The sequence below is a fragment of the Genypterus blacodes genome, unplaced genomic scaffold (genome assembly GCF_046128005.1).
Source record: "Genypterus blacodes isolate CSIRO-AG114 ecotype Tasmania unplaced genomic scaffold, CSIRO-AGI_Gbla_v1 ptg000067l_1, whole genome shotgun sequence".
Taxonomy (NCBI): Eukaryota; Metazoa; Chordata; class Actinopteri; order Ophidiiformes; family Ophidiidae; genus Genypterus; species Genypterus blacodes.
In genome coordinates this window covers 1,229,995-1,282,485 of record NW_027466879.1, presented here as the reverse complement: position 1 = coordinate 1,282,485, position 52,491 = coordinate 1,229,995, and the positions used below count along the sequence as shown (strand labels likewise).

General features: G+C 45.2%; 3 protein-coding genes across 9 annotated transcripts; 1 reads left to right on the top strand and 2 right to left on the bottom strand.

Annotated features, from left to right (window-relative positions):
- Positions 1–969: 969 nt before the first annotated feature.
- mical2a (microtubule associated monooxygenase, calponin and LIM domain containing 2a) lies at positions 970–33,650 on the bottom strand. Of its 4 annotated transcripts, XM_076155589.1 has the most exons (22): positions 33,551–33,648; positions 22,953–23,323; positions 19,223–19,430; positions 18,501–18,617; positions 16,931–17,032; positions 15,091–15,246; positions 14,789–14,889; positions 14,100–14,357; positions 13,671–13,786; positions 13,441–13,567; positions 13,158–13,248; positions 11,955–12,102; positions 9,220–9,410; positions 8,769–8,872; positions 8,603–8,671; positions 8,356–8,505; positions 7,880–7,978; positions 6,831–7,085; positions 5,545–5,652; positions 3,406–3,586; positions 3,244–3,320; positions 970–3,088 (listed from the first exon to the last, which is right to left on the bottom strand). In XM_076155589.1, the coding sequence occupies exons 2-22, from the start codon at positions 23,211–23,213 to the stop codon at positions 2,687–2,689; spliced, it is 3,321 nt and encodes a 1,106-aa protein (XP_076011704.1). In that variant the 5' UTR covers positions 23,214–23,323; positions 33,551–33,648; the 3' UTR covers positions 970–2,686. The 4 variants fall into 4 exon arrangements, with proteins under 4 accessions (XP_076011704.1, XP_076011702.1, XP_076011701.1 ...); XM_076155587.1 differs by lacking the exons at positions 5,545–5,652; positions 6,831–7,085; positions 7,880–7,978 and having other exon boundaries at positions 8,374–8,505; positions 33,547–33,650; XM_076155586.1 differs by lacking the exons at positions 5,545–5,652; positions 6,831–7,085; positions 7,880–7,978 and having other exon boundaries at positions 8,374–8,505; positions 33,551–33,646.
- A 937-nt stretch (positions 33,651–34,587) lies between these two features.
- On the top strand, positions 34,588–38,459 carry dkk3a (dickkopf WNT signaling pathway inhibitor 3a). Its single transcript, XM_076156048.1, has 7 exons — positions 34,588–34,853; positions 35,035–35,160; positions 35,279–35,332; positions 36,069–36,149; positions 36,726–36,870; positions 36,980–37,136; positions 37,405–38,459. Exons 1-7 carry the CDS (start codon positions 34,590–34,592, stop codon positions 37,490–37,492), a joined length of 915 nt encoding a protein of 304 aa, XP_076012163.1. The 5' UTR covers positions 34,588–34,589; the 3' UTR covers positions 37,493–38,459.
- An 88-nt stretch (positions 38,460–38,547) lies between these two features.
- Positions 38,548–51,907, bottom strand: usp47 (ubiquitin specific peptidase 47). Of its 4 annotated transcripts, none has more exons than XM_076155441.1 (28): positions 51,588–51,907; positions 48,126–48,329; positions 47,313–47,429; positions 47,035–47,188; positions 46,849–46,945; positions 46,614–46,759; positions 46,447–46,526; positions 45,793–45,942; positions 45,583–45,678; positions 45,326–45,487; positions 45,077–45,235; positions 44,824–44,955; positions 44,648–44,724; positions 44,498–44,553; positions 44,186–44,298; positions 44,002–44,103; positions 43,678–43,885; positions 43,461–43,576; positions 43,176–43,295; positions 42,224–43,037; positions 41,901–42,076; positions 41,733–41,813; positions 41,465–41,580; positions 41,244–41,362; positions 40,620–40,750; positions 40,346–40,393; positions 40,120–40,250; positions 38,548–39,926 (listed from the first exon to the last, which is right to left on the bottom strand). In XM_076155441.1, exons 1-28 carry the CDS (start codon positions 51,630–51,632, stop codon positions 39,752–39,754), a joined length of 4,125 nt encoding a protein of 1,374 aa, XP_076011556.1. In that variant the 5' UTR covers positions 51,633–51,907; the 3' UTR covers positions 38,548–39,751. The 4 variants fall into 4 exon arrangements, with proteins under 4 accessions (XP_076011556.1, XP_076011558.1, XP_076011557.1 ...); XM_076155443.1 differs by having other exon boundaries at positions 45,335–45,487; XM_076155442.1 differs by having other exon boundaries at positions 48,135–48,329.
- Between the last annotated feature and the right edge of the window lie 584 nt (positions 51,908–52,491).

Sequence of the window (52,491 nt, the reverse complement as noted above, 5' to 3'; positions counted from 1 at the left end):
CATGTTTGTGTACATCTGTAATCCTGTCAACGCTCCCACATCATCATGTGGTCAGAGGTGTGAGGTTGACTGAAGAGTTTAAAATGATGATGATGATTCCTTTTGGTACCTGATAACAAGCAAAGTGAGCAGACAATAACAATTAAAGATCCTGAAAAAACCTAATAAAAAGTCACCATTGATAATGAATGTTTCAATAGAGCAAATTGTTAAATGAGCGTAAATGTGATCATAATAATATGAATGTTTGCTACATATCTGCTTCATTCTTTGTGTTTTTCCCTTATTTGTACTTATTTAATTATGTCTTACATAAGGACATGAAGGTATGTTTACGGCAGTGTGTGTGAGTGTGTGTGTGTGTGTGTGTGTGTGTGTGTGTGTGTGCGTTAGGGGTTCAAGGGCTGAGACTGAGAGGTTAGAAGGGTTCATTATATTTTGAAATCAGTTTGATTTTGTTTTTTGTTTGTTCGTTTGTAATAACTTGCACATGGACAGATTATTCACCGTTACACAACACAACACATAGTTACTGAGGTCAGAGTTCACTAGAACTGCAGGCTGTTGAAGCTGTTAGTTTCTTTTATATTGGAATATGAAATACTTTACTTTATTTGCCTTCAGTATATTCCCCATCCATTGACCTTGACCTTGAGCTTTGACCTTGCCATTTCAGCAATATGAAAACAAATTCATACTGAAGGCCCCGACTCCAGCCCCAACCAAGCTGCCAAGTCCAACAGCAGCGATTTCAATATTAATACATTTTGATCCTGATACCTGCCCACTAGTGGACAGTGTGAGTATTACATTAAAACCAGGTCACAAAAAACGTTTTGTCAATAACTCTGTGTTGCAGGCTTAGATTTTGAATTTTAGAAGATTTTGAAGTTTAAATCCCCAATCTTCCTCAGAGGAGGTTGAATGTCGTGCAATGAAGCAGTTAATGAATCATGCAAACACACAGCGTCACCAAAAACAACCGCCTTTAATCATTGCAGCATTATAAACCTATTAAGACACTCTGGGTTAGTTACTGTCTGCAGCCACACGGCATGTGACCATGCAGGCCGATCACCTGTCAGAATGACATTTCTCCAAAACATCCATCTGGATCAGATACACACACTTCATAAAAGGCTTCAGCTGAGTGAGGAAGAGAGAGAGAACAGTCTGAGCAGAGGGAACATACAGGGCAGGGAAAGGCAAAACAAATACTGACATCCAAAATATAATAGATATTTTGAAAATGGCTCCTCTGTAGAGATTGTGATGTTACACAGCTTCAGTCACTTCAGTATGAAAACAGTGAGATCTGTGCTGCAGTGTAATCCAAATATGATCTATCAGGGAAATGTGTTTCCCAGGGTGTAATTCAACGTGGAACATTAGGCAGCTGATGGAAAAACACAAACATCCTCTTTCATATCCAGCATCACCTGCTGTAAACACTTTAACAACTATCATTCTCCAATCTTGTTAGGAGAAAGCAGGAATAGTTCACAACTCTAAAGTGCTGCATGAGCAATAACAGAATCTCTGAGCAGGAAGTCATTTCAAGGCCATCAGTCGACAACACGTTTCAAAATAATGGCAAAAGCACAAATACATCACAGCAGCTCACCGGCTTCTGTTTACAGTAAATCTGATCAGACCGTTCTAAAGCAAAGCACTTTGTAATGTTAAACAAGGAGAGAAGGCAGGTTTGTTGTTGTTCTAACAGATAGCAGTAGATGGCAGCACTGTAACACAAACATCAGACCGACCCAGAGCCCACAGTCTCCACTCTGACACACACACACTGAGAGATCTGAGTGATCCATACAAAGTCAGTCATAAAAACTGTACACACGTAAACATTGATAAAGGTCAGAGTGTTATAACGACAATGGTTGACTTGTTAAAGTGTGTGTAGAAACACACTTGGCAGGAACACACATCCACGCTGGAATGCAAACCTGGTGACTGGATTCTGCCTCAGCGTGGGACCGGGCTCACATCCAATGAGACACTTTGATCCCAGACATAAAGTGCATCAAGTTATTCAGTCATAACCTGAGTGACAGACGTTAAACTGCACGGCCCAAAGTCTACAGCAATGATGATCCAATAGTTCAGCAGTGATCAATATTCTAAATGACTGTGGCCTGTTTCACCACACAAAGCCCTTAAACTGCATTTCTTTTTTGTGTAGATTGAATAGAATCCCTGTTCCACTCACATCAGCACTGCACAGCTTCTTCAGCTGCACAGTTCTTTGGTGCAGCTTTGATATCTGACACATTTTCCCCACACACACACACACACACACACACACACACACACACACACACACGCAACCTACAATTACTCATCTTTGGCCAAGGCAAACCGGTATTGTATAATAGGAGGAAGGATGAGCTTTAACAGCCTCACAACCGGCCTGTAGAGAGAGTTATAATGCAGCAGGAAGGCATATTGATGGAAGGTGTTGACTTCCTGTCATCAGATGTTATTGTTATCTGGATGACATTTTAATGTGAGGTGTGAAAGGAGTCAAACACGCTGAGAGCTAAACACATCTCGTCCCTGTAAGACCCAAGTAAACATCAACAAGGTGCTTGTGCAAAGTCACAATTGATAAATGGACAAAAGCACATCAACGTTCAGGGTTAAACACAAGGAGCATATGGCAGCTGCTGAAGGTCTAGATGAGATTCTCCTGCAGCCACGTGAGCAGAGGCTGTAACGAGTTTGAGTGTGCAGGAATCTCTGTGTACATCTGCAGCAGCACCTCCTGGTGCAGCAGCAGCAGGGGCAAGCTCATGCTCAGCAGCTCGTACAGGAACATGTAGTCCTGGGCGTTGTCCCTCACGTGGACAGACACGGCCTGTGCAGTGCTACGCACGCAGCCAGACAGCCACCAGGGGGCGTTACATACAGTGCGGGACACACTCAGAGGCCAGCTCAGGTGTTTCCTCAGGAAGGAGCTGAAGGTACCTGCTGAGGGAGGGCTGGGCTGCTCTGCCGTGCCGCTGAGAGGAGACGCTGCTCCGTTAGCCGCACGTTTGTCCTGCGGTCCACGTCCAGAGAAGTCCTGAGAGGGAAGCTGGGACAGACAGAGGGACGTTACAGAGTGAACACAGCTAGAAGAGCAACATGAGTGACTGATATGTAATATTACATCTCAGATATTATTTAACCACATCTACAGGCCTTCAAGGTGGGACTTTCAAATACAGAATAAAGAAAAAAGATGCTTACAGAGGATGCAGAGAAATTCCTTCGCAGATTTCTTGCATTGTTTCGTTGAGTAAAATGAAGCTTGCAGTAGAGTTTACCTGTAAGATAACATCAATTACCATGAAGAAATACATCAACAATGTACTCTGATTGATCCTAACCGCTGTTTCATAAGACACACACCTTGTTCAGAGTCAAAGGCGTGTGCTCCCTGACGCAGGGCTGAACCGCAGGTGTAGCAGCGGAAACACTCCCTGTGGAAGTAGAGCCCCTCAGCACAGAGCCGCTCCACCATGTAAACACGCTTCTCACACGAGTGACACTTGTCGCTGGACTGTGGGAAAGTCCTTTTTACAGATCCGGCCTGGAGAAAATGAGACGCGCAGTGAAATAGTGGCAGATTTGAACACATGTCAGAAATCTAAACTATCTCTGAAGCTAAATGAAGCCTGAGTGATGAAACACTAATGGTACAGGATGCAATCAGTGCATTGTAGTAAAAGAAAAGGAGTCAGACAACAAATTGTTATCATCCCATCATGCTATATCTGCCCTTGAGCAAGGCATTAGGCTATGGACAAAATAGACAAGAACCCCATGAAGCGAAGTGATAACAATGTCAGCTATGAAAGGGCCGAAAACAATGAGAAAGTCAAATGTAATGACTATGATAAGACACCAGGGGGAGACAAAGCTGCATGGAGACTGGAGTGCAGATTCCTCATTTTTGGGAGCATAAATACTCCAAAAAAATTGTGTGTGAAAACGACCTCATAATGTAAAAATTGTATTTCAACCTGATTGATGACTTTTGAATCATATAATACATATTTAAGATTTTAGCAGTTTTTTTGTAGACATTAAAGAAGTTTCTGCTGAACACAAAATCTGGATTTACACACGAGTTGATAACAATCCATAACAAATGAAGGACTTGTGAAATACTTACCAAAACACAGAAAGGAAGAAGTACGAGTACGGGTTAGTCACATGCACATGCAGTAAAAGAGAAATAACACATCCAGGTAGAGGAAGGAGAAGTGGAACAACAACACAGGATGAGGAAACTGGACCCACGAGAACATTTGGTGCTTTAACTTCATGTCACTAATATCTGAGCTTTATAGAGTTGAAAGGTGACATGTTGGTGATGGGAGTGAGGTATGAAAGGACGTGTGGGTGTGTGTGTGTGATTGTTTTTTAGAGAAAGTGAGTCCAAATCCTTGTGATCCCAACATAAGGTTCTGGGGAAAAACATGTGGAAAGGCCCGGAAGGAAGTGTGAGAGTCCAAACTGCTTTTCAGGAGTTCCATTTGATCCAGAAATAAAAAGGGAGGCGTTCCTTCCAGTTGGATCTGTGTAGCTCCTGCTGTGCCATGAGCAGCAGCATGTTTGGGATGGGTGGAGCAGGGGAACCCACAAAGCACCGCCACAAAAACACAACACACTTCTGGCCTCAGAGGGCGGCTGCTAATTAAAAGCACAAGGGGCAGAAACTGACGCTAGAAGCACAAAGCTGCATGCAGAGGAAGATCACTGCACACATCGTCACTGTCCTGGTCAAACCACGTATCTCCACGTTTGTTGATGTTTAATTAAACAGATAAAGCTGAAGTGTTACGGCTCCTTTATGGCTGGGAACAAGTCCTTCCTTCTGCCTCTTTAGCTCAAATACACTTTAAAAATCGATGTTATTGTTTCAAAAGCGCATTCTTAGCATGATTAATGTTCCTCAAAAATTTACCTTTAGGTGATACATGATACTCTGAGGACAGTGAGGGACTATGAGAGGCTACATAGGGAAAAGGGAAAGCTCCAGCTAATATCACATTTGATGATATTATGACATTAGAGGGTTAAATAAACTCTTTATCGTGTTTCTCCCTCTTGTCTCTCCTTGTCACTGCCTTGCTCCCACTCTCTGCCGTGGGTGTAGACAGGAGATCTGGAGTCGGGCCTGAAGTTTTGAGCCTTTAACCCAAGAAAGTCAGAGTAGGATTCAACCTGACAAACACCGTCATGTTTGGAATCTGAACACGATTGCCGTCCAAAGAATTTGTGTCCAAGTCTGACACAACCGCAGACATTTCTGCATCCCAATTCGTTCCAAAGTTCTGTCAGACCGACCCGATACCAAGGAGCGAACCGGGCGGTGCTAAGGTGTTTTATCTTTAATACATCAAATACACAGAATAAAATAAATCTATCAGGGACAAACTACATGCAAACTCAACTAACTACTAACTAAATGACACACACACACACACAAACACACTGTTGGGGGGGGGGGGGGGGGTCAGAGGTCATGCTTGAAGTGGTCACCTTAGCTAGGGCATCGTTTTCCACTGAGAACATCTCTCTAAGGTGCACAGCTTTATCCTTTATGCTCTTTGAGTGAAACTCTCTAGCATGTTGTGTCTGAGCTCTTTTCTGCAGGATGACAAAAGAACAACCATCAGTCTCACCTGCCAACATGGCGCGGCGGCGACAACAAACGAGGATCTGTGGGCGCAGACATAATTAGGCCCACTAATAACGGCTAAAGAGGCTGGGCCCTGTAAAACAATGAAAGGCCTCTGTGTTCTGTTTGCCTCATAAAAAGCAGCTTTGACAGCTGAGCAGGCAGAACAATAACACTGCTGTGCACGATGAAAGCAGCAATATCACATTAATTTCACACCCTGGTTGATCTGATTACTTCTACAGTGATCTGGGAGCAGGAACCTGAGACACACACACACACACACACACAGAGACAGACAGTGGAGGGATGGACTCATTCAGTACGTTTCCATTACAGAACATTGACTCCTGCTTACATTCAGGCGTGTAAACATTAGAACAGCAGCGGTGAGACTCGTCCACATGCAGGCTCTCCTCACACTCTGTTTACTGTATATTCTATTAATTCCCTTAATGTAAACGTCTTACTCCCATTATAGCCTTTAAGCACTGACCAGAGATATTTGTGTATGTAAACTTAGATGACATGCAAGTCACAAGCCACAGCTGAAGAGTCCTAAACAAGTCATCCTCAGCTCTGCACCCAGTTTGATGGCAGAATAATAAATATTATAGTCAATATACACAAATATGGATGTTTTATGACGATGATGAGCAAAGGTGTGACTCGAGTCCAAGTTATGCAACTCGAATATAAACAAGTGGCTGAAGAGTGCAGAATGGAGTAGAAGTCGACTCTGATTCAAGAATCAAGCTTTGAAAAGTCTCTCAACCAAGTGACTCTCTGAGATGAACTCTTTGCGGTGCTGCGCTGAGGCCAGTCAGGCTTTTGGCAAATCTGAATAATCAAAACAGCTTATTTGCTGATGTAAGCCTCTGTGTGCAGCTTTGACGGGGGGAAACTTTAACCCGGCCGAGCCGTTCCACACCGACTCACCCCGGCCAGTAACGTGCCTGTCTGTCTCTGCTCACGCCAGGTCTGAAGGCCTGCTCATGCCAGACTTCACCATCTGACTGCACATTACACAAGCCTGAATGTACAACCGCCATAATATATGTCACTCAACAGTCACTCCAGGACCTTTTAGGAGCTCTGAACATGCAACAAACACAGGGGGTCACAGGGTAAAAGAGGAGACGTTCACCTCGCTGATCTGCTCATCCACCTCCCTGAGGCGCTGCAGAATCCTTGACATGACTTGGACCGCCGAGCGGCAGGAAGGAGAAGCAGCAGGGCAGTCTGCACTCTCCGGCTCGGGCTTAGCGTGCGTTTGATCGTGTCTGACTTTCCTAAGCGAGTGCGGCTGCTGGGGCTGAGGCTGGGCTGGAGGCTGCAGTTGGGGTTTGGGCACTTTCTTAAGTGGCAGCTGGAATATGTGTTCTGCTGCATTTCTGACAGACTAGGAGTGAAAATATGACATATGTGAGCTGTGGTAGAGCTCAGCCAGGCTGCATTGCTGCTCTCTGTGATTTATTTTTGTCCACTCAGAGGCTTTATAGAGTCATACCAGTGTTTTATGTGTTGTAGCCCATTAACTCCAGATCACATATATTTAACATTCTTGCCACACGTGTTTAAGTTCACTTCCTTCCTCCAGGCAGCAAACTGCTTTAACTCCATGCAAATGCAGTATGAAAATCAACTTGTAGTGCTTGAAAACTTGCTGGAGTTATACAATCACCATTACTAATTACATCCAGGCTGTCTTCCTGTTTCTTATTGTTGTTTTGTGACTGTGCGTTGATGAAGACGTGAGCAGGAAGTGTTTAAAATCAGGCCTGCACACAAATGGACAAACACATTGTGCATGGATTGCGTCAGACAGATCAGCCGGTTGCCTGAGACTGCACAATTACAATCTAAAGTGTTTCCCAAGGCCAATTTGATTACTTATGCTACAGTATTTCAAATCTTTTATGTGTGAATTCAAGCATTTTGATAATCTACAACAGCTACTGCGAAAATTAGGGCGAGGGGCAAAAACACTGGTATGTTCCTTTAAATCCGCTTCTACCTGCTGTACCTTATGACTTCAATCAATACTCTTCTATGTATGGTGTCTATGTGTATGCTTTAATGTCTCCATTAGCAGTGTGATAAACTTTATAGCTTTAATCTCTCCCTTCTCCTTCACACACAGTTTGTCCAGTAGGAGTGTGTTCACTGCTCTGGTGTCAGTCTGCTCCAGTCTACCTGGATCTCTGGAGGAGGTTTAAGTGGAACTGGTCTGAGTTTAACGTGCAGAATCTCAGTCAGGTCAAGAGGCCGCAGGGACGACGACTCACAGTCTGACTGAGGTTTTGCAGAAACGACAGGAGGAGAGTTAATTGAAGATCAGAGGAAAGAAAAGTAGACAAAAATTATATGCAAGAAGAGAAGAGATACAGTGGGTTAGATGGCAGAGGAATGAAAAAGACACTGCCACATTCTCACCCATTCAATTAGTCTGGAGACAGACAAATATAAGACACAGTAGGAAATAAAATGTTAAAAAAATAGAAAGAATAAAAAAAATGAAAAAATGAAAAAATGAAAAAATGAAAAAATGATAAAATGATAAAATGATAAAATGATAAAATGATAAAATGATAAAATAAAATAAAATAAAATAAAATAAAATAAAATAAAATAAAATAAAATAAAATAAAATAAAATAAAGTCCTGCAGACCTGGGTCTTGTGTTTTACCTGTCTCTGGACACTGTAGCTAGTTGAGCTTTCAAACTTGGCCTGCAGCTGAGTCGCCATGGATCGCACTTTGTTCTCTTTGGGCTCTCGCTCCTCTCGCACAGCTGAGCCATTCGTGGAGAGATTGGTTGCCTAAAGAAACACAGACAATAAATAAGAAGATCCTAATAAAAGAATAAAATAAATCAGAGTGGTGAATTCTGAAAGTGTAGGTAGTAAATTAACAAACCTCCTCCAAATAACAGAATTTTCGCCTCCTCTTATAAATGGGGTCAAGACCATCGGACTTCTTTTCATCCTGAAATGTTCAAATATTCCACAAATCAGAGTTAAATACAGCCACAGAGTATCGTCATCTTATACGAGCTGGAGAAAATGATGGATAGTGAAGTTACCTTTGGTGTCCGTTTCCTCGGCAACGTTTGATTGTGCACATTGTTAATACTTCTGACATCCTTTGATGCATAATCTTCATTGTTTTCATCCACTCCTCTGGAACCTGCAGCACAACATCTCTCTGCATTAGAGCTTAAACACTCACAAGCTCACAATGAAGACAATGACTAATGCAGTCTAAGCACAATATCCTTTTAGATGGCCAAAACAATAGCATGTTCCGGGTTCAAAGGGCTTTTAAATCCTTCAATAGTGTCTTTGAAATGTAAATAAAAGAGCATTTCATTAATGTGAATGTGTGCCAATGTAATACTTCCTCTTCCTCTACACTAAGAAAGGAAAGGAAATAGAAAGAAAGACTAGAAAGGAAATGATGCTTTTCATAATGTAAGAATTGTGATGCATCAAATTGTTCCCTGAATAATGTCTCTAAGAAAAAGTGTGCAGTACCTGAGGTAGGTAGAGGTGAACCCCGGAAGAGCTCGTAGAATTTGGCCAGGTAGGTGTTCATGCTGGTCTTATCCAGCTCCTGCACTTCATTCCCAGATGTGAATGGCCGGATCCCAAATTCCCGCTCGCTGATGTCGAGGGCCAGCTGGAGGTTTGCAGCATGGTCTTCCTCATTCAGTGAATCGAAATCTCTGATGGAGAAAGGTGATAGTGGCTGGAGTCAGAGGCAAGTGGTGGAAAAACGCTCACACACACACACACACACACGTCTCAGAAAAGCATTCAGGGGAAATTAATGGTTCCTATGTCAGCTTCAGTTTTCATTCAGACTTTTCCTGAGTTGTCACAGTTGTTTCCATGATTTTGTCAAGGTTCTGAAACAAAATGCTTTTTCAGATCACAGTCCATTTACTTCATTCTCTGTCTGGTTCACATTTTACCCCAATCACTTTGCAATGCAAACTATGTGTAATGACTTGTTTGAAGTGAGATTTCCTTTAATGTGGACTCACTTCTCATTATTTGTAAAATGCAGTCTTCCACTATGATTTGTAGCTCAAAATGAACTGCTCACATTTTTAACAAAGACGCCCAAACACGTGGTAATAAAGTCTGCAATGTAATTTGGATTTTAGGGATCATTTCTGGTTGAAAAGGTCAATTTCCTTCTGTGGATAAAGCAGAGTGTAATGTAATCAGCACAGTGATGTGAAAACACAATGGGTCTGGCTCAGGAGTGAGTGTTGAGTTCAGCACCAGATTGATAAGTGGATCAGTGCAGCATCTACCCAGAAGCCCCCAGGAAGATTCCAGGCACGTCCAAGAACCAGAACAAAAACACAGCGGAGGGATCATATTCCCATCTGGCCCGGGAATGTCTGGGGATTCCCCAGGAAATAACTGCTGGGTGTGGCAAAAAGGAGAAGGCCACACCTGAGCTACTTTGCATGGCCGGCTGCCTGTGGTGGAGAGACTGGAGGGAAATGGATGGCTGCACAAGAGAACCACTGCTGACTACTGAAGCTGAAGCTAAATGTCTCTGTGTCCAGTTTTATCTGTAAAACCACAACATCCAACCCAGAATGTAGAACCTGTTTTTGGTTGCGAGCTCGAGTCCCTGGGTGCTGATGGATTCTTCTGGTTGAAAATATTTGCCTACACAACAAACCCCAGTGTTATCACGTAACCACTGCAGTTTGCTCGCTCTTCTATTCTCAGAGCTGCGCCCATCGGGAACGGAAAAGTGAGGTGGAAACGGGCCAATGGAAACTGGAAACGTACAGCACCACAGACATTACAGCGGTATGTGACGAGGTGGGAAGGAGGCAATTAAAGAGTCAGAGGTTATAATTACATTTGTCAACATACCAATCTAACGGCTACAATCACTGATTCTTTGCTGTGATAGTCATTGTGAGCCTGGAGAGAGGAAAGTCAAGGAACTCTTTCTGTTTTCCAAGAGCAAAGCTGCTGTCCATCCTCAGTCCAACGTGCAGTCACATTTATGTTTGTTTTATGGAATTGATAAAGATTTTAGGAATATCAACACCTTAAACCTGGTTTGGCTTCACACTCTCCTCCCCAGATCCTGTATTCCTCCATGCAGGTGGCTGACTGACCAGTAGGAGTCAGTAGTGTCTCCCTCTGCCACCCTCACACCTGCTGACATGTCTAATATGGTCCAGGTGGCATCCATGCACCCAGTGAACATGATTGATTGAGGGGGAAACTTGAGCACCCCAGTCCTGTCTACAGATCTTTTACACAGCACTCAATTTAGGGATTCCTCTCAGAATGTAATGAGGATTTCAGCAAATTCTACAAAAAGCAAATCCTTTATAATGTTGCTTCAGTGATGAGAGGAATGACGTCAGTGTTTGTCAAGAGAACACAAGCGGTTGTATCTCTTGTATCGCATGTAAAGTTCATTGCTGGCGGCTCATAAATAGCAAAGAATCTCAGCTGAGTGGTGTGAATGTGAACACCAGCGAGAGGGCGAGCGAGTGAGCGGGCGAGGCAGGCAGCAGCAGGAATGAGCCACTGAGGTGATGAAAGCAGCTCTGACCTGCCCTCAGTAAAAATGGTTATATCTACACACCTGCTGCCTGCAAAGCCGTCTGTCTGCACATGATACCAGCTGAACTTTACATACAGAGAGGCCGTGTGTGGAGTCCCTATTCACGTCTGTCAGCGAGTGGGAATGTAAACACGGAGCGTGAACACGGCGTTCTAAAGGGACGAGTGTTTTACAGGTAGAGTGAGTGCAGCGGATGAAAGGGCTGCTGTCGTGCCCAGCGTATCTAACACACCCATGGCATCATCTGTGTGATTACGCAGGCAAACAACACGCCTTCATACTACAATGAGCAGGTCACCGCACGGGAGCCAAGTTGTTGTGTGATTGCTTTGTTTGTTTATATATTACTGTAGCTGTGTGTTTGTTTTTTACGTGTATTTGTTTTAGTGTACTTGTGTACATGTGTGTATTTGTGTAGCAGTGTATTTGTGTAGTTGGATATTAGTGTGTTCATTTGTGTGTATTTGTGGTGATTTTACAATAGAAAAAACACAGAGAGTGTAATTTCTTCAATACTAGTAGGTTTGCGATTTGTGATTTCTTTGTGATAAATGTTTCATAAATCAAAATACACAAGAGCAAACAAAACTTTTAACTATAAGCTTTTTCAACTATGAATAATCCTATCATCATGTTTCATCTCCTGTGTGTTACGTACATCAGCTGGGGTTTGAACCTGTGGATGAGGGCGCAGAGGGCCATGCCGCTCTCCCAGGAGGACGTCAGATCGGTCACGCTCACATTCCTGTAGCCCTCCGTCTGTCTCTGGCACCAGGTGAGGAGCCTCGCAGGCCTGATTTCTGACTCTGCCGTAGAGAAATCACATGTCAGATACAATGAAACAAAGCAAACACTCAGACATGTAATCCTAGAAAGAGGAGGAGATGATGTCATACATGTGGACTGAGTGACTGTACATAAGGTTAGGACAGACGTGGGGTGATGGATGCAGAGGTATGTGCACGTCTCTGTCAGGACATGCAGGCCTCATTATCTTTGATGGAGGACTCAGGTTACTGTGCAGCTCAGGGTTTCTACATTGATGTGCAGGAACATTTCCATAACTATTCACTCGTTTCAAAGGGAAGCTTCACAATGGAACTCAAACAAGGCATTATTACAGTGTGTGAAAATAGAGAATAGGGTCTCAAATCAATTTTAATATGATGGTGGAATTCACTGAAATAAACCTGATGATTGTTGTCATTAAAAACTTTTCCATGGATATTTTTGGGGGAAACACATTTTTATAACTTTTCCAGGATTTTAATGAGTTTAGAAACCCAAGTTTGGGCAGAGCGAGGACCAAACAACTTGCTTCCTTTGGGACATTGTGTGTGTGATTCTGGGCTGTACAAATAAAGCTGATGTGACTTGACATTCAAATGGAGCCCACATCCATGGTGGAGCTGAACATTAAGAGGAATGTACAGTATATGTTTGTCCTGGAATACATTTCATCAAGATACACATATACTTTTACAAATGGATTTGAGTGGATATATATTACACACAGGGTCATGCTGAAGGCTCCAACAGTAAAGTACTGTGTGTGTGTGTGTGTGTGTGTGTGTGTGTGTGTGTGCGTGCGTGCGTGCGTGCGTGCGTGCGTGCGTGCGTGCGTGCGTGCGTGCGTGCGTGCGTGCGTGCGTGCGTGCGTGCGTGCGTGCGTGTTTAAAGGTTCCTTCATCATCCCAGCGGCTCACATTTCAAAGCTTCCTTCTCACTACGAATCCACATGTAACAACAAACCTCAGATCAAAACTGATTCCCTCAGTAGAAGAAGTAAAGTTTGGCTCCTCAGTACATCTATCATTTAGAAGGAAGGAAAGACAGGAGAGTGAGTCGGCGTAAAGCTCACCTCGCCTGGCCAGGTTGACGGGCCGGCGTATGGTGGCGGCTCGCTCCAGAGAGCAGGGATTCAGCTCTCCACTGATGAATAAATGACGCACCTACAACACAAACAATAGGGAGACCGGAGATTACATTACAGCCATGTGCTTTGACTCATTTCTATTATGATGAAAAGGTTGAAGATTTGTTGCTCACATCAAATTTAAACAAAGAATAGACAAACGTAATTTCATCTTGGTTCACCACAAAGTAAGAATCTGATATCAGGACTGAGGCTGATTTCCTCTCACCTGGTTTAGTCTGACACAAGACGAGTTCAGGTTGGGGTATCGAGTTCCAGGATCGATGGTGTACTGATCAAAGTTTTTGGCGATGTTTTCAGGCGTGGTCTGAGGAAGCAATCTGTAAATACTCTCCCTATGGACACACAAATATAAAGAACATAAATAACACAGGAAACAGGTGTGTGTGAGCATGTGTGTGTGTGTGTGTGTGTGTGTGTGTGTGTGTCTCTCTCTACCTCTCTGCCAGCACCTCCAGGACGGGCCGGCCCTGAGCCCAGCTCTTCACCATCCAGGCTGTATCAAAGGCAGCCAGGAAGCCTCGGGCACAGCCGGTCCCCATGGGCCAGAAAGGCTGCACAGACACACAGAGCACACACAGATCACATGGGTGTGAGGGGAAATGCTCCATTATTCTGTTCCCCCTTTAGAGAGGTGACCAAGTTCAAGTAAGTCTCAAGTCAAGACCAAGTCCAAGAATAGTTGCAAGTTTCTTCTTTTATCTTAAGATTTAGGTTTTAATTCATAAAGAGTCCAAGTCGAGTCATAACTCCACAGACATGCATATAATATGATGTCATGGGAAAACAGTCCAGCACTATGATTTCAGATTCTCACGTCCTCTCACACAGACTCATAATCATACAGTGTGTGTTTCCTCTCTTTACCTCAAGCAGACTGTCGCCAACCAGTGAGACCAGCAGCTGGTGTCCCGACCTGTCCCTGACCAGAGCGGCGTTCTCAGAGGCGTGCATGCTGGTGAAGTCAAACATGGCCACGTCCGGCTGCCCACAGTGGTTCATGGCAAAATCCAGCGTGGGAAGTTGGTAGTTGGTGCCAAAGTCAGCAGCCTCGCGGGCGTAACACAGCAGAGCCTCCTGGTCCACATTCTCACTGCTCAGCAACATCTGAGTGTCCAGGTAATCCTGCTCACACAGGGGAAGTCTGTACTTAGCATTTGGAAGAACATTACAGACGGGATGATTGAGAAGTTCTGAGCCTGAAACCTAAGGGAGCCTGGTTATTTATTTATGTGATGCTCAACATTTATTTGAGCTCAGTGATGAGGCACAACAGGGTCTCTGAGTTGTACATCATGAACGTGCTTGCTTTTACGTCACTATACTGCGGTGGAGTCTTTACAAACTGGAATAAAGAAGCTATTTCAGAAGTAGAAGATGGAAGGAGATTAAAAAACTACATCTCTCTTTGTTTGTGTGATAGGCTCAGAACTTATCAATCAGCCCTCATATATCTATACTATCAATACCCATGGCTAACTGAAATAGATTGAAGGAAACATGGCAGTTAAACCATCCTCATGTGGCGGTGAACAGACGACACACTGCCTGCTTACATTGATGACGACTCCTTTGTCCAGCAGACTCTGTTTCTTTGCAGTCATCACAAAGTAATGCGTGTTGTCCTTGTAGTACACAATGTTCTCCAGATCAATACCTGCAAATACACAACACCGAGTGAGAATAAAACATAATAAAGCACCAGAGGGACTGTGGGAGTGAGCAGAGCATCTGGAGAGGAATAACAAAGGATTTCAATGCTGAAGTCCAGTGTACGGTTTGATTTGTCCTTCAAATTCCCAGTCTGATTGTCAAGTATTATTAGTAAAATGTGGTAGCCTGTGTGTGTGTCTTCTACCTGTCTCCTCTTTGAGGTCAAGGAAGAACTTCTGGTTGAAGATGAAGGCCACCCCGCTGATCTCCTCCACCCGGGCCTCTGCTGTGGTGTTTCTGTTGATGAAGTTGGCGGTGATGGCGATGGCCAGCTTCCCTCGAAACTCCTTCCTCCTAAAGCCTGGGAGAGAGAAACAGAGACATGGGGAGAGGAAGGCGGCTTGTTAGTCTAGTCAGATAAGCGAGGCCTTTGCTGCTAAACCGAAGGAAGTCTTTGCTTTCACCATAATCACCAGGTTGTTGTTTTAGGATGAGAGGCGGCTTTAAGGCGAGAGACTGTGTGTGAACTGAGAGCAGCAGCAGGAATTTAAAGCTACAAAATAAGAAATTGTCTATGCTTCATTGTCCTTCTGAAGTGTGTGTTAGCAGCCAGAGCAGCACAGAAGCAGTCGGCTGTACAGTATATTTATAAATCACTGCAGAAGCTGTTTACATTGAGCAGGAGCGAGGGACATGACATCATATGGATTCATCCCCTGCTACACTGAGGCATATTTCTATGTAGTTTTGTGTATTTGAAGCTATTGAAAGCGTAACAGTGGAAAAATGCCTCTAACTCTGAAGCTGTGAATGCTTAAGTGAATATTTTTAGCCTCTGCTGGCTACAGAATGAAGCATGAGATGAGATAGTTGAATTCACAGGGGTCTCCTCCCCTCGCTGTCACTTCGGGGGTCGTTTCCAAACAAAGCAACGATTAGCTGAGCGCAAATGGGATTACAGTATATTTAACTCAGGGAGGCCTCAGCAGCAGCGGGGGAATAATCTGCTCCAGGCTTTCTTCCTCATTTCTGAATGAGCTAAACTCTCGGTTTTACCCGAAAATTTCCTTTTTTGGAGAAGGCATGTGATGTGAGCTGGTCGTTAGATGACAGCGTTTGAGGGAAAGAGAGAGAGACGGGAAGAGTGAGGCAGAGAGTCCAGCACGGGCCTGGGCTCGCCTCTATTCCTGTCCCATGTGTAAGCGCTCGCTCCCACTGGGACAGATCAAAGCCTCATGAGAGCTTAAGTTTACAGAGAGTGAGTGAGTTTAACTTTACAGCTTCACAACCGAGAGGATACGGAGCAAATTATTCAGCCGGTACACAAACAGCAACTGTCGTCTTGGATATACAGAATGTGTTATTCAGTAAATAGAAGGTGCTCTGGGTTTTATCTTCCCTAAGCCTGAAGCAACACACACACACACACACACTCACACACACACACGCACACACAGTACACAAGGCTTTGGAAAAAAACTCTGTCAAGGCCTTTTTACTGCAGGATGTGTTTATAAGTGCATTTGTTGTTTTGTCAGTCAGCCACTTCCTTTAACGTGCTGCAACTCATACTTACATAAATCACATCCTTATTGTTTGTGTAATTTTAACTCTAAATTAAATGAAGCTGCTCGTCTGCTCTGACTCTGAAGGCTGAGTTGAGGCACTGCAGATGTTGCATGCAGTATGTTGATCCTGTATAAGTACAGAGTGATGATGTCACATTCTGTCAAAAGAGCCGTACAGAATAATGCACAATGTCAGATTTGAATCAAATAAAGAGCAGTTAGAGTGATTTTAGGTTCCAATCCTTAAATGGAAAGTTTACTTATCTTGACTGAGCCTCTCAGGACTTGATTGGTTAAGGACACAGATGATTGAGTTCATAAATAAGTTTGTGTACGGCCAGGGAAGATGGAACACACACGCATGTTCAGTGGACCAGAAGGGACCACGACTGAGACCCACAGACTCAAACTGATGTCATGATTTAGGGTCATTAAGAGGTCATTAGAGGTTAAGACTCGTTTCTGCTGTTTCCTCACCGTCCAGCGTGTTCCTGCGACCATCAGCCGCGACCACGACATCAAAGTCAAAGTCAGCAACGGGGTGATCAGCAGGCCGGACTGCAGCTCTCCAGCCGTGTCCTGACAGACAGAGAGGGAGAGAGACAGAGAGACAGACAGAGAGAGTGAGAGACAGACAGAGAGGAGTGAGCGCATGGAGCCAAATGGATTTGTGCCTCTGCAGAGTCCTAACCTGGTCCACTGTTTAAGTCTGCTATAACACAACCATGGACAAACATGGAAACATGGCTACCCAGGCTGCCATTCCAAGACAGTAAAGCAACTTCAGACATCAATCAAAGGAAAGGAAAGATTCTAATAAATGATGCCACATGATTTTCACGTGTTCTGTCCTGGATTCCTTCACATTTGCTCTGTAAACAATGAGGAAGAGGAAGGAAGAGGAGGATTGTCACAACGTCACATTCAACTCATTGGGCTGAAATAAAAGTTAGGTTCTCAAATTCATTTTGTTTATAAGAGGATTCTTAATTTGTAATTTCAAGGCCCATTTTGTTGTGTCTAGAGTTTTAGAGCTAAATGAACTTTTCCCAGATCAAATGCTTTGCCAGATTGGAGGTATTTTCCAGGCTTTCTTGCCGTCCACAGAGCGTCCACAGAGCGTCCAGTGGCTCTGGCCTGCAGACTGTGACAGATCATTATCAGACTAACCACATATAATCATATCCTGCTACATTGTTTCAGACTTAATACTAGTGGTGTCTGCAGTGGTCTGTGTGTGTGTGTGTGTGTGTGTGTGTGTGTGTGTGTGTGTGTGTGTGTGTGTGTGTGTGTGTGTGTGTGTGTGTGTGTGTGAGCCTGGCACACTGTAACTTCACCATGTGGAAAATCCATTGGCTGATGTCAAGGGCACAGCTGAGTCCGTCACAGGAAAACAGGAGGGTTGAGTTTGAGTCTAAATTTAGAGGAGGCTCTTGTTGTTATCTGAGTATTGACATTACAGCTGAAGGGACAAACAGCGGCGTATGAGTTTGTTTTGAGAGTCTCAAGTCCACTGAGAGACGTGACTGTCCAGTAGACACGCTGCTTACGTGCTGCAAATCATTAACACTTCAGTCTGAGGGCCTCTGGGACCTCCGGCTACAAGGGGAAAGGTCCTGCTGCTGCTGCTGCTGGGTCCAGGACTTTGCCCTTTGCAGAACCAGACTGCATTCACACTAGACAAGGAGTCGGACATACAGCACCACAACTCCATCCAGATTTGCACTGCTTTTGGTTCCTTCCTATTCCACCTGTTGTGCTTGTGTGACACTCTGATCCGGTCCAAGCTCCTACTTTTCTTGTAGTTTCTCTCATCTATAACTGAAAGTGTATTCAGCTACAAGGCCAAGGAGTCTACTCTTCTAAACAACATTCTTATTCTTATTACCTTCCTCCTCCTTGCTTCTCAATTTGTGCCTCTGCTCAAACATGTACGACTATTAAAAGTAACAACTGTAGACTGTAGCTTCTCAAAGCGTTCCTCCCTAACAATACTGAGTTAGTGTGTATATACAGTATATATGTGTGTATACATGTGGACAGATACCTTCATTCTCCTGGTCCTCTGAAGGCTCCAGCAGTTTGACAAACTCCACACTGATGTGAAACTCAACAGCAACAATCAGAGCGACCTTCAGCAGAATGACCTGCAGCTGCTGAATGCCTGTTAGAGACACACACACACACACACACACAACACAGAGAATATGTTATTTGCAATTGAATATGTAATATGTCATCAGGATATGTTGACATGTTGTTGTTTTGTTGACACAAATCAGCTCATTTCATGAACCTGTTTGACAGGTTGAGCGGGTTTCTTAAAGGTAACACACAAACACTGAGTGCAGTCAGGAGAGTGCAAGTGTCAGCAAGGTGTCTAAAGGCTCCGACAGAGTGTGTGAGTTCAGGCTGTCGCTGTTAGAAAGATAAAGAAAGGAAATGTGAACAAATCAAATGTTGTCAGTGGTCCTGGATTGTGTGAGACGCGGTAAAGAAACAGCTTTGTGGTTGAAGTGAGGTTGGATGAGGATCTATAATTCATCTGCCCTGTGTGACAGCGTGACATGTTATTTAGTCAGACAAAGCCTTAATCACACACTCTGTAGGAGCCTTAGGAATGTTCCACCTTTAAGGCAAATGTATTCCTGGATACTCGGACATCTTTACACCTGTGAGCCAGCAAACCTACTGAAACAAACTGTTCTCATCAACACTGAAGCTGTTTGATTGGAACATTCTGACACACTGATGCAGTCAGGTACTCACTGATGTGATCTATGGCTCCGGCACAGAATTTGCCGCAGAACTTTTTGGCCCCGAGGCCCCGCAGGTCGTGTATGGTGAAGGGCCACAGGTGCAGCACGTTGTTCCTGGAGAAAGAGTCCCTCTTCTCTATCACCACCACTTTGGCTCCCATCATGGCCAGCTCGATGGCCGTCCGCAGGCCACAGGGGCCTCCGCCGATGATGAGGCACTGATCAAGACAGGAGGACAAATGGACTTTATAACCAACGCAAGGGACAAAACAAATGAGCTGCATGACTCACATCTGCATTATAATGACCACAAGGGACTGAGAGTCCAACAGAGGGGCGCACACACACACACACACACACACACACACACACACACACACACACACACACACACACACACACAGATCATTTGCTTCAAGCCCAGTTTCCAAACCAGGGATCCTCTTCCCTTGGGTTACTTTAGCGATACCCAGAAAGATTGAGTATGACCGTGTATTAGTAAATCTAGAAGGGTACTTATTAGAGCATGAAAAAGATGATGATGATGAGGATGAGTATTGTCTCGTGTCAAGACCATGATCACCACATTCAGAACCTTACACCAGATCCAGATCCTTCACCAGATCACGGCAAACCCAGTTGGGAAGCTCTGGCTTGAAGCATTTAAAGGCTGAGAGTCTGACTTAAGGACTCTTCATTATGGTTTGTTCCAGTCTCAAAGCAGCTTCTCTAACCACTAGACGACGTTGGTGATGTAGCAGGATTATAAGTAAAGAGAAGAAAGATGGTAGGGAAGCCTTTCTGCAGGCCGGACGTAGGGCAGCGATGGTGAACCTGTAATCACGACCAGAGGAACGTTTGCCATCACCGTCTTTCATCAGAAACCATGACTACCTCAGCTTCATTTCAAAGGTGTTACTCATGCATCCACCTCACTCACAAATACATGAAGTCACTGCTTTGCGGTTACAGCATCTGTCTGAGAATGTGTTTCAAACATGACATCATCGCCTTCGATGAAAGATGAAAGGGAGAATTTATGCATCTGTGTTCCAAATCATTCTGGCAGCGTCTTTCTCTAATTTATATCCCTCAAATTACATAAACACTGTGTGTGTGTGTGTGTGTGTGTGTGTGTGTGTGTGTGTGTGTGTGTGTGTGTGTGTGTGTGTGTGTGTGTGTGTGTGTGTGTGGCCATAGTGGCGCTTTTCATGTAGAATGAACTCATTCTTGTCTTGTGTTGACATGTTTCATGTCTCCATCTCACCAAAATCATTTACCTCATTTTTTGTTGTAGAGTTTTAGAATGAAGTACAGTTTGGAGGCACTGGTGCTTTTACTGGAGTCATTCCATTTTCTCGAAGTGTGACAGTAACTTACACACTAAACCAGGCTAAGTTTAACAATATTTATTACTTCTACATACTTCTAGGTCTATTTGACAGCAAAGAAGAAGAATACTCTACAGTTTGGGCCTGTGTGTGTGTGTGTGTGTGTGTGTGTGTGTGTGTGTTCTTTACAGTGAGCAGCATAATAGTCCAGCTGAACTTGTATTTATTCAGACGTACACTCACAGTTTAATCTAAACGTGTGTCTGTGTTTTGTTGGATTTGTCCTCAGACTTCTGTTTGTTTTAGCTCACAGATGTATTATTTCAAATATGAGGCTTTTCCTGAGGCCTCTGCACATCTGCTGAGTCAGGACAGACACAGACACAGACACACACACACACACACAGACACGTGCACACCCTTCCTGTGGCCTCGGCCTCACTCTCTCTTCACCTCAGCTGCAGTAATGAACCCGATGTCAGTCAGAGACCCATCATCACTTTAACACACAGTGTGGCCAAAACAGCAGAGATCATAAACCCAAAAAGCTCAAAACCAAGAGTCACTGATGGGGCTCAGGTATCCAGTGATTAAACTTCTATGGTCAAATATTTGTTATTTGTTTTGTTTACTGTTATAACAAAGTCAACATGCAACTCACATTTCATGAGAAAAAAGTCAGCATTTAAATGTTGTCATAAAGTTATAACGTCAAATGTACGCAGAAAGCCTGGCTAGTAGTTTATAAAAAAACAATAAAACAAAATGCTTGTGCATAATGTTACATATCAAAAGTATAACACCTGTTTTTTTTGTTCTTGTTAAACTTTATGGAGCAGTAACGAGCTGTGGGTGTGTGTGTCCGTGTCCTAGCAGCCAGCTGTCGGGCCATAAAACAGGCATGACATCACTTCCTTTACGGGTTGCTGCTACAGCGAGAAAGTGGCGCCGTGTGATGAATGATATCACATCTTTCACCCCGTTAAAGAGCCGAGTTTCCATCACACCACCAGCCCCTAAGGTTCACCGGGCGGGGAGGAGAGAAATCACAAATCAGGCTGGAACAGATCGTCTGTCCTCTCACGCAAAAACACCAGGACATGAATCAGTGATTGATTCAATCACAGGCCATCTCTCCAGGAGAAAGCCCATAAATTCATAACAACACAAGTGTTTTACTATAACTTTTACTGCTTTATACTTTATGACTCATTTCCCTGGATCGTCAAAGTGAATGAGCTGACCTGAGTTATAATTTAGGAGAATCGCTGTTTCTTTAAAGTTGACTTATAATGTCAACTTCAAAGCATTTAGAAACCAAACATTAATCACAATGTGGGCCTGGATGGAACTTTTTATAAGGAGCACGTCATTACACGCACGCACCCACACACACACACACACACACACACACACACAGACAGGTACTGTGTGTGCTCATTAACAAACTGAATGTGTCTCCTGTCAGCAGCGGTTCATGAACGTATCCTACATCTGTGATTGACACTTCTTTGTTTACTTCAGCCGGAGGGTTCTGATGCACAAACACTCATCATGTTGTTTTTCAGTTTCAGGTTTCATCTAATTATATTTGTCTCTGGCTTGTTGTCTTCCAGTGCTTAAATGTAGAAACCAGAAAAACACTGTGGCGGTGAAAGTTAACATTTACTGAAGTATCCAGTGATTTGTGTTGTTTTGTTTCTTATTTATGTATATGTATTACTGTATACATACATTTTTACTTTCCTGCACTAGGATTGAAATAAATGAAACTTCCCGTTACTGGAGACGTTGACATCAACTTGACTTTACTTTGTCCTCCAAAAAAGAAAAAAACAAACAAACCCAGGCTGAGAAATAGAAACTAAATCTATGAATTCTGCCGTCTAAGGAGCTCACATAGGATAAACTCCACCTGACTCACATTAGTGTCAAAGCAACAGAGCAACACCATGAAGCTCCCGGGCTTCTGCTGTCTTCAGTTCATGTCAGGACAGAGATTTGACAGAAACTCGCTTGTGATCATTTCTCCACCACAGTAAACATTTCATCATTTGCATTGTGAAGTTTGTTTTTTGGTAAGAAATGTTGAGCGTCGGCTGCTGAGAAGTTTTTCTTTTACTGCAGTACAAACAGGCGACGCTAGAGTCTCTGATCGATTGCTACAAATATCAATTATCACTCACCAAAGATCCCTTCAGTGTGATTGATTAAATGTCCAGTCACAGAATTAAAATCAAGCTAAATAATTCCTGAAAAGTCATAAATCAATCAAACAACAGGCAGTAAGTTGACATGCACATTAAAGTATTGATTATTACACCAAAATGCAAGAGAAATGAGCTCAACCTACAGTAATCTAACTCCCACTAACACATCTGCTGAGTGATGTCATTGTTAAAGTCTCACCTTGGTGCCGGCGCAGGTTTGGCCCTTCCTGTACTCTTTGTGGGACATCCTCTTGTCTAGTTTACTCCACAGAGCTTTGGCCTTCCAGGTGGTGACCTTGGCCTTCAGGCTGCTGTAGAAGTTGGCGTTGTCCATGGGGTCCAGGTCCAGCTGCCCACACAGGACACTGAAGGCCTGCAGCGTCCCCTTACAGGTGGAGGCCTGGACCAGGTTCTCGTACAGCTTCCCCACATTATCCCTCTCCTCTTCCATCTCGCCCATCTTTCCCAGCGGAGTGTGTGTTTGCTGTGCTGAGGCTGCTGCTGCTCCTCTCGCTCCTCTCTGCCAGATGTGGCTACACCCTCGGCTTGGCCCGCACACTCATGCCCAGTCTGAGGAAGTAAGACACATATGATGTCACCTCGTGGCACAGAAACCTTCCCAGATGGCTTTACACTGCTGATTTCTTTCCACATTCTATTATTAACCTGCTTCATTGCATTATTTCAATCCATGGAAATAGTTTATGGAAAGGAATGTGGAGTAATTTGATATGAACGTTTAAATCTACAGCCCAGCTGTATTCTATCTGCTGATGGTTGCTCCAGCTTGACATTATGTATTTCACTACACGCCTGAATTATCATGAAGGTATTCAGTACCACACCTAAGATAGAGACATCAAGACCCCTGTGAGGGCACAGTAAACTCACACCCACACGGAGGAGATAACATTCCAACTGATTATAGCCGAGAGAAAATGAGCTTTGACGTGGCCTGACAGCTGACATGACAGGAAACCAGCAAAGAGATAAATGAGAGGTTTCCAAGATCCTTTCTGTTTCCTCCAGCCTGACCAATGCACTTTATATGACATTATTATTAATATGCCAGCAGCTAATCAACTCACTCCCTCAGCCGTGGATGTCGAGGTTATTATTGTTATTCTATTATTTAACTATTATTACTATCATCATGATATCTGCAGACACATGTCAGTCTCATACAGCTGCTGCTTGGGTTCCAGCTCAAGATACGTTGGAAACTTCATTCATCCGTTCTGTTAAGAACAATAAGCAGCCATAGTGTGGGGCGTCATTACAATCAGAAATATATGCTTTCACTACACAAACATGCTTCACTTCTATATTCTATATCTCCACAATACTAAAGTACACAGAGTCTCCACTACAGAGAGGCTGACTATGGTTGCTGAAAAGTCTACATCAGTTGTAATTTGTTAAAAGTTGCGACTGTAAGCAGACGCTAGAAAAGCCCAAACATTTGGTTTTCCTGCGAACATAAACCAAAGAGCCACAGTTTGTTTGTGTTAAACACGACTGCAGCCGAAGAGCAGACAGGAGGAAGTCAAACTGTGACATCATTCGTACTGCAGATCCACATTGCTGCTGATTGATTGAGCTTTAATGTTTCCATGTTTTGAGTCACACTCACACTCACACACACTTTATTATCTTCATTATTATAAATGAATCGATGGATTTAAATAGAGTGTAATTTAGTCTTTATTCCAATCAACCATCAGCAGCTTTGGAAGTCACGCCAGCAAATCTGAGGCAGAACATCAAAGCAAAATGTGAACCATTTCTGAATTCAGTCTGGGGTGGAGACCTTTGCTTCCGTGAGTTTCAGGAGAAATCCGCCTTTGATATTCTAATGTCCCATGGAGCGGGACGGGCTGGAGGAAGGGAGGAGGGGGGCGGGGGCCGCGGGACTCTTAATGCCCCATCCCACACACACACACACACACACACACACACACACACACACACACACACAGGTTCAGGTGGCAACATGACTGTAACCTGAAACTGAAATGATGTAAGTGTGTATGAATGTAACCAGCAGTGAGCTTCAGTTTAGCCACATACACACACACAGGAGAGTTAGTAACCAAGTACAGTGACACCTTGGTCATGGTTATGGTGCGTAAGATTCTGAGTGTTGCTCCACAGCGACAGAATCTGTCACTGTGCTAAACTTAGCAGACTTTATTTCACAAGTTCCTGTCTGGCTGTTTGCTGGATGTTTACATCCTGTTTAACATTGATTCATCAAGAAACAAAGGCGCTTCAGTTCAGACCACTACTGCTAATCTGTGCAGTTGCAGGAGATAACCAGGGGCAAAGGGCAAATTACCCCAACGTTTTGCCCCTAAACACTCAAATAAGAGTCGAAATGACCTCAGTCTAACAAACAAACTGACAAATGTAGCAACACTAACGATCCCTTAGACACCAACGGTCCCTTAGAGCCCACAGTTATTCAGTCAACACATTTCACAAATCCTCAGAGCCCCGAGCAGCTTTTGTCCTGATGGTCAAGAGATAAGCCCCACCACACACCCCTCTCACACACACACACACACACACACACACACACACACACACACACACACATCCACCCCCACACAGGAGATGGTCGTGCCCACATTCAGTCAGTGTACATTCCTCAACCACGTGGCTACAAAAGCTCTGAACTGCTCCATCAGCATGAGCCCACAGACACAAAGACCCCACCGGCCCCTCAGCCGCTCTCTGCAGGCCACAGGGCCACCGCCAGGCTTTACAGGGGGGGCCGTTACCCCGATGGTGAGACAGTGATGAGCGACGGCAGAGACAGACGTGATATACGATGCAGGTGTTTTAATTCTTCATGCATGGCAGGAGGCTGTGATGACATAATTGCTGTGTGTTCCACCTGAGAGCACACAAGAGCCAACAGGAGCCAATAGGAGTCAACAGGAGCCAACAGGAGCCAACAGGAGCCAATAGGAGCCATTGTTTCATTTGACTTGAGATTTGCTTGTCTGTCATTTGAGACTCGTCATATTTATCATCAAATCATATAAGCATCTACACAAACGAGTCTAAGTCACAGACTGGTGACTTGACTTAGACTTGTCAATCATGACTTGCTTGTCTTGTTTTGGGACTTGAGTGCCAAGATTGTGATTTGCAAATAAGTACTTTGTCCAAGTGCCCACAGTCCTGTGCCACTGAGTTAGTCTGAGATAAAAATACAAGAACATAACTCAACAAACTTCCAGATCCGTCTTGTTTAAGCACACAGAATAATAATAATAATAATGGTATGATGCAATCCAATGATTCAAACCGGGCAAAGGCTCAACAATTCCTCGTGTCTCAGTGGAACGCTTACATAAACACAAGCTGACTGCATTCATGCTTTTACATAAATGGTATAAGAGTCTGAGTATGAGTCTATAAGGACTCGTGAAACGGTGGCACCTCCTGTCCTCAGAGCTACACACTCACACACACTCCGACTATATTGTCTCAGCCACGGAGCCATGACTTCACCATCTCAGTCTGACTAAATGGAAAGTCATTTGTGGGCAGACGGAACCAACCCACAGAACGGCTGTGAAAATACTGCCAATGACAGAAGGATCGGAAAGAATACACACACCACACCACACCACACACACATCCCAGCCCAGGCGGGTCACGCTTAAGAAGATCAGAGGGTTTCAGAGTTTGAAGTCTGTTTAAAACATGATCTGGCAGAGAAACCAACTGAGGCGACCTGTGAGAGTCGGATACGTTCATTCATTTCTCTGCAAACATCAGAAGAAGAATACGACTTATTAGACAGAACCCAGACTACATGACACCAGTTGATAGTTGATTATGAACCACATGAGACAGATTCTTCCATTTCAATCTGTGTGCTACCTCAGCAAAAACTAACAATTACATCAAAAAGCCGTATCTTGAATTGGATAAAGAATAACTTTGAGCTGACCCTGCATCTGGATCCACACCTACACTTAATGGGCTCCTCCTCCTCCTCCTCCTCCTCCCTGGGGCCACAAGTCAACTTTCATGAAGTTCAGCTCAAAAAGTGAGTACCTACGAGATCATCGAACCAGCAACAATGATGTCATCCAGGACTCCGCCTCCACACTACTGTGTCATGTTTACAGAACCTCCAGCAGCCGTGGCTTTAAGTTTCTGCTGCTGCCCTGCTTGTCACTCTATTGTTTGAATTTACTGTTACACTACATTTCCCAGTTTGCTTCAGGGTCTCAGTAAAATAACCCCACTCAACATCTCCTTCTTTTCTCTCTCTCTCTCTCTCTTTTCCACCCTCTTTCTGTATCAACAACAATCTCAAAAATGTCCCATAATTCTATGTGCCATGATGAACGCTTTCATCAATAAGAATATACAAAAACAAGTGAGTAATCCAGCAAACAAACAAACACCCCAGCAGCCGACTCAGATGAAGACAGAACGTCCTTTGTGTGGGAAGATAGAAGTGTCACAGTGGTACAGCAGATCCCCTGCTCAGAACACACAGTATCTAAATGCACTGCTGTGTGTGTGTGAGAGATATCATCCTACAGCACCATAATGTGGGAATGTTAAGAATGTGAAATATGTACCTGTTACACCTGGACTGGAAAACATGCACAGACACACACACACACAAATCCTCCTACATTCCTGGAAAGCGCACACACATACACACACACAGGCGCACACAGTTTGTACCACAGAGTAACTCACCCGTAGCAGTACAGCGTGTGTGTATGATCAGGAGGTTTGGTTGAAGCGGCCTCCAAACTGGGACTCTGGGACTGAAACTGGTCAATGCCACAGAAACCGTCACAGAAACCCAATCGAGGGTGACGCAACCTGGCCATTTGTTTTTACAGAGCACATAGCTTCAGGCTATCAGAACACAATGGGAAGCTGACAACACAAGGAAAACATTGGGAGTGCTGGGAAATGCACATACTGTAGCAGAGGCAGCCGGCAACAGTAATGACAGGAGAGGGCTGAAGGAAACCAGGAAGGAACCGTCTGCAGGCCTGATAAGCAGGCAGTGCACCTCAGAGAGCAGCTCCCTCGCTCGCCCGCTCGCTCACTCGCTCGCTCACTCGCTCGCTCACTCGCTCGCCCCGCACCAGGCCCCTCCAGACTCCACCGCATTATCTCAGCTCCCTGACATCTGCTGGGCCGAGCCAGAACAAGAGACAAACTGTCAGGAGTGAGGCAGAAGATCTGGCTGGATGCAGTAAATGTCAGTCGTCATCAGATGAGATAAGTGTTCCTTTACAGAAACAGGAGCGGGCTTGTGCCGCCGCTGTCTGAGGGAGCCACACACCGCCGCCGCCGCCGCCACCGCCACGGAAGAATGACTGATGTGAAGACGCTCGGCTCACTGAGCTCAAAGAGGAACGTCTATCCAAGATAAGACACTTGAGCGATGACTTTGGCCCTGTCCAACACATTCTCAGCTTCATTTGTTACTATAATGAGCCGGGAGATGGTGTAGAGTGTGTTATTACATCAGCGTACAAGAGCGTAAAGCCAAAAGAATGTTCTGCTTGGTGATAGAAAATAAAGGGAAATAAAAGCCAAGGAAAAATGTACCAGTAAAAGTAAAAGTAAGGATTTATGCCTTTTTTCTCTCCCTAATTTGGAAAGATTGACTCTGCTGCTCCTTTGTTCCTTCATGTTTGTCTCATAGTTTCTGTCAGAGCTCACTTCCCTCTACCTGCGTGAGTCAGACTCCCCAGGTAGGGTGACACATGTGGGACCCCCTCCCCTCCCCCCAAGACACTGCCTGGCCCACCTGGAGTTACAGGTTCAGCGACCAGAACTAGATTTCCACATGTAGACACTGCCAACCGTTTCCATAGGAACACACAATAAACCCAGTGGTAGGCGAACTTATGCATTTAAACACGCAGCCAGCAGAACATGAGACGCGTGGGCTCAGAGTCTAGATCAGTGTTCAGGATGGGCATCACACGGCCATGAGGTGACCTGACCTCCACTTTGCACGCTGGGCCGTTTGCATGAGGAGAGTTTGCATGTTCTCCTCACGTATGGATTTCCTACCATAAAGCCATGCAGGCCGGTGAACAGGATCTTCTAAATTACCCATAGCTCAGAATGTTTTTGTTTGTATCTGTCACTATGTTTACATGCAGTCCTTTTATTTACCCTTATTACAATGAAGGCACAGCTGAAAGTAAGATGTTCACATGGGAGGAACTGATGGGATGCAAACAATGGCCTGATATGCATAAGGTGTTGCATAATCAGAGAAAGAGACAGAGGAAACGCATGCAGAGGAGTCTGACTCTCACTATGACACTGTAAGTGCTGACCCAGTGCATGCTGGGACAAGCTGCAGCCCCACAAATGCACATAAAGGAGATGGATGGACAGAGAGACAAAGACTAAGAGTCAAACCAGCTGAAACTGTGAGTCAAAGGTAAGAAGCTCGTGGCTGTCATCCTGTACGACACACACACACTGTAAACAGAGCAACCAAACAAGCTCCTCTGTCCGTATCTTCATTCGGCGTATCAGTGAAGGGCACATGGTTTAGATGTCAGTATCACCGGCTGGCAGGAACAGAGGAGCCAACAATCAGTACAGCCAGGCTCAGAATAGAAAAGTGTCGTGTTCCAGAAGAAAACAGCGCCTGACCCTGTAAAGACTCCAGCGGGTCTGTAAACAAGCACAGCACGAAGTAAATACATAGATGGAGTCTGGAGTTCTGGGTTCAGGCCCAATCAACCATGTTTGCATCCTGCCCACTCATGTCAACACCATAACAGCTCAATCTAACCAGACACCTGCGTTTGTGTGGGACCCCCACTTCACTATGTGCACCCCTGCTCATGATGAAGCCCTGGCAAAGACACATGGAGTCCCGGTGCTGCATTCTCTGGAGTCCTGAGTCATAACAGCACGTGCGACCTCCCTCCGATGCCTCTCATGCAACCTCTTCCTGTGGAGAGTTTCTAGTTTCCTGTCCAGATCAAAGCTGAGCTCCTGTGAGTTCAAAGCCTGAGCCTGAGTCACCGTGTGTTTGAACGCACCAGAGGCGACTGGCTAATGAAGTCCTGAGGAGGATTTACAGCTGCAAACACGTCTCAGGCCGCCTCTGCCTTCTGGATGAGTGGCACGGGCCGGCAGCGTTAAAGGAAGCAAAATAATGTGCTGCAGTACACGACAACATAGACAATATAACCAATATAACTAATATAACTGTTCATCTGTATCCGTCAAAGAGTTGGGAAGCAAAGAGGGAACAACAACAACAACAACAAGTCAACAGATTGACAGTGAATCCAGCTTTCCAGTTTTCCAGATTTAGTTTGTTTTGGCAGATCCCAAATTGTCTCTCCTCGCCTCCTCTCCTCTCCTCTCCTTTTCTCTCCTTTCCTCTCCCCTCCCCTCTGTGAGTTCCCATCTCCGCTGTGTGGCCGGTGACTGGACACACGCGTCCGTTCCTTTATAGAGTGGAACGAGGAAGGAAACGTGTCACATAAAGGAAGAAGAAAGTTTACAATGGCTCTCTGGTAATAATGACAACAGTCCCTGCTGCTTCAGCCCCAGTGAGAGCCTTCATCCTCAGCCTGACGTCCTGATAGAGCTCTGAACATTACAGTGCAGAGAGGTATTGATGCCATAGCCTGCTGACCTTTGTTTGTTTGGTTAATGAACACTTTAGTTGGTTGATTTGGACTTCAGGGAGGAGCCAGCTGCTGCGGCTCAGGCATCTTATCAGGGCGCCTCTTAGATTCCACCTGGGGGAGGAGCTCCAGGCCTGTCAGACTGAGGGACACCACGGGGCAGACACAGATTACACTGGAGTCAACATACACTCCGTCTGGCCTGGGAATGCTGTGGAGAACCTGCCTGCTGCCTCGCCAACCCAGAAAAAAGGGCTAGATTATTGATTTAAGCACTCATCTTCATCATCTCAAATGAAGAGAAAGACTCCATGATTTGAGGATTTCCTCATAATGATCTCTGAGCTGCAGGCCTTCATTTTGTTCCATAATTAGAAGGCCAGCTGCAGTTCTCTGGTTTTGTCTCCACATGCTACTGTTCTGTTAAACTCCAGTAAAGCTGCTAATTACAAAGTGAAAATGAAAAGCTGCAGCTGTAAAGACGCTCAGGCAGCAAGTACAGACGCACAAACATAGAGTCTGAGAAATATGTGCATGTGTGTATGGAAATGGGATTTGACGATCAAATGAAACGGTTTGTGACATGAACACTGATTTCACCTTGGCTATGTAACTCCACAATTAAATCCTCTTAGATTTGGGGAGATGAGTCATGATTAATGATGAATTATGACTCTAACTGCTGTTATATACCTCCTTCTGCACTCCGGGTGATTCTGTCCTTTCATTCTCCACTCTACTCTAACTGTCGCACAGCACTTTCAGCTCAGGATATAAAAGTTTCATCTTATCTTACAGTTTTGGTCCGGGGTGTTACAGATGTTACAGATGTTGTAACACACCAGAGGAGTTGAGTTTGGTCATGCTGGTGCCAGAGAAGCCAGAGAAACCCGAGAAACCCTGGTGTTTGGATCATGTGATGTGAGGTGTGAAGGATCATCCACAGACACACACACACCCGCAGACAGATCTGCTACATCTGCTTCGCTCCCCGGCGGTGAATCACATCTCACAGATAATTAAATACTTCCAGTGTGTGAACTCTGCGTCTCAGTTCACATGTAGCACCTGTCTGCACACGCTAAGACCGGACCCAGATGGAGATCAGGTACTGGGTCGCCTTGTATTGCGAGGCAAATCCAGTCAAATAAGGACGAGCTCGTTAACATGCCGATGACGTCATTAAGAAGGGAAGATTTATGAATGATCTTAAACGATTGAGGCGTGCGTGTGTGTGTTTACTGTGCCAGTGTGTATAGAATGAACAAACATCCTTCATCTCTTCCTCTGTGACATCCTGATCGTTCATCCTGATGCTATTTCAACACCAGTGACTCAAACATTCCAAGCAAAAGCAAATTGATTGTGTTTGCAGACAGATGTTGTCCATCAGCATAAATCACACGGAGCGTCGGAGTCTCATGGGGCCGGGAGCAGACAGTGTGTGTGTAAACAGTTAGAATGTTAACACACTCTCTCTGGTGAGGCGGTGAATCACTTTGCAATTAAGTTTGGAAGGAGAAGGGAGCATCTCCGAGCTACAAATCAAACAGGAAACTGTTGCTCATTCAGCGGTGGAGACGTGTGTTTGTATCCTTTAGCACATAGAGCATGAATCATAGCGTCAGGCTCCGTGTCCCAATATGGAGCTCAGGCTGACAGATTTGGCTTTGAGATGATCTGGAACTTGAAATTCCAAAGTCTGACAGGGCATCTGACTCAAACAAATGGAAGACAAGCCCCTAATCAAGTCATAAGTTAGGACAAAGTCACAAATCAGGCCCCAAATCAAGACAGACAAGTCATAAATCAAGCCACACATTAAGACAGGCGAGTCGCGTGTGAGTGAGTCCTCCTAGAAAGTTACAGTATGGATACGAGTGAACCAGATCTGCTTGACTGATTTCATTCCACACCTTTCTCTCTGCTGCACCTCTCTGAAAATAACCTCAGAGGCTGGAGTGTGTGAGGCTGGAGTGTGTGTGGCTGGAGTGTGTTTGAACAGCAGCACACTGGCCATGAACCTGCGTCACAGTGAAAACACGCTAAGCCTCATTTCTGTCCCTCATTGGTCTAAGACGGCCCAGCGCATCAAACCCACACCTTAATTTAGCGTGTCTTTGTGCCACTACAGCCCACACACTCACTCACTCACACACACACACACACACACACACACACACACACACACACACACACACACACACACACACACACACACACACACACACACACACACACACACACACACACACACACACACACATTCATTTCAGCTTTGGAAGCAGCAGAGCAGGAGGATTAAGCATGAAGACAGTGAGATTCTAAAAGCATTTGGTTGATCGTGCCTGGAGTTTAATGATCAGTTTGCACAGGAAGGACCGAGTCACAAGTCTGAGTACAATCATGACAAGTCAATACCGACAAATCATAAATCAAGCGTCCCAGAGTCCTATGTCACATGTCTAGTCCCAGGTCAGGACAGGTAGGACTCAGGACAAGTCACAAGTCAAGACAGATAAGTCACAAGTCCAGAGAGTCAAGTCCCACATCAAGACAGAGAAGTCTCAAGTCAGGTCCCGGGTCATGAGACAAACAAGTCACAAGTCAAAGTCCAGTCCCCTAGTCATGACAGGAGAGTCTTTGACAAGTTTTGACTTGAATATGTCTCAATATGTCCCAGTGGAGTCTGAGTCCTGATGCTGTCTCCCCTCGTAGACATGCTGCTGTCCTTCCTGTCTGTCACTGATTCACTGATGTGGCTGATTGACGCTGATCGACATCAGAGCGACACCGACGCGGTGTTGCGCAAGAGGAGATCAATGTTTTATCAGTGAGAAACAAACTCAGTCATCCTTCACTCACCGAGTCCTCTAACACGTCCTTACGGAGTCCTCTCACACGTTCTCTTTACACACAGAAACAGCACTTACTACCACAGACTGCAGCGTCCATCCACATTGCACCGTCCCGTTTCATTCAACGCGCTGGAACTTTATTCTAAGCACTTGTGGCTGTGATCTAGTCCGATATTGACTTCTCCTCTCCGGCTCCCTGTCCGGACCTATCAGGTGTCTTTGTCTCTCTGTTACACGACTCAGAGGAAAGAAAAACAAGCAGACAACTTACTTACTTCATGTTCAGCCCGAACTGAGCTCCTTCCTCTGGCGTCTCTGCGTTCAAGCGGCTCCTGCTCTGAGTCAGTGTGACAAGCAGCAGCAGTTTGTCTGTGAGGGCGGTGCTCACACTCACACACACGCAAGCACACTCACACGCTCACACACACACACACACACACACCAGACTGGCTACTGTTTAATCCACAGGACCCCGCACACACTCACCACCCACTACACGAGGTCTCTGTTTTATTACATGTGAGTCCGAAAAGATCAATGAAATAACAGCGATGTCATTTTCAAATATGAATATTCTTAATTCAATAAACAAACTAACTGTGATAACAACATAATCATCTTTCATATCTAGTTAGTCTTTGTGGTGGACCCCCTGATTTCCCCGGACCTCAGTTTGGGAACCAATTGTTTCGTAAATTCAGGTTGGCGATATTTTACAACGTGTCAGCAGAAACACTAGACCGACTGGGCAGCACCCAAGGGAGACAAACGCATTATTTACACACGCACCAACACACGCTGAGGAGAAGTGGAGTTCCAGCTGTGGCGAAAGGCAGACGACGCCCTCTAGTGGTCAGGATTTAAGCACGCGGTCCATTTTCAGTGAATCAGAGCATCAAAATTGTAGTTGTGCTAGATTATAACCAATAACTAATGAGAATGACTCTTGTAGGTCACTTCTTGAAGCTCACCGAGTTTGATTGGCTTTTTGGAAAACCTTTCTCTTAATTCTCATTTTATTGTGGCTCGATTCAACTTTATTTGTTATATTTTTGTATATTTCAAACATTTTTCTCTCTCGGTTATTGTTATTATTATTAACCTAACCCTAACGAAAGCTAAATCAATTGCAATATGCATGTTTATTCTATTGTGCTAATATCTAATTTATCTATCGCTGGAGTTAAAGCGGATGGTCATCATCAGTGACGGAGCCTCTCCCCCTGATATCAGGTAGTGACGCTGCGTGTCGGCAGCTCCGCCACACCCTCACCCTCCTCAGTGCGCAGAAGCAGCAGCGGCGTGATGATGATGATGATGGTGGTGGTGCGGCTCTTCTTGCTGGCTTCAGCCCTCAGCCTCTCTTATGCCATCCTGCCGGAGATAGTGGACTCGGGCATCAGTCACTTCCTGGAGGACAACTCCGCCCTTGGAAACACCGCGCTGAACCGCATGTATGTGGACCCGCAGGACGAGCAGCAGAGTCCGGAGGACGAGCAGCAGAGTCCGGAGGACGAGCTTCAACATCCAGAAGACAGCAGCAGCACTGCTGAGTCAGCATCTCCTCAACCTGACAAGGTGACACTAACGCACAGCGACGAGGATGGGGGCAACAAAGTAACACATCTATGACTATAAAAGCTTAAAGGCAGAAGGAGCTAACATGTCAACTTATTTTAATGGACATAGCTGTGATATCTGAATGTATTTGTATAGAAACTTGGAGAACTATTTCAAATAATCTCTCCCATGGTTTCAGAGCGACAGTGATGCTGTCACTTCCTCCTCTGAGCCCTCCAACCTTACTTTAACTGATGGCTACCAAACTGACTCTGGACTCGTGACTGTGAATGAATCCGTCCACACTACAGAAGCAGCAGAGCAGGTGAGAGCACACACAGCACACACAGCACACACAGCACACACAGCACACAAGGCTGGAAAAGTGTGTTTGCTTTTTTGCGGTGGGACTCAAACGCGACATCTGCCTCATCTTCATACAGGAGACCAACAACATCTCTGCCCTGACCAACGGACTGGGGAACGACGTGGAGCACGTGAGTCCAATTTGATCATCGTTATGTCCTGAAGACATAACAGACATAACACACACACACACACACACACACACACACACACACACACACACACACACACACACACACACACACACACACACACACACACACACACACACACACACACACTCCAGTCATGCTGCCCCTCCATCAGTAACAGATACACGTACAAGAGATTTATCTATAACTCAATTTTGTTTTCTTTAAACAATTTGGAGTCTGGATGATCATTGCCAGGCTTCTCTGGTTTCTTGTTTTTAAGATGTTTGAGCCAGATGTCTTACAGAATGAGAACAAAGCCCCCCCCACACACACACACATACGCCCTGCAGTCCATTCACAAAGCTTCAATATAGCTGCTGACTCAGCATAATGCTTGCTAATGGATTGAACCAGAGGACAGTAGAGTTCAGTGTGCCTCATGTCTTCAGGTCATCTAATGTTATCAGGTCATCTGATGTTATGCCTCCTAAAAATACAAAATCAACAAAGCCGATGAATCACATGGAGGCGTTATAAGGTTGGATTTGTTTCTCTTTGCTTTTGTTTGCTGTGTTTAGCCTGAATTCATTGTCAGATTTGAAGGTTCTAACAGAAGGAATGCTCTTTACAATTAAATGAAATAGAAACTCTTGCTTGTTTGTGGTCTTTTGGGACTCAAACTAGAGGCAGAGGCCCACAGAGTTTGACCTTGACCTCTCAGGCTCTTCCTCAGGCATGTGTCACCGCTGAAGACTGTGAGAAAGGAAAGTACTGCCTCTCCGAGAAGTGTTTCCCATGCAAAGAGCTGGATGTGGTGAGTGAACTTCAGCTTTCTATGGTTCTATAGAATTGTGGTTCAATATCTAAACCAGTTGTCTGTTCCATAAGTCTATCCCTTTCCAACACACACACTGACAGCTGGTCTCTCTCTGTGACTGCATTGCAGTGTGTCTACAAGTGTAATTGGAGTGTTGTGTTTGTCGGCCTCACATGAAAGGACAGCCGGTGTCGAGGTTAAATCACAGATCTTTGGTTTCCTCTCTGCAAGGACGAGCAGAGCAGGAATAATTAGAAGGACTCCGGTGGTTACAGTCCACTCAGCAGAGACACAGGCTGGGCTTTTATTTAAGACTGACTCAGTTATTTCTGCTCACTCTGCTGCTCCTAGTGAGGCTGCTCAGCACATTGGATGTTACACACACACACAGCACGAGGTGTGTGTCCTGTTCAAAACACTGCACTGTAACAAACCAGCACGATTCAACATCTAGAAACTTCATCTCCTGTCTTCTGTTTGTTCCCATCTCAGTAGCTTCTGATTTGTAGATGTAGGTTAACTCTTTGTTTACGCTTGTTGACAGGTTGCACCTTTATGTTTACATTGTTTCAGCCCTGCACCAAGGATGAGCAGTGTTGTGGTAAGCAGCTGTGTGTGTGGGGTCAGTGCAGTCAGAACGTCACTACAGGAGAGGAGGGCAGCACCTGTCAGCTCCAGAGCGACTGCAACCCAGACCTGTGCTGTGCCTTCCACTCAGGTACGCCTCATGTCTGCTGTCATACAGGCGTCACAGAGTAACCTAGTTTATCCCTGACAGTCCTTGAACTAAGTGTGTGTGTCATATTGATGTGTTTGCTGTGTTTCAGCTCTGCTCTTCTCCGTCTGCTTGGCTAAGCCCATAGAGCGTGAGCGCTGCTTGGGAGCCTCTAACCACCTGATGGAGCTGCTGGCCTGGGACGTTCAGGTCGATGCACCTAAGAAACACTGTCCCTGTGCTGGGGGTCTCCGCTGCCAGCACCTGGGGTGAGCACAGCAGCAGCAACCTCCTGACCGTTGACCTCTACTGGGGGCCAATATAATAAAATAAGAATTATCAGATGTGTCAATATTAAAGGTCACTTAGGTCAAAGTGTCAATGCTTTAACATGAAGTTGACCACATTTAGTAGCAAAATACGACGGTCTTGTATTTAGAATTGACTTTAAATACTTTCCTGCTCCTCAAATACAACATGTTGACTGTTATAATGCTCTGAACTGAAGCCTCTGCTCTCTCTCCTCTCCTCTGACAGGCGAGGGTCCATGTGCCTTAAGAGAGAAGACGGGAGTGAAGAGGACATGACCGACTCGCTGTATTCAGAGATCGACTACATCATCTGAGGAAAGCGTGATGGTGATGTGACTCAGCCTTGAGACGGGGGTCTGCACCCGGCCCAGCTCAGGAGGTGTAGACCCCCCACCGTTCACAGTTGTCAGTTAAGATTTGCTCTTCTCGCCCCGGCTCCTTCAACGCTTTGCACTCAAGGCCGTATTTACAGTTTACTCAATGAATCCAAAGTGGTAGATGTACAGTTTGGTAAAGTAACTAACCTGAATGACTGGAGGATGTGTGTGTTCACCATGATTCAGACCTGAGGCTTCTGTTTCTCTCCTCTGCCCTCACATGCTGGTCTGGGATCCTCACTCCTTCAGATTAAAGTGGCAGCAGATCCATGAAACAACTTCCACATGATCTCAGACCAGCATCCTAAGTAAAGTGGCCTTCTTAATATGCAACCTCCATGTTATAGAGCCAGCATTTCTATTTTTGAGCAGATAACCAGTGGGGACTCGCAAGACGTCTCCTAGCAACCATCATCTCCTAGTTTCCATATAGGAATAGACTTCAAGGACATAAAAAGACCTTGTTCTCCCCTCTTAGCTTTCAGCTTTGCAGTCATTCTAACAGTTAGCACCACTTCCTCTAACCTTAGAGCCGTTTCATCACCTTGTATTTCTGTCTGGTGAAACATTTTTAAGATTGAAACCTCTACCAGGATTCTGACTTTAGAAAACCTAAAGTTGAACTGTTTTGACACTTTACCAGTAAGAAATTCAGGATTTGTATTTGAAAGATCATTGTTATGGTTCATGGCTCATGGTTCGTCCTCCCACCTAAGGCCTGGCCCACAATGTGACCATGTGCAGGTATTTCCATCTGAACTCTGTCTCTGTACGCTGCACTGAGCCTGGAAGCTCCAAGTCTAATGTTAACAATCCCTGATGTCTATCTATGCCTGATGATAACGTGCTTATATATCTGTAAACTTTAACCTGTGCACTTTTACTGAAGCACCTGAGAGTGAAATGCTGCTTGAACACTTACCTTTAAACAAATAAAGTGTTCCTACACCAGAGCAGAGTTTCTTATAAAGGTGGATCGATATCAAAAGAAGTGAAAGTGAGAAAGTAAACATTTTAATTTACTGACAGAAAACTGCGGTTATGAAAAAAAGCATTTTAATTATTTTTCTAAAATCATCTTTAACTATTTTCACACTTGACTTAAATTCCAAAGAAATAAACATCAGAAACAAACCCAAAGGATCTCTTAACATATTGGCATTTCTACAGTGAGCAGCTCAGCAGCGTCAGGAGCCCTGAGGCTGCGGCGCTGGGCTCCAGTCCCGTCAGCGTTTGCTCGGCTGCAGGGTCCAGCAGGGATTGGTTGCCCTCTGGCGTCAGTCTATCAAGCAGCAGCGAGTGCAAGCGCCGAAACAACCTGGTGTCCGCTGCCAAACATCCCCCCCCCCCCAAAGAAAGCACCGCCCCTCCCCCCCAGGCGGCGCCACACAAGCGGGCGCCGCTACAGCTGCACTACCCAGCTCACAGGGTGCAAACCAAAACTCCCTAAATTAAAGGTTAATGCAGGAAAGAAGGTGTGCAGAATATCTCACAAGAACCAAGTGGATCCTAAAGGAGAGGAGGAAAATAACTTAAAATGAACAAAAACAAGGTTATTTCATTTGTCGACCAGGCTGCAGTTATGTATCAGTTAATCTAGAGGAAGAGGTGTGAGAGAGGCGAAGGTCAAATAAAGCAAAGAAGAGGAAGCATCTATAAGGATTACTCCCACATTACTGGAGAGGAAACTTAGTTTTCATCAAATCATGAGTGAGACTCGTCTTCTGAAAGGTGAGCTTCACTTCATCCAGTGGAGGAGGAGGGGGGGGGGAGAAAGGTTGGATAAGAAGCTCTTACTCTAGAGGAGTCAGAATCAAGTGTATGACCAGAAAGAGAAAGGAACAAAGGTGGAGCAGAGGAAGACAGGATGGACGTCTTCCTCCCAGGGTCACACCTCTGCATCCGTCCGTGGAGCTTCACCTTCCACTGATTTGTCTTTACAATATTTGATTCTTTTTCGTATTGGATAGCTTTGTACTTCCCTTTAACTTTACAGTACTGATAAACTATAGTGCACACCAGGGAGTCTGAGCCGACCCTGGAGCTCAGTAGAAGATGAGAAGCGTTTCAGCCTCGCCGTGCTGCTCGATACCCGAGTCAGTGTCCGGCTGTCCACTCATATTGAGTCTCACAGCCCGTCTGCTGCACCGCTGCAGCCTCGCAACCACAAACAAACCAGCAGTGTCCTCCTGCCCCTCAGTCCTGCCCCGGGTCCTTGGCGGGGCCTCCGTCCAGGTAGATCTTGAGGGCCTTCTCTTTACGCGGCGAGTAGCTGACCCGGTGTCCAGTCTTCAGCAGGCGGCTGCTCTCCTTCTTCATCAGCTCGTTGCGTTCGTCGTCAGAGAGCTCCATGGGCTCCTCAGTGCTGCTCCTGCACGGGAAATGAGGCGTAAAGGGTTAACACTCAGGCTGAGAGGCGATGATGCAGCTCAGTCATACTGAAGTTATTTTAATGAGCCTGTCTCACATTCCAGCAAAAAGACATGGAGATAGAGACACCCTCATTAGCGATGGTGTCCAGTTGTTCATATTGGCATGTGGCCCTGTGCTCTCAGCTGATTTACCTGAAGAAGACCACAGCTCCATCATCACAGATGTACAGAGGCCACACGTTGAGGGCTGAAACCTTTGGGTTCCAGTCCAAATCCTGATGGATCTCAAGCACAGAGATATCACAGGGAAATGTTCCTCGGCCCTGCACAAAACACACACACACACACACACACCACTCAGTCAAAGGTCATGTGAAGAAAGAGAAAATAAAAGAGAACAGATAAAAACCTGACTTACCTTTGCAAACTCAAGATTTTCAAGAGGAATACTGCTTAATTCACTGAGCTGCAAAGAAAAAGAAAAGAAAAGAAATTAGATTCAAAAGTCCTTAAAAGATTCACATAAAGTCACTTATCTAGCAGAACAACATTCTTTGGGAGCAACAGATGAATGAATGTGAAGTGTGTCAAGAGTATTTTTTTTATCCCAATGCCAAACTGTGGCACTGAATGCCATGAAAGGAAAGAGACAACAAAACATGAAAACACAGCAGCGTGTGCCGCCTTCACACCTTCTCCTTGAGCTCCTCCACACTGCTGCTCTCCAGTATGACCTCCTGGAACGGGCCCAGCTTCATGGTGGACGGGCTCCAGCGCCTGGACAGGACGGCCAGCTGGGACATGGACTTCATCTTCTCTGGTTCTGAGAAGCAGACGGGAGATCACAGATCAGACAGAACTCTAACAATGTGTCCAAACGGTGGACACCACAGACAGAATGATGAAGGACACCACAGCTGTCAGAGTCCCGTGCTTCAGTGCATGAGAACGCTGTGAAGCCGTTCGTGCTGCAGTTCAGATTCTGAATGCAGCATGAGAACACGCTCACCTCAAGGCCGTTTGTCTCCACAACATTTGATTTGTCTGGGAGTCACTATTTGTTATGCAAGCACTTTATATCTGTGATTCTGCACTGATTCTGTGTATCAACACACGTTTGCTCAAATTGGAATTCTGCTGTGAAAATGGAACGAAAAGGAAAGTGACTGATATCAAATGGGATTTATCTCAGCAACTATAAATGATCTTGATGTTTGAACCTGTGTGGAGTGTGAGGATAGGGGATAATGTGTGTGTGTGTGTGTGTGTGTGTGTGTGTGTGTGTGTGTGTGTGTGAAAGACAGAATATCTGTTACCCTGTAGGACCTCCAGGAAAACCTCCCAGTTGGAGGAGATGCTGATGTCTTCCTCATAGACGTGATAATCCAGGAACACTGTGCCAGGGTTCTTCCAGGTCTTTTTCCTCAGACGCACCCTAAACACACACACACACACACACACACACACACACACACTGTTGGTGGTTGTCGATATATAACACACATGTAGTCTGATTGGGTCTTAGTCCCAGGCTCACCGGTCGATGCTGAGGTGGAGCTTGCACTGCTCTGTCAGCTGAGGGAGCAGATCCTCTTTGGACTGCCTGACTGTCATGCCCTTAGCAAACACCGTGTCCACCAGGAACTTACAGGGCTGGGAAACACAATGACGTCAGAGCTCGGGTGAGTGACACAGGATTCAGTGTTTGATCTATTTTAAGCATCACTGTTTTGTCCTGGCTCAATAAATACTGATTTGAAATGACAAACTCTGACCACAGTCTCTCCTGGTGTGACTGATCTTACCTCTGGCTCATTCACTAACAGCTGATACACCTTCACTCTGTATTCCCCTTTCTTCAGTGCTCTTCCGAGTCGAATGGTTATCTAGAGGAAATAAGAATGAAGGTTCAGAGGTCACTGGCTCACTGACATGAAGGACAAGTGAAGGACACAGTGAGAGACCATGCAGACCTTGTTGTCGTCAGAGAAGGACGACAGAGTTTCATTGAGCCGCACGCTCTCAAACTCCTGGTTGTTGGCATAAACACGGAACACCTTGAACTGGGTGGATGCGACGCCCACAAAGGGCTCCAGGTTCTGTTTGAAGGCTGCCAGCGTTATTCTCTTGTCCACATGAACCACTAAACCTGGAGCACAGCACAAGGAACAACAGATGAAGGCATGTTCAGGGGTAATACGATTAAGAGACAGCTATTTACCTCTCACATAGGCATTTAACTTGAAATTATGAACAATTAATCCATTTAAAAGCCCATAAAGAAGAATGTTCCTACATTTCTGTGCGTCCCATGAAGAGTCTTCTTGAGCACAAGGCTCAGCTCTGAAGTAAAGGTACTGAGCCTCTGCTTTGCTCTTCCCGTTGTCGTCGTACTCGCTGTCAGTCCCCGAGTCTTCCTCCGCCGTGTCCCAGGTCTCTTTTTTGCCCTCGTGGGCTTTAGAGCGGCGGCTACTTGTGATGCTGTGTGAGTCTAGGCCGTTGGCCAGCTGGATGGGGCCGCTCTCTGCGTTACATAACGTGTCACTGCTGTGGCTGGAGCTCAGGATGTCACTGTCCACTGAGCTGGTGCTGCGGTCATTGTTCACCTCAGAGTCTGACCGCTCCTCGCCGGCAAAGTGATTCTCGGGGTCAGAGGAGGCGCCGCCGCTCGCACCGCCAGCTGCCTGGATCCGGTTCTCCAACTCTCTGTTGTCTACAGCCACACAGACTGAAGAGCTTGTGTTAGCATCTTGCGTTGGGGATTCGATATGTTCAAAGTCGCTGGCTTCAGAGCTTTTCTGGCTGTCACTGGTGCTGGAACCCTGCTGCTGTTGCTGTTGCTGCTGCAGAGACAGATTCTTTAACTTCTCTGTGCTCTCCTCTAGGATGGCCTCTACAGATTTCCTGTCGTCCTTTGCTCCCTCACAGGACGCATCAGAGTCACCTCCCGTTTTGTGGTTAAGACTTTTGTTTGCCATCGTACCGGGAGACTGCTCAGGGAGCAAGACAAAGAGTCGAATTGTATTCCCATGGCGATCCAATAGCTTCCACAAGAGGGACTCTGTGAAAGCAACCTGGTGATCTGCCGACTCTGAGCTCTCCACAAAAACCTGATGGGACAGGAAAATCAATTCACAATCAAACTCAACTGTGTTTAAAGTTGTTTGTTGATGCATCTACATATGAAGCAAACACTAAACTGTGAAGTTAGGAAAAGGAGAATAAGCAGTTAAAGTCGATTCGCATACCTTGTTACTTCTGAAGAACCCCTCAGCTTTCAGTGTCTTGTTTGGAACATAAAGGAGCCGGAGGTCGTTGTAGCAGCGCTCCAGGACGACACGCATAGTTTCTGCACACAGTCCTGTTGCCTAGGGACAAACAAATGCACATAAGTCATCTCAGACCAAAGGTCACAGGGCTGAACAGCAGGATAGCGATCATACCATGCATGCACACATGTTTGCTTAGTTGTAAGGAAGTATAGACGGTCGCTAAAGGAGAAATGAGCAGAAGTCAAGACGAGAGGTGAGAACCTGTGCGATGAGCTGTTTGAATTCAGTGATGCTCTGGTTCAGGTAAGCCCGGACGCTGACGGGAGCAGCTATGTTCTCACTGGTCAGATCCACAACATGAACCTTCACCATCACCTCTGAAGAGAAGACACAAAAGAAACAGAAGCTAAATCATGACTTTCAGACATTCGTAGCTGAAACCTTGTGGCTTCATTACGAGCAGCAGGGGGCTTCTTACCTCCGGGCTTGTACGGCTGGAACACTTGCTCTGACCTCCGTGTCTCCAGCAGCAGGTCGAACATGTATGAAGACTTGACCCCTCCAAGCAGCAGACCCATGGGCGTGTCTTCCTCACCTTCGTAGGAGCGCTCAAGGTACTCGTGGAACTCGTCGTACTTCACCAAGCGGCAGCAGTCCAACGGAACCGCTGCATCCAGGTCCATCATCTAAGTTCAAAATACACAATTGAGCTAATTCCATCTTCACGAATACTAAAGAAGCCAATGACCTACTGATGTTTTAGCACAGTCACTATGAATCACAGTCTGATGGAAGCGGTTACCTTGTAGGCCATGTCTGTTGCTTCTCTGAGAGTTTTGTCTTTGTGCACCTCCAGCTTACTCTCCATCATCATCTTCACTGGATGCATGCAGAACAGTTTGATCTGAAAGTAAAAACAAGGAGAGTGATGATAATGATACAATGTGTATCCACTCAGTCTCAGGGCCGCTCAGGGCCGCAGCTACCTTGCATGTGTTGCGCTCGATCTCCCTCTGTCTCTTCTCCTGCTCCTCTGTCTCTTTCTCCTTCTGGACCAAAGTCGTTATGTGCTCTGGGAAGTCATCCGCAGAAAAATACTCTGTAGAGAGAACAGAGAGATTTAGATACGTATGTATACACACAGTATAGATCAACACAATCATTATCATTATTAATATAATTCCTCAAAATACAGATGAAAGAAACCACACTGCACACTAAAGCAACGTCGGCTGATTCTTGCATCTATGCTGACATCATAAACTTGAACCAGAACATGAGCAGGGTTGATTACTTACTTGAGTTCCTTGAAGGATCTTTCAATCTATAAATCAGCATGTACGCATTTGTAGAGCTGTTGGAGGGAAAAGAGCGTGTGGTGAGAAAATGTTATACAAGTGACACAGATAGAACCATTGTACCCGTGTGATGTGTGTGTGACCTCTGACCTGGCAAAGGCACTGGAATAATAGCCTCTGCTCCCTGAGGACCCTCCATACGTCTTTCTGATGTCATCCTGGGTTATCTGTCCAACACACATGCACAGAAATCCAATGTCAGTTATTCCGGCCTATCTTGAAGGAATAAAAGTGGACAGGAAAAGCTGTCAGGGGCTCAGGCTGACCTTGCTAACGTGCTGATCGTTAAAGCTGTACCACTGGCCATCACTGAAGGATCTGATGCAGGCGTAGTAGTGGCCACCGGCAGCACTGCCCGAATGGACCATGACGGAGAAGAGCTCAAAGGTCAGCCCACTCTGAGAAGAGACGAGGGACATCTTACATTGCGTCTTCAATCATTCACTCCTTTGTACTTTGGTTTTACCACTGTATCTATTTAACTGCCCAAAATGGGTCAGCAGCAGTGGCGACGGTTACCTTTGGCTTCAACACTCTCTCTGCGCTGCCTGTGCTGTCCAAGCAGATCCCCTCGTCCACACAATCATCAGTGGAGAAATCGTTGCTCATCTGGTCGCTGTGGCAGCTGCCTTCATTCTCGGCCCCACTGTCGGTGCAACTCTCCGTCTGAGGAGATTTCTGGAGAAGAGACCACGGAACATGTAGAAAACAATACGGACGACACACTTGGCACTCAGCAAAGTAGATGTGAGCCTGTGATGTCATTACCGTTCTCACCTCATCCTCCACGTCCATGAACGGACTCATGTCCAGCTCCTCAGGGAAGGTCATGCAGTCGTTGAGCTTGATGCGATGCATAGTGGTGTAGTCAAAGTCAAAACGCTTCAGCTGCAGCGTCAGCAGGTAGGGAAAGTGCAGGAACCTCAGACCCTGTTCAGAGACGCAACCAGCAGAGACCACGTGAGTCAAACAACAGAAGGTCGTCTTTGCTTAACATGACTTCCGTGTCACACCGGTCTGCTCACCTTACGGGCGTCACATTTTTTTTTGCAGCGTTCACAGAAGTACTGGTTGGGTCCATCCAGAGTTTCTGGTTGAATGAACGCCTGCAGGGCCTCCTCCTGTGAAGTAGAATAAGGATGAAGCATGAAGACCAGCCTGTCACCAATCACATTGACAAGCACCCATTGATGAAATCAATGTCTCGTTGAGAAGTTCACGTCAACGTAACGCACCACACTGCCGTACGCCTGGCTGGCTCCAAAGGGTCTGATCACCAGAGGGATGTCCAGGTAGGTATCAGTCCTCCAGCTCTCATAGCCACACTCCAGACAGCGGACGTAATCCTTCAGCTTCCCCTGGTACAGCTGGTTGATCAGGTCAGCCTGAGGGGAACACGGCATTACACTCAGGCCTCCTCAGCCATGTTCACACATTGGAAAGATATATGCTTTGTGCTGTGACGGGTCTACATCCAGTAGTATCAGTCCACAGTATACAGTTACTGCATTATAGCGCCCTTGCTGATCACGGCTCCTACACTGCTGCTTTGTTTGTTTTGAAATTCAATGAGCCTTGTGAAGTATAGTGAGAAAGATGACAATTCATGTTAAGACTTGCATTTGCTTCATGGTTTAGCACTTTATTTAAAGGGATTTTAACTTTAAATGGGATTCATCATCATGTGTTTATTTGCCATAAGCAGAAACTCGTGTGTCTGGAGCACAAACACAGAATTAAGTGTCTGTTCTTCATAGCGACCACCTGAGATCAGAAATAGCAAACCCGGGGCTTAAGTGCTCCGTTCCACTGTTCCCACACTGGGCCCTTTGTTCTGGCTGGTGGGTATTGTCGCCTTAAGTGTAAAAACATTTTCCACTTTCTCCTACCTGCTCCGTCTGCTTCCACTTTTGCTCGAGGGCATCAAACATGACTCTGCACAGCTCCTGGACATCGTGCTGCTGCCAAGCTGAAATCACACAAACATCAATATGATTAACTGTTCACACACACACGTGTGAATGATCACTCGTCAGTGGCGGGTGTGAGTGCTCACCCTCACTGCTGTCCCAGCCAAAGCTGCGCGTCACATCAGTGGTCTCTATTGCTCGTTTCTTACTCGTCTGCAGCAAAACAAACAGTCTTTGCAGCTGGTATGGAATGCTGGTGACTGGGTCTTCCTCCAACTCTTCAAACTCCCAGCTGGAGGAGAAGTTGGATGTAAAAATCATTTCAAACCTGAGTGGAAACGTCACTGTAAATTGCGTGAGCGTCTGAGGGAATGTTCTTACTTGTACAGTGCATTTCTGAATTCTGGGGTCATGAACAGTGTCTGTAAGAGGCTGTTCAGATAACAGGTCATAGCTTGATTGACCAGGCCCACGTAACCTGCAGTGGAGGCAAGAGATGAGAAGATAAGAGGTTAAGAGGGTTCGTATTAAATGAGGGACAACGTGTTCAACAGGATCAAACCTCACCCGTGTCAGATTTGCTGAGGATGGAGGAGTACGAGTAAGACGGGCTGCTGTAGTCGCTGCTGCAGCCGCCGGCCGCGCCGTCTCTGGGTTGTGGCCCGATGAGACGCTCCTGGGAGCTGTCATCCAGGCCACTGCTATCTGCTGCTGCCGACTCCTGCAAACAAACACACGGTCAAGCACTTAGGTTCCAGACTGCAGACCATAGTCTAGACTGCGAAATCGGTTGTTTGAAATTCTTGAAGGCATTTGATTCTTATTATTCTGCTGCTGCCACTCACAGAGGCTATCTGGGGCTGCTCTCCCTCTTTGTCTCCCAGCTGGAGGAAATTCTTCTTCCCTCCGGGCTCAAATCCAGCATCTGAGAGAGACATTTCACTGCTGTGGTCCAGTGGAGGCTAGAGGGAGGAAGAATTGAGTTTAATAACAAAAACACGACAGACAGAGTTGAGTTGAGAGAAAAACAACGCCAGACAAATGCAGGAAGAAAACAAAGCAACAAAATCAAAACACAGATAGCTGGATGAAGTCATTTCCTATAGGCTACAAAATGCTCACAGGCTGAATCAAATCGGATCCTCATTGACTCCACTTTCTACAATGCTGCAGTGCTGACGAGTCCAGCCAGTGTAGATGGAAGCCAACATGTGCGCAACGCTACGTAACCCAAGACTTCTGTTTTTCTTCTGGCTAAGCTAACGATGAGCAAGCAATGTGCTGCTATGGAAACCGAACTTAATCCACTGACCTACTCAGTGAGATAACAAGCGCAGCACCTGGGCTTTGGCCTGGGTCAGCGGCAGGATTAGCCTGGGCTCATTTAAGAAAGAGGGACAAACAACACACCCTTTACCCAACACTGAGAGAGAGCCGCATTAGAACCGTTCAGCGTGTTTGGGCTAAATGTGGATCCAAGCAAAGGATAACAATGGTGTGACTATTCCTGGGCTACCACTACAATTACATAAGCACATCACTTTACACCTTGTGAGTAACTCATAACCCAGATGGGCTTCATAACCGAGAGGACAGCTGTGTTCCTCCCTTCCCTCGTCCCATTCTGGCAGAATCAGGTGAACGACCAAACTCATTACTTTTCTAACCGTGTCAGGTGTGTGTCCCCACGCCAGCTCAAATGTGCCGATCACATATCCGGCCTTGAGAGCCACATCTTGGTGGAGTTTGCAGAGCGACGTGGACACGGGCAGGTTGAGGGTCAGCCTCTCATTGACTGTCTTTGCGCTGGTGATGTCCTGAATAATACACAGCACTCTGGGCTCGTCGGCGGCATTCTGGATCTGCACAAACAACAAGATAAAGATCAGCACAATATGTTCCTTAGAGTTGCTACTCTGCATTCTTTTATAAATGCAAAGTATCCATGTGATACAATGAAATGAGTGTGTGCAAACCCCGACTGAAACAAGCTTACTGAAACTTTTGAAACACATTCAGCTAGAGGCCGTCTTCTAAATGAGTACGCTGTTAGAAGAAAACACTCACAGCACATGCATGAACAGGCCGTTTGTCTTGGCTTCTGCTACAACAATGGACTTTATAGACAAGAAATATGCAGCACACGTCTTTAAGTTAGAACTCACTCAGTAAGTGTTAATAATTCCTCTCAGTACATCTTGACTGACGCCGCAGAGAAACGGACATCAGGCTGCTGCTTCATGCAACAACTGAACACCATGCTGCATTGTGGGGCTTTCTCTCTCACACACACACACACACACACATTCACAGGCACGTTCACACACACAGCAAGGCTACCTGGGAAATCTTCTTCATCTCATCAAAAATACTCTGTCTGCACGTCCAAAACACACCCTGATAATACATGGAGACAGTTGAGCATGGAGAATAATATCAAACACACACAGAAAAGACATTAAGATGTAAAACGTGTCTGCAGTTACATCCCGAACCACATCTTATCGACTATACTACCCTTCAGACTGCTGGCGAGGTAAAGGGGTAATAATTACAGGAACATGTTCAAAGTGTACATAAGTTCTCTGATCTGAATTTGTGAGGTTAGAGATCTAAGCAAAATGACTGACAGGTCCAATAAAGAAGCTGCAGCTGATAACACACAAGTGTATTATGAGATTAAAGGTTATTTTTATCAAGGATATAGTCACAAGATGGCGACATGAAGCCACAGGTAGAGCAAACCACAGGCACTGCTGCCTTCTTTAGAACTGAAATGAATTCTAATTGGGGGGAAAAACTAAAACTTATTTTTGTTAAATGTCAGATTCAAAACACACAAATTGTAGATCAAGATAATGAAAGTGAATATTTAAAATGTTGATGTGTTCAGTGTTCAGTGTTCCACTGTAGGAAGAAGGAGATGTTTGTTAATCAAAACCATGAAGGGAGAAACAAAGCTCTCTGTCAGCCTCCGGGCCGGAGGCTCAACAGCACAGAGCCATAAAGGGAACAACACCAGCAGCCTTCAGGCTCCAGGCTGGGCTCACTGCTCAGCACACACAACCCAATGAGACATTTTTAAAAATACTGACTTATAGTGTAAATGATTTAAGGTAACATGCCACACACTCATGGGCGAGTCTGAGTGATGACTGAAGATCGTTATTCTGTTTGGAACAAACAAACACACACCTTATAATAAAAAAGAAATATGTCAGTGTTTATTACCTCTAACAGACCAATAAATATTGTGGAAATATGTGATAGCGTTACATCAGTAGCCTACGTCTCAGCTATGTGAGGTCGCTGTTTGGTGTTCATATTATCATTTATTAATTCTGTACAAATCACAGCCAGAAGCTGCCCAGTACAACAAAATATGGACAAACATTCTCTGTTGACCACTTGTCTACAATAGTAAAATAGGTGTGTGTGTGCCTTTATGAAGGGCACCTGAACAGAAGCTGCTGACCCTGTTACAGTCACAGGCCTCTTAGGGCTGATGGGAAGTTCAACCAGAAGATTCTGGCATCATTTTGTTACTTTGCTTTACGTGGACTAGTAAACATAATATAATCCATTATTGAAAGCTGTGACAAACTCAATACATACAATAACCTTGATCAACCAAATACTATTCTGAAATACACTCACAGCGTGAGAAACACACACTGAGTCACTGAAGACCAACACACGGTCACCTCATATGATACACATATCCAGAATCACAAACAACACAGGACTTATAAATAATTACAAACAGTAAACATTAGGTCCTTAACTGACTACTTAAAATTGTTTGAGTCTAAACAGTTACAAAACTAAGTGTATCTAAGTTACAGCAAAGTGCCAGAGAAACACAGCACATCTCCAAATCTTAGAAGCTGCAGAAACATTCAGTATTATTACTTAGTTTACTTGTTTGATTCAGTGATTATTTAAACTGCTGTCCAGCATTTCCATACATCAAATTCATCGATTCAGAATAAACCCGTTTGTTTTAATAGGGCCATTAACGAGACGTTTTCCTACACAGTCACTAAACTGTTGCTCTTCAAACACTTAGGTAACTGCGGCCTATCACTTAACGTAACGGTTTATTAAGTATAATATATGATAAAGTTGTTTAATACCCAGTGGCAACGTATTTCAGCAACACAACCGTCGTCTGATAATAAAGTGCTCCGGCTCGTTCACTTCCTGTTCAAGTGATCCGATCTGACAGCAGCCTAGCATGTTAGCATGTTGTGCTAACAGGAATGTTATCTGAAACAACAACAACACGGCCGTTTCCAATTGGTGGCGAACACCGAGCCAGGCAAAGCTGAGCTGAAGAAGGCGACATGGCAGTTTGGTCAAGACTGTCTACAGAGAGAATAATGTTCCACTCTAACATATAAGACACGTTTCAGTCCGTTATCTCTAATGTTTAAACATAAACCCCGAGGAACGAGTGAGATCCGTGAGCGGGGAGCTAATGTGGCTAACGTATACTGTTGTGCAAGACAATCGAAACAGTTAAGCTGCTGAAGATGGCAGAGAACATATAAAGTCAAGACTAAACGAATGGGTTAACGTTAGAGCTACCCTTACCGTTTCGTTACACTGCAGTTGTCAGTTTAACGTCTTCAAAACGAACAACGTCAACTACAATGGAGTTGCTCCCATAACCCGGAGTTCGAGCGAACGACGTTAGCCAAACCGTGCCAGCTAGTGTTATTAGCACGGTAGCTAACTAGTATTGAGCAGTGCTTTGAGGGATAAAAATGTTATTATCAACAACTGACAATATAAGCACGTTTAGTCGCCACAAAGACGAAGTGTTCGACCGCGTACAAACAAACTATTTCTGTTAAGGCGTTAGCGGTTTAACTTTTTCTCTCAACCCAGCCGCTGTTAGCTACAGTTAGCCGTGTCATGATAGGCCGTTAAAGTCTTGTTTACCGCTAGCTATTAGTGCTAGCCACTGATAATTAGCCTCCAAACAGTTCACCGTGGTAACAAACTCCCATATTGCCGAGACAATGTTGTGAATGTCGGTGTAAAGTGCCTGTCAGGACAAGTGCGGACGCCCCGTCGTGACTCTCCACTCTGGGCTGGGTCCGTGATAAGCTCACCTCCTTGGGCACGAACTGGTTCTCCTCGCTAGGCACCATTTCCATCTGTGCGACACTTCAGACAGGCACCGACCCGGACAAGATGTCAGCGAGAAAACTTTGCGGCGCTGAGCACAAACATGGTCTGTGGTCTGTTTGTTCAAGTGTGGATGCTTGAAAACCACAGCGAAACTTGCCGAAACTTGGCACGGGCTTATCAAAGTGAACGCAGCACTCTAGGCTCGCTCTCTCTCGGTCACAGCAGCACAAAGTGTCCTGCTATCAATGTAGAAAGATGGCCGGTGTTTCACTCCGCGAGACTTCACTCACGCAGCTGTGGCGTGACGTCACAGTCATCCCGCCGGCCCGCGCGCGTGAAGTGAAGCTGCGGGCACGATGACGTAGCTTTCGTTTCAGTGAAAGTGAGAGTCGGGCGAGTTTACGGAATTTGGCGATTCCGGATTGTTATTCACGTAGTATGAATACGGTGTTGTGTTTTGTATGTTCCTGTTGTCACTCGCCAGGTCTGTAGACTTTTGAATTGACCGTTTCTGTACATTAAGTTATACATTTAATTAGAATAAACACATGCTTATTGTCATGTCAAATGAATAAATACATTTAATTACATGCAAATATGTTTATCGTTGCCCCCAGAACGTCTTTTTCGGTGCCATTTACCCTGAATTGTCTGTATTTGTAACGTGAAATAGTTGAGAGAATGTGAATGTGGAGATTAACATGTGGGGCGTTGTGAGAAAAACAGTCCAGTGAAAAAAACTTGATTTTCGAAGGCCTTCTTATCACAATATCATCACACTGCTATGAGGGAAATCTTTTTGGGAATTCAGTAAAATGTGTGTTTTATGTTTGTGTGTGTGCAGCCCATTCAAACGCCAACATACCTGGTAAGTGAAAGTCGAAT

What these genes read in the sequence shown, in the direction of transcription:
- dkk3a (XM_076156048.1), top strand. Translation starts at nt 34,590, where the DNA reads ATGATGGTGGTGGTGCGGCTCTTCTTGCTGGCTTCAGCCCTCAGCCTC. An exon ending in CTACAGAAGCAGCAGAGCAG is followed by an intron (nt 35,161 to 35,278) that starts GTGAGAGCACAC and finishes ATCTTCATACAG; the next exon opens with GAGACCAACAACATCTCTGC. An exon ending in CTCCGCTGCCAGCACCTGGG is followed by an intron (nt 37,137 to 37,404) that starts GTGAGCACAGCA and finishes CTCCTCTGACAG; the next exon opens with GCGAGGGTCCATGTGCCTTA.
- mical2a (XM_076155589.1), bottom strand. Translation starts at nt 23,213, where the DNA reads ATGGGCGAGATGGAAGAGGAGAGGGATAATGTGGGGAAGCTGTACGAG. An exon ending in AAACCTGCGCCGGCACCAAG is followed by an intron (nt 19,431 to 22,952) that starts GTGAGACTTTAA and finishes TGTCTTGATCAG; the next exon opens with TGCCTCATCATCGGCGGAGG. An exon ending in CTTGTGTCAGACTAAACCAG is followed by an intron (nt 13,249 to 13,440) that starts GTGAGAGGAAAT and finishes TTTGTGTTGTAG; the next exon opens with GTGCGTCATTTATTCATCAG.
- usp47 (XM_076155441.1), bottom strand. Translation starts at nt 51,632, where the DNA reads ATGGAAATGGTGCCTAGCGAGGAGAACCAGTTCGTGCCCAAGGAG. An exon ending in TATTCCAGTGCCTTTGCCAG is followed by an intron (nt 44,554 to 44,647) that starts GTCAGAGGTCAC and finishes TCCCTCCAACAG; the next exon opens with CTCTACAAATGCGTACATGC. An exon ending in CCTTCTCTGACGACAACAAG is followed by an intron (nt 41,814 to 41,900) that starts GTCTGCATGGTC and finishes TATTTCCTCTAG; the next exon opens with ATAACCATTCGACTCGGAAG.